This window comes from Amia ocellicauda, chromosome 2, assembly GCF_036373705.1.
Source record: "Amia ocellicauda isolate fAmiCal2 chromosome 2, fAmiCal2.hap1, whole genome shotgun sequence".
Classification (NCBI taxonomy): Eukaryota; Metazoa; Chordata; class Actinopteri; order Amiiformes; family Amiidae; genus Amia; species Amia ocellicauda.
In genome coordinates this window covers 8025294-8086241 of record NC_089851.1, presented here as the reverse complement: position 1 = coordinate 8086241, position 60948 = coordinate 8025294, and the positions used below count along the sequence as shown (strand labels likewise).

The 60948-nt window shown below is 43.2% G+C and overlaps 4 protein-coding genes across 8 annotated transcripts; all 4 read right to left on the bottom strand.

The window, feature by feature from the left end:
* Positions 1–4425: 4425 nt before the first annotated feature.
* On the bottom strand, positions 4426–8107 carry gbx1 (gastrulation brain homeobox 1). Its single transcript, XM_066689117.1, has 2 exons — positions 7246–8107; positions 4426–5332 (listed from the first exon to the last, which is right to left on the bottom strand). The coding sequence occupies exons 1-2, from the start codon at positions 7694–7696 to the stop codon at positions 4815–4817; spliced, it is 969 nt and encodes a 322-aa protein (XP_066545214.1). The 5' UTR covers positions 7697–8107; the 3' UTR covers positions 4426–4814.
* Positions 8108–13708: 5601 nt separating this feature from the next.
* asb10 (ankyrin repeat and SOCS box containing 10) lies at positions 13709–24629 on the bottom strand. Of its 4 annotated transcripts, none has more exons than XM_066717496.1 (5): positions 24181–24629; positions 19011–19278; positions 18031–18535; positions 16397–16510; positions 13709–16148 (listed from the first exon to the last, which is right to left on the bottom strand). In XM_066717496.1, the coding sequence occupies exons 1-5, from the start codon at positions 24515–24517 to the stop codon at positions 15963–15965; spliced, it is 1410 nt and encodes a 469-aa protein (XP_066573593.1). In that variant the 5' UTR covers positions 24518–24629; the 3' UTR covers positions 13709–15962. The 4 variants fall into 4 exon arrangements, with proteins under 4 accessions (XP_066573593.1, XP_066573609.1, XP_066573600.1 ...); XM_066717512.1 differs by lacking the exon at positions 24181–24629 and adding an exon at positions 21608–21992; XM_066717503.1 differs by lacking the exon at positions 24181–24629 and adding an exon at positions 19714–21593.
* A 3777-nt stretch (positions 24630–28406) lies between these two features.
* Positions 28407–49348, bottom strand: LOC136763439 (dynein regulatory complex protein 11). Of its 2 annotated transcripts, none has more exons than XM_066717463.1 (19): positions 48655–49348; positions 47302–47629; positions 45658–45777; positions 41758–41934; positions 41284–41355; positions 35054–35259; positions 34875–34959; positions 34620–34745; positions 34296–34371; positions 33761–33867; positions 33352–33438; positions 33069–33133; positions 32735–32817; positions 31143–31250; positions 30496–30695; positions 30223–30309; positions 29926–30103; positions 29571–29809; positions 28407–28931 (listed from the first exon to the last, which is right to left on the bottom strand). In XM_066717463.1, the coding sequence occupies exons 1-19, from the start codon at positions 48663–48665 to the stop codon at positions 28809–28811; spliced, it is 2478 nt and encodes an 825-aa protein (XP_066573560.1). In that variant the 5' UTR covers positions 48666–49348; the 3' UTR covers positions 28407–28808. The 2 variants fall into 2 exon arrangements, with proteins under 2 accessions (XP_066573560.1, XP_066573569.1); XM_066717472.1 differs by having other exon boundaries at positions 33069–33130.
* A 532-nt stretch (positions 49349–49880) lies between these two features.
* Positions 49881–50802, bottom strand: h2bk1 (H2B.K variant histone 1). Its single transcript, XM_066717486.1, has 3 exons — positions 50693–50802; positions 50483–50609; positions 49881–50207 (listed from the first exon to the last, which is right to left on the bottom strand). The coding sequence occupies exons 2-3, from the start codon at positions 50597–50599 to the stop codon at positions 49971–49973; spliced, it is 354 nt and encodes a 117-aa protein (XP_066573583.1). The 5' UTR covers positions 50600–50609; positions 50693–50802; the 3' UTR covers positions 49881–49970.
* Positions 50803–60948: the final 10146 nt, after the last annotated feature.

Sequence of the window (60948 nt, the reverse complement as noted above, 5' to 3'; positions counted from 1 at the left end):
TTATTAGATCATGAACAATTGTAGTTGCAATTAGCTCTCCCTAAACACAAACACACACACACACAATCACCCTCGACCTCCAATTACAGCCAGGGACCATAATTACTCGACACCTTCAGCAGCCAGCGCGCAGTTTATTGGCCAAGCAGCACATACATGCAGAATCTCCAGGGAGGGGCTTGGCGTCCCGGTGCCAACTCACTTCTCTCCATTAGCGGCTGAACTCCACAAGAGATTCTCATTACAGTCACGCAGTATGAAATGGTACTTCACTCTCTGCTCGCGTTTCGGTTTCTGTGCCCTGGATCCAGTGCGGAGCCACGACCTGTGAAAGGTTCTGACACATAATCTGAACAGGAAAAAAAAGTTTTTTTAGTGTAAACTGGATAAGTTGCAAGTCTTTCAGATGCTCAAGAAGTATGTGCTTGTTGGGGCAGATTCATTTTAAATGTAACAATTGTTTAACTAGGTGATTGAGTGTTAAATTACAGTCCCAAACACCACAGACTGTTGCAAATACGGCAACTTTTCATTTAGAGCTGCAGAACAGTGAACAACAAATCCACTGGGCTGCTCACAGAACTATCCACAGCTTTTATACAGAGCTGCAGGAGAATAGCTTTCATATGACCTGAAGCAACACAATACAAGCCTGGTAATTTTCATGTTTTTATATTTATTGTATCATCTGTCTACAAACCTCTTCCACATTATATAAACGTGTCTTTATATGAAACTGCAGAAAGAGGTTAACTGTAGGACCCCAGTGGCTCAGAGTCCCCTGGCGCTGAAGACACGGAGACTCACTGCTCGCCCCTCATACAACATGACTCAGACCTGCTGTACTCGCACCTCCCTTCATCTCACTCCGTATCCATTAATTTATGCAGGAATGTATTACCTTCTCATTTTAACAGGGAAATTAAACTGAGAAAACATGCATCACAAGAGCCGAGGTCATTATTTACCACGTGTCTCACTTCAGCAATTGTTTGCTTTGGATACCAATTGGGTACTTATCATTAATTTTGTTTTTGCTCTTCTGATTACCAGTACATTAAAGATGTATCGATCAATATCAATATAATTATATATATATATATATACACAATGGAAAGCTCATTTTAAAGAATGGTGACACAATGTTTCTAAACATGATAAACAAGTAATTAAGTGGGAAATTGAAATAAATAACCTGTGTAGCTCAATCTTTACCTTAAAACAATTGAGCAAAAACGGACATATGAGTGCTTTGTATCTGTTTCTATCTTTGTTTTATTCCGGAGTCTGGGTTTCTTGTTCTCCTCCTCTGATTATGAGCAATAGTAGAGAGATGGCTTGTCATTTTGCCCGAGGATACTCATGCTGATGTCAAAAATGACCATCGATGGAGTTAATGACTGAGGAGGTTAACATTATGCAGACTTCTGTGTCCACTGACTCACACTGTGCCGAGATCTCCCCCCCGCATTAGAAAAGGCTCGGGTGTGTAGTGTGACTCTCGGCCCAGAACAGAGGACTCACTTTCCTGAATGAGGGGAAAGTGCCCCCTCCCCACGGCTCCTCCTCCCCAGCAGCAGTGATTGATTGTGAAGTTCATTACAAAGTGTTGGAAATGACCACTTTAATGGGGATCCATCACTCCTCTGCGAGACAGTATTCCCTCCTAAAGAGAGATAAATCACTCTTGTTCTCATTAACACAAATCTCACCATTTCGACCATTCACCGCCATGATTGGCTAATAAAAACCGCCATTTATCTAAATCACTGGGGCCTGGTTTTTTGTTTTTTTTTCTCTCTCTTTCCCTTATTTGTGTACAAAAGGTAACTCTGGCAACTGACCTACATTAGCGCACAGATACATTTTGCCTCCTTCCCTGTTTTTTCAGGCACACAGAGCAACTGCGGGGAATGAACGTGCAGTAAACATATATTCAGAAAACTCAGAGTTGTCTCCCAGTCTTTTATATGTATACAATAAACTGGCCGTGCTCAGAGAAAAGAGCTCTGATTTAGTGTGTTTCTTAATCTGGTTCTACTGTCTGGTTTAGCTTTGAGACAGCTCCTGTATTTAGTGACTATGATATCAATCACTTCCCTTACCATAATCCAGTCTTTCTCCATCATGTGTTTATGCTACTGAAGACACAAAATACAGATATAATGGGTCATCCCACAGTTACACTACTTGTCCTAAAGAACGAGGTTGTGTTTCTCCTTCCACACACTCCTCTTGCAGGGCTTTGTTACAACATCCTCCTTAATTAGTTAAGTGATTGATATTGAGTTTAATTAAATCATCAAGCAAGGAGCTTTAGAAAAATGTATTCCAGTTAGATTGGTATAATTGTCAGCTTCTTCGGAAAACTTCGCCTGAGAGGGGGAATAGAAACTCACAAATACTCAGACAGGAAGGATACAAAATTGGTTTAGTTACATGTTATTTTAAACTTCCCACTGCTGTGCAATGAGGGATAACTCTCTAACCTTAAGTGTACTTTCTTTCTAATGATTGTATTTGTATTTTGTATTAAGACCATATGCAACAAGTAAATGAAGGGATTTGTAGAAACTTGCCGATTCCTATTCTAATATATAATCTATCCCTTAAAAAAACAGATTCTTTACAGTCGGTCTCAATAGGATTGAAGACTCATTGAAATTCTCATACTTTTCATGTAGTTTTCACTGGAACGCGATATCTTCTCCACCAAAGGCCCAGCCAAAGCCAGAGACCTTCTCAAAAGATTATGGTAATGACTTATTCAAAGGAAGGGAAGTTTTGATTGGATGCTGTTCAATTTCCCAGCAAGCAGGTCAGGTTATGCCACACTGAGACTAAGAGCAAAGCACAAAACACATAATTCATGTGTAATTAAGTCTTGGCAAGCATGATCAGCTTCATACAAGGTCACTATTTATTATGACTTTATAATGCTAAACTTCCCAGTGTCACTATTGGAAGAAGAAGAAGAAGATTAAGTAAATAATAAGATTTAGATGGCAAATACCAGAGAAAATAATGGGAGGCTATGCTACAGTTTGCTGCCATATTTTTAGTTTGCTTGTTCATATTTATATAAACTTAAATGTTGTATGAAACTGAATATCGTTTGCTCGTCTTTTTGCTAATATTCAAATCTGCCTCTGCAATTAGATCTTTTCTCTCGCTATTACAACACTGCACGGGATTAAATGTCCCGCTATTTTTCAAATATTAATTAAATAGATTAGTTCAACAATTATTTTAAGTCCAAGGTTTTGAACTGACTCGTTATTTATCAATACAAGAAAACGAAGAAACCCGTCAGAAACAAGAATGTGCTCACCGTTATAACAGCTCTGTGCTGAAATAGTGGGATGTCTATTGGGATACTAATAATACAGAGACGTTATTCATGTCTGTAATCTCGGAGTCCCAAACTTCATCATCTGACAGATTGAAACAACGAACCAGCAGTAACGGGTCTGTGTGATTTAATAAAATAATGTATAACACGTAATTTCATGGTATTTCCCGAGGATTATTGCGCTGTGAATGACAACACATAATTTCCTGTACGAGACTTAATTGTCACCGTACTAATTAGGGAACACGTGATGCGCTGATCTTGGCGTCTTAAAGGGGTTAATTGGTTGTTGTAACGTTGTGACAGCACAGACGCGCCATGGAAATAAATTACAGCCTACATATTATACAGTCTCCTACTGTTTTTTAAAGACGCATTGCTATATATATATATTGGAATTATATGACCATCTTCAATTTATATCCCAAAAAACACGGATTCAAAAGCCGCGACATATATAAAAATACAAAATCAACTGTAATTATTTCGGATTGCATTTCTAGTTTGATATAAAATAATTTATTGAAATCACAGATGTACATGTATGTTTACATTAGGAAACCTGGCTGTATGTATTATTTCATTACAATCTGATATACATTGTATTCGTTTTTTTTCTTCTTCACACTTTGATTTCCACAGTCAACTGCCGAATACGTTTCTAAACGGTACCTTAACGAAGACATCTGAATGCACATGCTAACTGTGTAGATCAATGAAAATAAGAACGGTTTGCACGACAGTAAGAGGGAAATAAAACAGCTTCGACAAGTAAGCAAACATGCATAAAATTCACAAAATTGACACAAAGGAAAATATTTCAGAACAGAAACAAAAATTACACCTGTGGCGTCCCGCCACATTGCAACATATAAATATTATTTAGAAAGAATTGTATACAATCTCATTTCATAGTGCACTTGTGTGTCGAGCAGCGACACTCACTATTTACATATTTTACAAAAAATAAATAAGTAAACATTTACATGACGTATTCAGGTGAAATGGGGTGACGTCATTTAGGAACCGAGTTCAGCTCAGTGAGTCTGTGTACCTTTGTCTGTGTACGCAGCTGCCCCTCTATAGGAATACTTGTTTAATTAAATACTGGGCCTTAATTAACTTTATATTATTGTTTAATTTAAGTAACCTATTGGCGATTATATGGATCGTCTGTTGTGTTTACATAACAGAGAACTTGGCTTATTGTCGCAGTTTAACTGTGAGAATTGTAAACTTTCGTATTGCAGAAGTGACCCTATTCCTGTAACACAACATCATTTGCTTTCGTTGGACAGCTGTACAGACAATGCCAACTATAATAAAGAAAGCTGTTCCTATAGCTTCTGCGTGCTGCACATATCCATTGTCCTTCTGGATCTTCAGCTGCAGGTTCGGGCAGTGTTTGTGGTTTGTGTAGTGGTCTAGTATAAGAAAAGTAGTCTTTTTTCCAGCCACGCACTCATGGCCGGGTCCCTTGCTCTATCTGTTGGTGTTGGCTCCTGACGGCGAACCTGTTGACGTGCACCGGGATGGGCACCACGATTTTGGGGTTCCGGACGGGTTCCCCCGACCTGTTGTTGACGTTGCCGGCCTTAATCCGTTTCCACTTGGCCCGGCGGTTCTGGAACCAGATCTTGACCTGCACCTCGCTGAGCTTCAGCGCATGCGCGATCTGGGAGCGCTCGGTGAGGGACAGGTACTTCTTGCAGTGGAACTCCTTCTCCAGCTCCAGCAGCTGCTCGCTGGTGAAGGCTGTCCGTCTCCGGCGGCTTTTGCCCGCCGAGGCCCCGGGGGCCAGGGGCTCCTGGGCCCCGGGTTTCAGTTTGCTCTTGTGGGACAGGGAGCCGCAGGTGTTGCCGTCCGAGAAGCTCTCGTTCTCGCTGTCGGCGGAGCTGTCCTCCTCCCGGTCGCTGCTGGGCGTCTCGGCGGATTTCAGGTCCAGTTTCTCCTCATCCGAGCTGTACAGTTTGGTGTCGCCTGAAATCAGAGACAAGAGCATCAGTGGCGGCTCAGGGGTCCAGTGTGCGCTGCCGTGGGGCTGCTTTCTATTGAAGATTAGCAGCGAAGGTATTTTAAGGAGAAATAATTAAAACTGAAAATATCATGTAAATGTAATAATAATAATAACAAATATTATTATTTAGTTGTTATTTATTTAGTTATTATGATGATGATTATTATTGTGTGTATTAGTAATATTAGTATTATTAACAACAATAATAATACCTATTCGCTCTAGTAGCGTTTGATTTTAAAACTCAAAGAACCTAAAATGATTAATAGTAATAATAATGTTGTTGCTGTTTGTTTGTTATTTTTGTTGTTGTTGTTTTTGTTTGTCCATTACATAAAGTGTAGAAAATGGTGTACAAAATACCTCCACAATATAATATTTTAAATGTAATCAGTATTTTAATTGAAGCCGATTGTACACAATAAATGTAGGCTATTATGTATACTACTACTACGAATAATAATGATTAGAATATTATTATTATTATTATTATTATTATAGCAATAATAATAATAATAATAATAATAATAATAATAATAATAATAATAGTAATTAGAGTAATAATATATTTTCAAACTGAAGTCTAAACGAATCATTTTATTTGTTCGCAAAGTTTTTCTTTGACATCGTCCCGTATGAAGCAAACTTATCCAGACCCTTATGAGCGCATATGTTGAGGGATTGTCCGATTCATGACTCCCTGGTAGAATTATCTCCCCGTAAATATCACACTTTTCACACACACACACACACACACACACACACACACACACACACACGCCAATGGAGTAAAATGTCTAGGGATATGCCAATATCAATGTATTTTACATGTTTCATAAAACAGTATAATTTCATTTCTAGGTGCAGCACAGAGTTGAAACTTCATGTCACCGACTGCAGTCCCTTTTGTAAAAATGTGGATTTACTTTTTACTTTTTTATGTTCTTGGTTTCCTGATACAAATAAATACATATTTGCGGATGACCGGTGTGTCTCTAATCTCGCATTATCTTTTTGTTCGGTCTCTCTAGGTGTTTTGTATCTGTTCTTATCTTCTATATTCCAATTATTGTTGTTTTTTGCCCGTGAAGTCTGTAGTAGCCCATGCCAACTCGTAAAGAAACGGGTGCACAAAACATAGTAGAAGACGATTGTAGGCCTCAATAAATCAGTGGGTTTGATTTTGTACTATTTATTTTCATTTTCCATTTGCATTTCAATGCAATGAGGGTCTCTTTATAAGCCACACGGAAGTGGCAGTTTAAATACAAACATGCAAACGTTTTAAAGTATTAATAGAAGGTAAATAACTTCCAAAAAGTTTAACGTTTGAGAAAAAAATAAATAAAACTCCCACAAAGTCCATGAGCGTGATAAAAACGCCAAACCTTTCACCAACTTTTGTGGAAATTTAAATGAAAGGTTGTGTTTACTGCAAGATTTTAGGCCTACTATTTGTAGTATAAACTTTATACGTGGATTTATTATCGGACAAATTAATAATATATGTAGTACTAATATTAAACAAATACAATGTAGCAGGCTCTCATTAATTTAATGTTATACTGCTACTACACCTACTACTACTACTACATTAAGCGATTAATATGTTCATTTAAATCCTTGCCTAATAAAAACATAATTATAACAATTAGGATGAGTATTGGGAATATCAATGGCAAGATAACAAATAATTTAACTACTGAAAGATAATTCAGTGGCAGATCTATTTTGCACAATGTGTAATTTCTCCGCAGCTGCCTGTGTCAGTGCTAATGTTTGTCTTATTTGTCATATTTGCAGCAGTTAGTAGGAGATGTTGGCGGTTCAGTTTGTAAACGCACTCCAGCCCGTTTTATCCATCAGCCCGGCTCACCTGTGATCGTCTGGAAAGTTTCCGAGAAGTTGAGCAGCTCCGAGCTCTTGTCCCGGACCGGCAGGTCCTCGGCATGCGGGCTCTCCGCTCTCCTCACCCCGGGGTCGGCGGCGCTCAGGCGCGGTCCAGGGACCTCCTGCGGCGGGTAGAAGCTGTCCGGCGGGTCGGAGAAACTGGGCAGCGCCGTTGTAAGAGCCACCATGGACGGGACCCCCTGTCCCAAACTGGCACAGAAGGTGTTGGTCAGACGTCCGGCAAAGGAAGCCAAAGGGGCCAAGGGGGGGATGCCCGACTGCAGCGGCGAGTGGGACAGCGCTTGAGGGATGACCAGCGGTCTGTAAGGCATGAACATGGGGTAGCCCGTGTAGAGCAGGTGTCCCGACCGGGGCTGTGGGGTCCCAATGAGGGAGTCGATGGAGAACGCCGTCCCCTGGCCACTGGGTCTCTGCATGCTGGTGCTGTGCCAGATAGTGGTGAAAAAAAAACTAAAATCCTCCTCCTCAGAGGTAGAAATCCTCCGTCTCCTGTGCTGAGCTAAGCCCGTCCTTTCTCCGCGTCTCTGCTATCCCTGTGAAGACGACTGTGGCAGGACAGTTACTCCGTCTCCAAATCGTCCCCTCTCCGGTAAGCCAATGCGCCCTGACTCTACCTCGCCTCCCTCTCACTCTATAGTCTCTCTCTCTCTCTCTCTCTCTCTCTCTCTCTCTCTCTCTCTCTCTCACACACACACACACACACACACATACACACTCACTCACTAGGCTCATCATAGGCAGAAGAAGAGGGATGGGAGGGGGTGTTGCCCTCAAGACTCATCCATCTTCCTCAAATTACGCTTCATTTCCTTATTCAGCTCCTGACTCTTTTGGCTGCCAGAGAGGCGGCGGGTTCCCAGTGGAGGGCAATAGATAGAAGAGCCGACCCCCTTTAGTGGGGTCCAGGGTGCCTGGGAGCGGCGTGAGGGATGGTTTGCAACCTTCCCCTTCCCTAATCTTTGACCACACCAGCCTAATCAACTATTATTAATTTTGATTGATGATTGGTAATTACTTAGGATTTAGGGGGGAGCGACACAAAACAAGGGTGCTATTGTGAAATGCAGGGGGCGGGTGGCAGAGGAGTCGGAAAAGAGGAGAGGCAGATGTTTTTTCCTGCACTTTTCTAAAAGAATGACCAAAAAAAGGCTCTTTTCTTCTCTTCGGAAGGAAAACAATGTGTTTGGCCTCGGAAAAAGTGCACAGATAATTATCCCCTGGAGAGGAGGATTTTGTGCGGAATTAGATGGCAATAAAGGGATGAGATGAGAAGGTCAAGGAGAATCTGAAACCGGGTTGCATTGAACTCAAGAGTGTCAGAGTTTCTTCCTTGAAGCTTCGGGTTTTGCGCGCACAAAATGACGTGGGGCGGTGACGTCACAAACGCCCACGTTAAAAAGTTGACGTGGTTGTGAGGAAGTTGACACGTTTTAGTACTTTAGTGCAATTATATTGTTTCCCGCCTATTAAGAATGATTATTGTATTCGACATGACATGGCATTATAAAAGAGAAGCATTTATTGTAAAAATAAACGTGTTGAAACATAATTTCTGATAACTTGTCTTAAATTATAATAATTATAATATTTGTATTACATGATATTTTTGTTTGATTACTAATAATATTAAAACAACTACTGAACTACAACAATTATTATTATTACTATTAACAGTAGTAGTAATAAATGTAATAATAATATTAAGAAGAACAAAAGTAGTAATAATAATAATAATAGTAATAAACAGGTTGTAATGTTGCTTTTGCTTTGTCAATGAACTAATATGTAGAAATCTGTTAAAGTCTTTGTCTTGTAATCAGACCAGAATATTCTTTATTTTAACATCTTAGGTTTTTTTTTTCTTAAATGAATATTCAAGGCTTTTCCTTTTTTTCCCTTGTCAAAGTGTTAATTTGATCTGATTTTTCATATCTATATATCTATAATGGCGTTCTTGCTGCTGATGATTAGTCCCTATTGAGTCCTGGGGGGCGCAGGCACTCCGACTGCCCCGTCTGATTGCGCCGCGATATAAACAGATCAGCTCCGGCTCTGATTAGCACTGGAGGACCAGGGATGCTAATTATTCTTATAATTGCAAATGACTCCATTCAGCATTACCTCTCTTTGATCTATTGAAACCAGACAGCTCCCCCTCCCTGGAGTGGACTGGGAGCACAGGGGCTTCAATCAGATCCCCCCCACCGAACATCCCCGGCTTAAAAGGACTCAGATCAAACTTTTTTTTTTTTTTTTTTTCTTTTCAACGGCAGAGGTGACATGCGGTCCAAACAGATCCCACATCGTCCGGCAGCGCAATATACAACACACACGTTTTAATAGAAGTTATATATAAACACACACTTAATACAAATGATATGTATACAAACACACTTTTATTATTATTATTATTATTATTATTATTATTATTATTGTGGCAAATGCTATTTGTTATTTTCAAAACAATGATTGCTATATTGCTGTATTTGGTTTTTCTATTGATCTGCTTTTGTTTATATTAATTGTATTTATTAAAACTAAAATAACGATAAACTAGCTATATTGTATTCTGCATATTATCATATTACCTTTGCTACTAATTAGTCACACACACACACACACACACACACACACACACACACACACACACATACCAGGTCAAACAATTACAGCTACATGCTGCATATAAAGGATACACTGTGTCCCAGTTTAAAGTAAGTTTGTTGTATGTGCTTTATTACTGCACTTCTATGTAATTAATATCGCCATTATCAGACTGTTAGGAATAAGACTGTTAATTATAGCGCCTTTCACATAAAACATGCTGTATGTTTAGATAAACCCCCAACCCAAATTTAACTGCCAGGGCGATTATTTGACGATATGAATCCAATGCATTCATTTTAAAGGAGTTATCCGGATTGGCACAGATACAAATTACAGTACAATTAATGCTTAAATAACGACCAGTGCGATCTTTGCATTCATTCACCAAGGTGGGAAACCTCTGTAAATAACGCACCTTTAGATAATAATGAATCCACTGAAATCATTTGATGAATAGATTTACAGACATAGTAAGTTGCTTTTTTACACAGAGGGTATTTGTTGAAGGAGAGGATGTTCTCCGTTAAGATATATAAGCTTTGTATATATATTATATCATATTATATATGACATGGTCTGCAAAAACACACATTTTTCGGCGTTTCGCAGCATAAGAAGTCTTGTGAAAGGACTCAATAAGAGTAATGTTGGGAACATCTGAATGCACACATTTAAAATCCGTAATACATGTTGCTAAAATTTAGATTACTGTTGGTTTAACTAAAGGAGGTTGTTTTTATTTGTAGGTACGTTATTTCTTTTATGACCACAACATGGATATCACTGTACGATCTGGACCCATTTGTTAATTGGTTAATTCTGCTATGAACAACACGCTTCCCCGCATCCTTTAATTATAGACTACTATAGTTAAGTCTGGGGTATGTTTTTAATTGACTATTAATATTACATTCTGGTTAATTTTGTTTTTAAAATACATTTGTTATCAAATCCATTATCTGGTTGTGGTTCGTAAAACAAACCAAAAAAAGTGATATTTTCAATTTGTCCGCACAATGAATTCGCATCGACAAAGTTTAATTTACTACAATGGTTTTAGTAGTAGTAGTAGTAGTAGTAGTAGTAGTAAAAATAATAATAATAATAATAATAATAATAATAATAATAATAATAATAATAATAATAACGACAATATTATACTTTTTATATAAACTATAAAATAAACACTGTTTTGTTTTGTTAATGATACATGATTTGTGTTCAATTCTATCAGTATTTGCACTATATTAATTTATTTATTCATGCATTCAGGTGTTTGTTTTTAATTTGTTGAAATGCAGATTTCGTACACTTACAGGTGTGGTGTGTGTGCACATTTTTTCGGAAACCAGTAAAATACACAACATATTTTCGTTTGCAATGTTGTACAAGTTAAACATGCTTTAGCCTATTGTATAAGGAAAACAGTATAGGCTTGATGCCTTTCAGATTTAACACAGGACTGTATATGAAGAAAAACATGGAATTTTAATTTTAATGTAATGACTACAGACTATAACAAGCCGTGTGGAGGCAGTGCAGAAAAATGTCCCTGCATCCGATCCGGCTTTTGGGTCTCCTTTGACGGGGCGAGGTGAGAAAACGGAACAAAATCGCCTCATGTATTGCCAGGACAGAGAGCCAACACGCCCGGTTTTGACCACTCAGTCCACAGTGAAATGCCTGGTTTAACCAGAATTGGTGGCGCACAATCACCACCAAAACGCAGCGCACTTTCCGTGCAGATCAGAAAGACGAGACAGTTGTCAGCACAGGAACTGGAGGCGCAGCCGACTTCAGCCGCATCCTACATCATGTCATTCAATGTAAAATGAGCCATCAAAACAGGCTTTTAAACCCGTCAGATGGAGTCAAACCTGAAACCAATGTAAAAAAAACTTGAGTGGGACAATTTATTTTGTGAATCAGTGTTAATGAACAAATTGTATTCTCCTGCTAACCTTGATTTCCATTTAATTAATTTATTTATTTTAGTCAGCCTAGTTAGTCCTGAGCTGTGTGGACTTAGCAGATGATATACACATCAATAACTGCAGTCCAGGGGCAGAAGGATTTATATTAAGATGATCATGAAAGTCCCAGGATCCAATGAAATCATTTGCCAAATGTTCTGTGAAAAACTAGACTATAGATTAAAATGTAGCAAAGTTAAGTCCTAGAGGGTTTCATTTTTTCCCTTTTTATTACATTTGGTGTCCAAAGTGCTTTCCTTCCCATGTTCCCATGTGGATTTCCTCACACACACCTCCCACCTTCCACACACACAGGGGGAGACTGACGGCAGATCTGAGCCCATCATTCATGATAATCTTTTCCCTCATTTCTGTCCTGAAAGTGCTGAGTGAGGGCTGAGTCACACTGACGGCTCCTCACAGGCATTTCTGCTCAGGGATGGTTTCTCTCAAGCGCTGTGATCACGGGGTCAGAGCGGCAGTGGATGTCAACATGACACAGTTTCACTGGAAAAGCTGTCATCGTTTCAGTCAGGCAAATACAGAGTTACTCCATGCATCCCCCTTGTGTAAAACACCCCAAAAAAGACACACGTGTTAGAAGAATTAGGAGCGCGTCTACAGGAGGCAGGAAGGGACATTTTCTCAGACTCTGGAGATGTTGTCAGCAGCGGGGGCCTGTTCATTCACCTGCAGTGGGAGGTCTTGAAGTGTTGAGGCTGTTCACAGGCATCTCTGGACACAAACCCTCACACCTGACAGCACTGTGAGCTACAATACAAAGTGATATATGTCAGAGGGGATACCCCAGAATACAAGTCGTACCTCGTGGCAACTCAATGTGAGCTCTTGGAGTGTTTGAATGAATGCGTAATTCCACCACAATCTGTGTGATTACTATAGGCAATGGAAAACATAAAGTGTCTTCATATTGGCCCTCTATGAGAGTTGCTATACACTACTTTAATGTTGTCAAGTCATAGAGTGAGATTTATCACGAGTCTGGGTTTTGCAAACTAACGTCACACTGCTGTTGTTGCTGTGTAGGAGAGGCTCTCAGACCAGGGGGGTACAGAGGTCAGTGTTATTCTTGCTTCTGCAGCGCGTGTGTCAAACTGTGGGCTGGATTGGTGGTCTAAGAAACCCACACTGATACATAACACAGTTATTGGACTTGAACATCCCAGAGAGTCGCACAGAAAAGTCTGAGAGTCTAATAGTCATGTGCGGAAACACAGGCCAATCAGTCTGGTTTGCTCTGACCATTTCAATGTCACTCACACTCAGGTCTATAATCTCCACAAGACATCAATAGGGGTCAATGTTCAGTGGATGCTGTGCTCACAAACACCACGTTCATTTACGCCATGGATTACCATTTCACTTTGTGGTTGGTGAATGAAGCTGTGATGTGGTCTGGTTGGTCAACTCAATTGATATAAAATAAAGAGTTTGCAAAATTCCCTGGTTTTCTTTCAGTGCCTGTTAAGAAATAAGACAATTGTGTGTTATGTTCGCCCAGCTAAATTATTATTATTATTATTATTAGTAGTAGTATTATTATTATTATTATTATTATTATTATTATTATTATTATTATTATTAATAATAATAATAATAATAATAATAATAATAATACAATTTCTGTAGTCCTGAATAAAACGTTGTTCCATGTAGTGACTTTTCTTTATTCTGCTTTAAAAGACAATAAATTGAGACACATCTTTAAGCTGATTGCAGCACTGACCATCTGAGATTTGCAGGCAATGGCACCCCCTTGTGGCTTGGATGTATATCTATATAATACAATAGCCTACAGCCATATATATAAGCATATAGACAAACACGTACGTATATAGTTTGTTTATTCACATCCAACAGACTGCTTTATTAATAAAACGACTCTGGAAAAAACATTTGAGTATCATTTTATCAGACTTTATTGCAAACTCAAGTTAACACTAACCAATTGAACCTGCGTCATGCCCCGTAGCCGCATCTAAAAAACAATATCAGCTGTACATCTACTTCAACGTGCCGCAGCGCTCAGTAGGTTAAAGTCACACACAAATAATACCAATAATGAATTGTGACTGTGCGTGTGTGGACAAGGACATATCGGCCTACTGTTCAAACACGAAGAAGACCAACCATGGACAATGAAACACAAAGTGCTTCACCCATTCAAACAGCCCACATGAAACACAGCTGTAACACACAGCACTGGATGGAATGAGTGGAAGGAGCGCATGATTTTCATTAGCAAAAGTTATGTGCAATCTGATCCAAATATCCAAAACCAAACTTCTGTATAATTATCATACTAATCATTACATTTCATTTGATCGTGCATGCAAGTATTGCCATTCTACAATTACGTGTTTAAAGGTAAAGTATAGCTATATTTCATACAACAAAAATCGCTTTTAAAATCCGTTTTTCCAGTTTTATTTTTTGTATATGCGTTAATTACAGGCATAATGGCATTACATACATGTACAAAAACGGAGACTACAGGAAATAACAAAGCACGCAATACAGTTTAATTTGGATATGCGTTTCCGACATAACCCTGAAAAAACTAAATACAAACACAAAATGTTACACGATTTCCTGTGCCATCTGTGCCTTGCAAAAGCTCTAATTTAATTCATTCAGAAAAGTTTTTCTTGTAAACTTCACCTTTGTCTCAGACCCCTTCAGTGCATTGCAGTGCAACACAAGTGAGCTTTTACTTTGTGTTGTATTAATGTTTTCTGGTGTATTTTAGCAGAGATAGATTTATCTGTGGAATAAAAAGTGATTCTGGGCTTGTTATTTACCTTTTGTTATTTATTTATTTATTTATTTATTGATGAAAGATTATATTTAAGTTCTCTGTTGTAGATGATTTTAACACATCTATTGTAGAATTCCTGTAATTGCTACTCATTATCAGATGATGTGTTATAATTAGCCAGTACTGTTGCGTTGATTGCTCTAACTATTCCTTAGGTCTTCTCGCTGTGACTTGATTGACACATCTAGGCTTCCCACGATATAATGTGAGCTGGCCATCCAAATGTATGGCACTATTTTTGATATAGTAACACCATCGACATTTTCTTATATCAAATACAGTTACATGATTACAACACGGGAGCAAATATATAAAAAAAAACACACTAATACCTGTTTAATTAATCCAATTCATTCCTCGAATCCTCAAAACGTTCCAGACAGAATCTGAGGTAAATCTTTCCCCCAGAAAACCACAGCTAAAATAATTAAATTACCTGTCAGGTGCGATTTAAATGGTCTGTGTTAACTGTAAACAAGGCAAGAGATGAGTACATTTAAATACAGGATGAAAGAACTACAAAATGAAAACAAACAAACAGAATAGTCTTTTTTGATTTGTATGACTATCTTTGGAAAGCATTTACAAAACAGCAATGTCTCTTCCTTCCCGAGAGATTATAGACCTTGCAGTTTATCCTGAACGACCACAGCTCCTCTTACACCAGAGGACAGAGACAAGCTGGGGGACAGAGACAGGCAAGAGGAAAGAGACAAGCCAGGGGACAGAGACAGGCAAGAGGACAGAGACAAGATGGGGGACAGAGAAAGACAAGAGGACAGAGACAGACAAGAGGACAGAAACAGCCAAAAGGACAGAGACAAGCGAGAGGACAGAGACAGGAGGCTGCTTTCCAGTTTCCAGGACGGACAGCAATAGAAGCAGCATCACTGTGGAAAGGGTTTGGACTGGAGGCATCACTGCAACTGTAAAGACTGAACAGTGGACGCCCGTGCCAGAGAACTCCCAACTTCACATCATTTATTCGCTTTTTTCCATAAAGCTCAGCTCTTAAACAGAATACAAAGCTGTCCATACTCTTATGATCATGATTATGATCTCAATAGCCAGTCACAGCAGCTGCGTCAGACACCCAACACACTGGATGTAGCTTCTCGAGGCCATCAGGAGGCTTCTTGGACACCATGAGAAGGTAGGTCGGAAAGTAGGTCCCTCACAGAGCGTACATGGTCTCGAGGAACCTAACCGGGCCTCTGTACCTGGGGGTGCCGGTGATCGGGAGCTCTGATGGGTTCCCCCGGGTCAGTGCAGGGCGTCCGTGAATGCCAGCAGCAGATAGTTCTGCACGAAGGTGGGGAGGCCCAGCTGGGAGACCACCAGGTGCAGCCGCCCCTCCAGCAGGGTCCGGAGCCGGCAGCGCACCAGGTGCTGCAGGGAGCGCGGCGAGTGCATCAGGGAGAACAGAGACTCATAGAAGGAGCTGTGTTTCTGGAGGGGGGAGAGAGGAACAGAGGGTGATCGGATGGCAAGGCCAATCAGAAACTGCCGCTCGGAGACGACGCATCAAACAGGAAGTGGAAGGATACAAAGACACCAACTCGGGGGAAAGAAAACATCCACCTGCAATTGTACATCTACTTGCAGATTACGACATTGATTGGCATTGTGGCCAGAGCTGTACTTCTCTGACTGCTTCACTATCACTGGAAAAGCACCCTTAACATCCGGCGACTGACCTCAAAGACGTCCAGAGGGACAGCCTCCACCCAGGAGTCGGTGATCTTGAGGCGGTCATAGGCGTTCAGCAGGGCTTCGATCGTCCTCGGGGAGGTGCAGCAGTACTTGAGCACCTGGAAGAGATTCGAAGTTCAAACAGGGAAAAGCAACCTACATTTATTTGTTTGTGTCATTTGTTCCTCATGAATGGAAAGTGATAAGTGTTTTAAGACAGTCGGACAGCAAGAGTTGGACAAACTCTAAAGCTTCAAGCCATCAAGGTCACAAAATCCAAACCCTTCGAGGGGTCTAAAAATCAGAGCGAATTACAGGAATGTCTGCAATGGCGGCAGGAAAAACAATAATTTCTTATGAGCTGCTAACAAGAGCCGATTATGAAGCCCTGCTTTAACTAATGGAAGGCGGTTCGCAGCCTGTAGAGACGTATGTGTTTGTGCAAATCTTTCATCTGCCTCCCACATGACAGACACTTTGGGACAAGTACTTTTCGTGGCACCCTATTGTTTTTTTAATTCTATGGCTAATTTAGCCCGCCTCGTGCAGCAGCTGTGGGCTCCTCTGTGTCCAACGCCAACTCCTGACGCCGTATCGAGGGGCTGGGGGCATCTGGGTCAATTGTCCCCCCGACAGCCTCCCCCTCCACACACCGGGGCCGGGGGTCCGGAGGCTGGGGGTCTGGTGAGAGGGGAGTGTGAGGAGCAGTCAAAGGCCCTGCCCGGTGCGCTACCTTGCCCTCTCCTTCGCTTGGCAGCGGAGAGATGAGTGCGCGTGTGTGTGTGTGGGGGGGGAAGCCCGGGGAACGTGAGAAATAATTAAACACTCGGAGAGCTGAGCAGATTGGGCCTCCCTCCAGGGGATTTGCAGAGAAAATCAGCAATTAACGCTAATTAATCTCTTATTAACACTGCCTAATTAGGAGCGAGGCAATTTATTTGAAACAAGCGGATGGAAGGAGGGATGCCGTCTCCCCTTATTCATTTTTTGTTTCATTTCCAGTATCAGAAGTTTGGCATTTAAGCGTGGAAGTGCGACAGAATGCGACAGAGTCAGGCTTTACGGTACAAAGCTTTATTTAAAACTGAAGGAAGACATTTTTATGGACATCTTTGATATTCTAGTATTTGTGTCCCAGTTTCTGATATAGTTTTGTGTTCCGGGGATAAATCATGCTTCAGCTAAAGTGTTGAGGACTGAATAGGTCCAAATGCACTCAACACAGTGGTGCCACAACACGGTCCTATCTAATATGTTTTGTCAGTTACCATAAATCGCTAATTTAAACAGATTGGGACCACGTGGAAGTTATTGGTTAATTAAGCAATTCACTTGTTCAATTAAGGGGATTCTGGTCATTGAGGGCTGAAAGGGGTCGTTAATTTTCTTGATACCAAATCTCTACATCACTTAATTTCAAAAATCACTTGCTTAATTGATCAAATTGAAATAGTTCCAGGTGTTAAGAAATTGAAAATTAGGGGCCCTTGAGGATTGGGTCTGCGCAGCACTGACTCAACAGGTATCAACGTACTCTTGATTTAGCTGGTATGAGGACATATGCCATTAAAGGAAGTCCCACATCACTGCAACAAGCCCCGAACCCTGTCCCTCCACTCGAGCTCTCGCCGGGACCCACCTTGGGCAGCGCGCCGGGCCAGACGCGGATGGAGCCGTGGTTGAGGAGGGAGCGGACGATGCGCTCGGGCTGGTGCTCCAGCTTGTAAGCCACGCCCTTGAGGATGTTGTGCATGGGCGCATCGCCACTGTAGCTCATGCTGTTCACGCTGGCGCCCCTCTGCAGCAGCAGCTCCACCGCCTCTGGGTTGGCGTTCTTGCAGGCCATGTGCAGTGGGGACTGGCGGTCCTGGTCGCAGGCGTGGATGTTGGCCCCAGCGCCGACCAGCAGCTGGCACACCTGGTAGTACCGCTCCAGCTCGTTGACGCTCTGCGGCTGCGAACAGGCGCAGTTGAGCGGCGTCTGGCCCTCGTCATTCTGCCGCTCGATGGCCGCCCCGTAGCGCAGATACAGGTCCATGTGGCCGGGGAGGCCGTAGCGCGCCGCCACATGTAGTGGAGTGTCGTCCTCCTCGAGGCTGCGACCGTTGACCGTGGCCCCGAACTGAAGCAGGAGCTTGGCACACCTGCAAGACAAATCAATCAACTTCACAACAGACTGACAAGGGTCCATCTCGGGTCAGGGACTCATTGGGATTTTCTGGTTGAGGATCTTAGTTTTAGATCTCAGTAACTCAAAAACAACGACGGTAACAAGACAATGACACTATCACAGAGTAAAGGTGTTGGGAGATACATCTTCAGAGAGACTTCTCAATCATCAATCGCTAAACATTTCTTGGATCACGATTGGAGGAGAGGCTTGTTTTTAGTGCTTTAATATTCTACCTGCCAAAAGCTGATGATCAAAATGCCAGTGGATCAATAAATTTAATTTTCATTTTAGGTTTAGATTTAATTTACAGTTCAGTGATCAGAACATGATTTCATGGCCACAGGAAGGTGTCAGAAACAATGCAGGAGGAAGTAGAATAAAGGTGAAGCAAAACACGGTGCTCACTTAGTGCTACTAAAGATAACCAGGGCAGTGGAAACACCTACTGGAGGGACTCGGGGGTGGTGCACAAGTGGAGGGGCATCAAGCCGTCCTCGGTCACGGCGTTGGCGCTGGCTCCGAAGGCCAGCAGCAGCCTGGCACACTCAGTGGTGGCGTTCTCACAGGCCTCGTGGAGGGCTGTTTTCCCTCCCGGCGCCATGTCCACGTCGGAGCCCCTCATCAGGAGGTGCTTGAGGCAGTCGGTGTACCCCCGGGCGGCGGTGATGTGGATGGGGGTCGTCAGCTCCTGCTCGTAGGTCAGAGACCACAGCCCTGGGAATGAGCAGCGACACACGAGGTCAGTCACCGAGATCGGCAGCACCAGCGTGTCCCCGGTTAGAAGCGGCGCCGTCCCCGACTGAGAGGTGACTGGGATCGGCCGCGGCTGCTCACAGGACAAGTGAGGGCCTTCGCTTCCCTCCGATCAGCTCACTCATGCAGCAGCCCATCGCATTACATATTAATTAACAATTGAAATGACAGACACTTCTAACAGTTATACATGGCAAAGTAAATAAGGTCTTTTACACACCATTAGCAGCGAGACAAACAATCCTATCTTAGTGATGTACGGCAGGTTTTAAAAAGACTATTTCAACACTTTTTTAAATGCCGAAACATAACCCTGAGAAGCGGCGCAAATGTCTCACTGCTGGGGCTGCCAGAGAAGATACAGAAGCTCTCGAATCAGGAAATAATCCCACGTACGCAGCCCCCTGTAATTGAACCTGTAGTTCTTCCACTCCTCAATGTTGCTGGTGTCGAAGATGGCCGACTGTATGTGCCCCGACTCGGGATCGTCGATGATGCTGACGATGGTGGGTTCATCGCCCACCAGTAGGGCATTCCAGTACTGCAGCTCAGGGCCCGTGGCTTTAGCTGTGGCGATGACATCGGTGCGCAGCGTTTTCTTTTTCTTCGGCCCCATTGGCCCAGCTGAATGGTTCTGATGATATATGTCTATTTGTCGTTTGTAGGGAAGACGGTGGACACTCCCACAAACATAAACAAAAATGTCTACTAAACGGATTAAAAAAGAAAACCCGTACGGCCTCGACTTGAAGTGTCTGCTGACCAGTTGGGAAACCCTTCTGTCCCCGGAGAAAACAGTCACACTTGTGAAATTAGTTTGTCTGAAGGGCGTCTATTTAGGGGAGGAATCTTCGAATATGATATTTTCCTTGGCTCAGTTGCTACCTAAAATGCTGATGCAGAGAGACGGTAGCTTCTTGCCTTACACCTTCTGAGCTTACCACATTAGTGAGCAATTTAATTACACAAATATCCACACAAATAACACCAACAGATGTGTTTTTATTGATTTGTTACAATATAAGAAAAGAATACATGTGCAGCAATTTAGAAACTAAATAACTTTCTGACTTAGATGCATTATTTTTACGCATTCAGGAGCTTGAAGTTGACTGATATAAGGTCTTCATTGGAAAATATCTTCTAATTCTGCATCCACAGCATGGCATGCACTGCTTTTACACGCAAAAGATGTTTGTACTGAAGCGTGATGGGCTACCCAGGGTGGTAACAATAATTCTTCTGGGTTTATGGGAATATAATATAATATAATATAATATATAAAATAAATAAATGATTGAGCATTTGGGTTTTTTATCTTCAATGCAAATTATCTTAATGTAGTAATCTATCTACAAGAATATCATAAAAAGGTAAAAAGCTCCATGGTCCCTTCAGAGATGGCCACTGGAAACATTTTTTGTCTCAGTAATGACCGTGCCAAATACGATGCCAAGCTTTCCTCGTGAAACATTCTTCCCACGCACTGCAAGTCCCCTTTTCACACACGTAACGACTTCGATAACCTCTTGTTTTTACACAAACGTTCATCTGGGGAAAGCAGTCATAAGCATCTCACAACTCTGTAACGCTGAGTGTAATTTTAGAAACCTCGCTCGGCAGCTGTCGTGGTGGATCAGTCATTGGTGCTGAAACACTGGTGGCGACTCTGCTGAGCTCCGACGGACACAGACAGTGTACAAGCTAAGAGATGATTAAAAAAGAAAGAAACAATCTGTGCTATTGTCAGGGCTCGTTTTCAAGGGCAGCACTGTTTCTGGCGCCAGTAGGGTTTGGCCCAGTAGGTGAGATAAGCACATAACTGACACAGCCAGAGCTTAAAACAATACAGAACATATATTTATTTATCTTAGTGAATAAAACCCAGGTGTAAAGTGAGAGACTGATATCTAGATGTCCATGAATGCAGACACTGTAGTTTTGAGAGAGTTAGTGGTGTGCCAAGTTCTGCTGTTTGCTCTTTTGAGACTGAAGTAAACAAACAGACAAACAAACAAACCAAAGAATTACAGACATAACAGGCCACGACACTACATCGTTAGTTTGCAAAGTTCCTGTCGGTAAGTCCGACTCAGCTGTTGTGAGTGAATGAAAGTCAGGTCACGAGTCACGATTTCATTAGACGTTACGGTGGAACATTCAGAAAACACCTTAGTTTGTCAACAAACAACAACAGTAGCAACAAAAATACACAACTGCATGCCTAGATGCCTCTACTCTGAACAAAATCCCACTCCCTCACAATATGGGGTCTAAAACTGTCCCATACTGAGCCTGCGGAGGTTGTAGCGGACACTCATCCAGCCCTCGGTGTCGCTGATGTCAAAGATGGTGCCGGGCATGAGAGCTGGACACTGCGGGTCGTCGAGGAGAGCGCACACGGTGTCAGTGTCGCCCATCACCAGGGCGTGCCAGAACACCAGAGCCTGGCGCCCGGCCCTCGAGACCACGATGATGTCCAAACAGCTCATGTCATCGACTGTCTGGACGGGAGAGACGCTCGACTGGCATTCGGGCTGTGATTGTCAGTCCCAGTTCGAAACCCAGGGACAACAAGCTCCCTTCCCCTCATAGACTCAGAAATCTGTTTCCCCTTGTTTTCCCGCTTCCTCCCAAAGACACAGCGCTGCGGTTTGGCAGCGGTTGTTGTCTGTGTGCTGATCTATTCCTGGAAGCGAAGGGTAACCCGTGGCCAGACAATTTTTAGCAAGAGTGGCAGCACTGGGGATAGGTGACAGAAAAGCCTTGTCTAAATGTTAAATCAACAGTTGCCATACTGTAGGGCTTGATCTGTTAATATAACCTGTGTAGAGAAGAAGTAAAGTCGAGTGGGTACAGGGGGCCATGAGAAGGGGCTTTTTGTTTTGTTAAAATGTGATTAAAATCATTTTCTGTATAAAACTCCCAGTTCAGGATGCTTCTTCAACCAGAGCATGCATTGAAAAACACAGTCTCAGGGCCATCAATTGGGAATACATCACAAACCGGTATGATTTTAGACTTAACAGCCTTGATGTTTACTTGTCATTATATATTTCATTTATACATGTCTGTACTCTTTGTACAGCGCATAATTGAATAGTAGCGGCAGTATTAAAGCAGTCACATGCAGACAGGGTATCTTCAGGCACACTCAGGTGATGCTAATGCGATTCCACCACTAGAGGACACTACAGCGCACAAGCTCTTGTTCAGATGCACTTCTGTGCTGTCACTCACGTTTGTTAAACAATCAAGAACAACTCAAAACAAGTCAAAAAGTCTTAAAATAAGCTAAATCTTAATGCACACAATCAAACGAACAAACACAGGCTCAAGTAGAGTTAATAAAGGCATTATTAAATGGAGAGATGATGTAAAGACATGAAGATTATTGTAGAATGTCCCCATTTCAGTTTTCTAATCTATCCGTGAGCCTCGTCTAGACATCGCTTGTGTTTGGGGGGGATTCCACTGCTCTGAATCTGCTGTTGAGTGACACTTGTCGAGCACCTGTTCGCTGACGATCGTAACAGCATGTTGACATGACTCAGGCGTGACCCAACACCTGTCTGGGCTTTCGGGATATGGCATCTACACTGAACCACATACAGCCCCTCAGCCAGAGATGACGAAGCATACATATGAAAATATATGAATGTAAACAGACAGTCAAGTGTGGGTAGATTGGATATGTTCAGAATAAAACCAAAGCAATTAATAAGCACTGCTTGAATTTTTTTATCAATTAAAATAAAGCAGTATTTCTGTTATTTAAATTAAGCTTAGTAAGAGTGAAAGTTTATTTTTTCAGGAAAAGCTGGAAGGGCACATTTAGACGTTTTTTAATGTTGGAACATTTGTTATTAATAATAATACTAATGATGCCAATGACGATTTTTAATCATCATATAATCATCATATAATTCTATATTTTGTTATGTGTTAATGTGTTTATTGTATTCATAACATGTCAAAATGTGCTCTTTCAATTGAGATGTGTTCACCCTCTCTGTGTTTGCTTTCTGCCGCTGAGCACAAAGCCATTTAAAAACAGGGACTCGTCTCTCGAACAGGACACTCAGAGCTCAGTGCTTTACTGCTGTCCTCCTCTCAGGATGTCAGCCAGACACCTATGGTGGTTAAACAGATGTAGCTGCTGTATGTGTGATAGTAAAAATAACGGACTAATAATCGCCACTCTGTTTATCATTTTCTCTGACCCAACAAGCTGAGCGTGTGATGTCGTTTTATCAGTTGCTCTGAGAGAGAAGTCAGGAAGGGGTCTTGAGACAGAACATTTTGCAGTCATTTCATTGAAATGTTTTTTTGAATCATGCCCTGACATTTTATTGGGCCTGTACTGGAACCTGTACCAGCACCGGCCATCGCAGAGCTGATGTTGATGGTAAACATCTGCATTTCATCTGTAACAGTGCAGCTACACTTGAGTGTCTCACTGCCTTGGCCGACATCCAAACACCTGTCAGGCAACATATGTTGGACACGCCATAACAATGGGATAGATTTTCACCCAGGTCCCAATTCATTACGTTCAGAATGGAAAAGCAGTTGCTGTGGTCGTATGTAGCCCCAGTCTGAACAGGTGACCTCACACACTACTGGTGAAAACCGTGGTCAAATAGCATTCTCTTCATTCCTTTTTATCATCAGTTTAAGTGAGATTGAGCGTAACCAAGGGCTAGCTAGACCAAACCAAAATTGTACACAGGCAACTCCTCACATTTTGCCTACGTATAGCCTTCCCTCGCAGTAGGTGGGACAGATTTCACAGCGAGAGCTTGCAGGACTGAATAGATTGTGGACGGCAGTTGTGAACCTGTTTAAACGCTGTCACCTTACCCATCTCCTTGCTGATCCAGCGCAGGTCCTCCCCTCGCGACTCGATGATGAAGTTGACGGAGGTCCCCTTGGGAAACAGCTCTCTGATGGTCTCCAGATCCCCGGAGAAGATGGCGTTCTGCACCACCAGGTCCTGGCACACCGGCGGCGGCTCCGTGGAGGAGCCCGTCTTCTGGCCCTTCCCCTGCTGCCTGGCCTCCTTCTGCAGGAGGTACCGGTTGGCCTGTGGGGCCACGAGCCTCTTCCTGAACCTCTGTCTCTCAAGCAGGTCCTCCTCCAGGCGCAGGGAGCGCAGGGCCATGGAGGTGAATGCAAAGCTGCTGCTGCACGACGTCATGTCCCACCTGCGATTGCCTTCTCTTTATCTTTTTAAAGTCCTTTAAGGATTCTTCAGGATCAGACCAGCTCGGTAAATCCCAAAATGTTTCCTGCCTCCCTCTGCTGCTGCAGGCTTGTTTTGACACACAATCTCAACAGCCCCCTTGCTTGTGCTATTTATACCCTGCCTTCCACGTGGTCATTAGATTTGCCTGTGTCCTTTTTTTTTTTAGATTTGCCCGTGTGTTTTTTAGTTTAACATCTGCCACAGTGTGTAGGGTGAGTTTGGGTGCTCCAAGAATGATCAGGTAATCCAAAGAATCAGACATAAATCATGATATTGATGATACATTGTTGTATCAGTGTGCTATAATCCCCTTTCTCTCTCTCTCTCTCTCTCTCTATATATATATATATATATACAGACAAAGGTGACAAATTAAAGGATAAACCAACATAAAGTGTCTCAGTAAGATGTTGGGCACCAAGAGCCACCAGAACAGCTTCAATGCTCTTGGCACAGATTCTACGAGTCTCTGGACTCTACTGGAGGGATGAACACCATTCTTCTAATAGATATTCCCTCATTTGGTGTTTTGATGATGGTGGTGGAGAGCGCTGTCTAACACGTCGGTCCAAAATCTCCCATAGGTGTTCAATTGGGTTGAGATCTGGTGACTGCGAAGGCCATAGCATATGATTCACATCATTTTCATACTCATCATACCATTCAGTGAGCCCTCATGCCCTGTGGATAGGAGAATTGTCATCCTGGAAGAGACACTCCCATCAGGACAGAAATGTTTCACCACAGGATAAAGGTGATCACTCAGAATAACTGTGTCATGATTTGCAGTGACCCTTCCCTCTATGGGGACAAGTGGACCCAAACCATGCCAGGAAAATGCCCCCCACAGCACAACAGAACCTCCGGACCCCCTCACTGTAGGGGTCCAGCAGTCAGGCCTGTGCCGTTCTCTTGGTGTCCCACACATGCACTCGCCCATTTGTCCAGAACACGAGCCAGCGTCTTTGTGACTGAAGCTCCTGCTATTGATCAATATCTGCCCATCTGCATCCCCTGCTGGATGATCCCCAAGATCCCCAAGATCTACAGCTTCCCTTTTACATCACACCTGCAGTTTATCATTTCATCTTCACATCTTTTTCTAGCTCCGTTTCATCTCCTGTGTTCGGCTCATTCGACAGCTTCCCTTGTCCACCTTGAATCTGTTCTTCGTACAATATGCCATTTTAACGTTTTCTCTCAATGATGTCACACTTTTTTTTTTTTTTTTTTCTATCTCTCCTTTTTATTCCAAGCAGACAACTTTTCCTGGTGGTGGACCCTCCTCGATACCCTCGTGACACTGTCATGCGTGAAAACCCCAGCAGGGTCGCGGGGTATTTGTTGTGGTAGAAAACAAATCTGATATGGACACTCCTTGACTCTCAGTGTGTCTCCACTTTACAAGCTACCAAGCCATCATGAAATTGTCAGACTGTAATTTTGATGTCTAAGGCAATGGAGTCAGACTGCTGTACATTTTTTCAGCTGCTGGGCATAAATAAAGGTAATCTCTCTCTGCAGCTGTACTCCTGTAACTGGAATATAAACACATGCCATGATCGCATTGGCCTGTCGTACCAGCAGACTGCAAATCAGAGCTTTCTAGGGCCGTGGAGTTCAATGGTGTATTAGTTTTGTGCAATTCTCTCATTTAAATTGCTGGATATTTTCTATCAGAATGACTGTTTCTCTCCTCTCCTCGCTGATTTCTCCACATCCTCTTTTCAATGCACACTTTCTCTGGCCAGCTCAGTTCATCTGGCTCCAGTCTGAACTACAGACTACAGCATCTGTCGAAACACATCGCTGTCGAAAGGATGAGCTCAGTCTTCCCACCCGGGACACCAGACAATTCCCAGATTACCCAGATCGAGCTCGGCAGGCGGCCGGGCTTTAAAAACACGGAGCTTAATGCCGGCCTTCGAAGCCAGACACAACACGTGTAGCAGCAGTCGGGATGTGTCCGTGTCGCTGGCACCGTGACTCGGGAGATTTCCCTCGGCGCGCTCTATTTATGCCCGATATGCAACCCGATCCTTTGGTTGCACAATAGTCAACACTCTGAAAGCATTTCAGACCTCATCCACATGACTCTGTCTGAACACACGTTTCAGTTCATGACACACACTTGCTTTGCATCAGTCAGAATTCATCAAAACTTTGAAAACAGGGCCCTATGTGTTATTTTGCAGGCTGTTACTGATAGTATAAATACTCAGGCATACATCTTGCTAAAGGAAGAAAATACAGCAGATCATAAAGGTTTTAAACAAGCAGAAAAACACTCACCTAAAGGATTATTAGGAACACCATACTAATACTGTGTTTGACCCCCTTTCGCCTTCAGAACTGCCTTAATTCTACGTGGCATTGATTCAACAAGGTGCTGAAAGCATTCTTTAGAAATGTTGGCCCATATTGATAGGATAGCATCTTGCAGTTGATGGAGATTTGTGGGATGCACATCCAGGGCACGAAGCTCCCGTTCCACCACATCCCAAAGATGCTCTATTGGGTTGAGATCTGGTGACTGTGGGGGCCAGTTTAGTACAGTGAACTCATTGTCATGTTCAAGAAACCAATTTGAAATGATTCGACCTTTGTGACATGGTGCATTATCCTGCTGGAAATAGCCATCAGAGGATGGGTACATGGTGGTCATAAAGGGATGGACATGGTCAGAAACAATGCTCAGGTAGGCCGTGGCATTTAAACGATGCCCAATTGGCACTAAGGGGCCTAAAGTGTGCCAAGAAAACATCCCCCACACCATTACACCACCACCACCAGCCTGCACAGTGGTAACAAGGCATGATGGATCCATGTTCTCATTCTGTTTACGCCAAATTCTGACTCTACCATCTGAATGTCTCAACAGAAATCGAGACTCATCAGACCAGGCAACATTTTTCCAGTCTTCAACTGTCCAATTTTGGTGAGCTTGTGCAAATTGTAGCCTCTTTTTCCTATTTGTAGTGGAGATGAGTGGTACCCGGTGGGGTCTTCTGCTGTTTTAGCCCATCCGCCTCAAGGTTGTACGTGTTGTGGCTTCACAAATGCTTTGCTGCATACCTCGGTTGTAACGAGTGGTTATTTCAGTCAAAGTTGCTCTTCTATCAGCTTGAATCAGTCGGCCCATTCTCCTCTGACCTCTAGCATCAACAAGGCATTTTCGCCCACAGGACTGCCGCATACTGGATGTTTTTCCCTTTTCACACCATTCTTTGTAAACCCTAGAAATGGTTGTGCGTGAAAATCCCAGTAACTGAGCAGATTGTGAAATACTCAGACCGGCCCGTCTGGCACCAACAACCATGCCACGCTCAAAATTGCTTAAATCACCTTTCTTTCCCATTCAGACATTCAGTTTGGAGTTCAGGAGATTGTCTTGACCAGGACCACACCCCTAAATGCATTGAAGCAACTGCCATGTGATTGGTTGTTTAGATAATTGCATTAATGAGAAATTGAACAGGTGTTCCTAATAATCCTTTAGGTGAGTGTATATAAACTGGTTAACAGGCTTGTGGGAACTGTTGTATACCATTATACTTAATCTGTGTGTTTAACTATATCTGATTTTCCTTTACCAGAAATATAAAATGATTACTGATTGTTCAAAATGGCTGTATAGTCAGTCACATGACCTAGCTTGGACTTAGTTTTGGGAAAAAATCAATCAAGTATCAATGTAATTTCCACTAAGGACCTGATAAGGCAACACAGTGATACAGTTCAGTGTATAATTCAGCGAAAGCTCAGTGGTCAACTTTCCTTTAATCAAATGTCGTTTTTGGAATCGGCCCATGTTTTGAAAAAAGAACACGCTAAAGGCAAGCACTGGGAAAAACAGATTTATTTGAACCCTTTTTCTTTTTGAGAGACACGAGGGAGCCCTTTACATCCTCCATGGCTTGTTTATCCTGAAAATGAACGCGTCAGGACTGTGCTAGCTCTGCTTAACAATGAGCAATTAAAAACAGGCCTCCGAGGCGTGACCGTGCCACATGCTTAGGGAGTGTCTGTTGACCCCGGGATGCAGCTTGATGCCTGGGAGTCCCCGCCTGACACCGACACCTGTGACTCTGCTTCTCCTTCCACACAGATGTCTCTGTTCTGTTTCTGAAGCCGGATTAAAACAAAAAGACTGATTCCTCCACAACACCTGAGAACTCTGAGGTATAATTAGAGTTATTTATTCTAAAACGAGTTTCCTTTTTTCCATTTCGTGAGACGCTCTTCATTTTTTCTTCTTGCTGCCGGTATTGCCTTTCTTCCCCGGCGCCGGCGTCTCCTCCTCTCCTTCCTTCCCCAGGGCTGCTTTGGCACGTTTCTTCCCCAGAGGAGTTTTAGCATACCAGCTCTGGTAACATAAAAATAAACACATAGACACGTCACCCGCATTGTCAGGATTACGTATCACTCCGCCCTCTATCGGTGCACCTGGCAGATACTACCCGTGACAGTCGATGTCCACAAGACTGTAAAAAGGGAATGACAATCATTAAGTTATTCACTATTCACCCCACATAACTTCATAACAACAAGAATAACACCAACAATGACAATAATAATCCCTTTTCTGAAAGATATGGATCTATTTGCAAAGGACAATACAACAAAGTCATGAAAGGCATCAACCACAACAAACCAGAGGAGCTTGTCCAAATCTGCAGGGACACACGGATCCAGGGACACACATGGAAATTGGGCTTCAAGGCATTCAAGACAGAAAACAGGAGACACTTCTTCACACAGAGAGTTGTCACAATCTGGAACAAACTCCCCAGCGATGTGGTAGAAGCGTCAGTTTGGGAACATTTAAAAATAGACTGAATAGGATCCTTGGATCACTTAGTTAGTAATGGACACCAAACGAGCACGATGGGGCGAATGGCCTCCTCTCATTTGTCCACTCTCTTATGTTCTTAACGACTCTAAATGTTTTACAGGCTGAAAAAACATGGGAGGAAGCGACGGATCACTCTGAACAACCCTCTACCTTGAAGGACTCCTCTTCGTCTTGGAAAACAGGGTCGATCTTGGCCAGAGGGGCGACGAATTCAGCTGCCATCAGAGGTCTCTTGTCTAGCTGGTCCACGCGGCGCTCAGTCAGGATGGCCCGGACCACCTGCACCATGTGACCCTGCGTGTATCCGTCCGAGATCTTGGCCAGAGAGCTCAGGTCCAGAGCGCCGGTGACCTCCCCACCGTTGTCCGTGACCAGCTTCCCCCACATGACTGCGTCAACAGAAGACATGTTATCATACTGGGGACACCCGTTTTAGTTTATTCCCCAGAGCAGAGCGGGTTTCTCTAGAGATCACAGGGGCGACGGCACACGGCCAGGCGCTCACCGTATCGGGAGGCGTAGTCTGGCCGAGGGATCAGGACGATCTTGCTGTATATCTTGCAGAGGGACTTGAGCTCAGCGTCGAAGGGCTTATGGGAGGTGCCCACGATGAGGATGCGGTCTTCCACCTTCAGAGACTTGAGCATCTTGGGCAGGTCCTTCTTCAGACGTTTCGGATCCAGCTGTGCGGAGAGGAGATACAAGCGACGGACGGGTCAGGGAGTCAGAGGAGGAGGTGAAGAAGCGATTGAAAAAGACTAATGGCACCTTCTACGGTTATCTTGTGGACAACATGGTTTACCTCTTTCTCTTCTTTGGGGACTTTCTTGTAAAACATTTTCTCGGCATCGCCAATCCACACAACCGAGGGCTGCAACTGCCTGGCGACCTTGAAAAGGAGAGAAAAACACACAACTACTCTAGACAGGCTGAAGCCAAGAAAGAAAGATCTGGATCTTCACAGGACAGGATATGGATTCTGTATTAAGGAATTCAAATGTGTGAATGAGAAAAAGAAAGACTTCCACATCCTGGGCCTGGGACCCTTTGAATTCCTAAATGGGACCCTCCATACCTTGAAGACCATGTGCAGCATCATCTGCAGGCCGCTCTTGCCCGGGTACTTCCCCGCGATGTTGAGAGGGGACAGGTCGAAGAGGTTGGCGCCCGTCTCGGTGCAGATGGCATGAACCAGCATCTTCTTGCCCACACCAGCAGGGCCAGCCAATAGGATGGACTTTACCAGCGGGGCCTTCTCGTGCACCGCCTGGGAGCCTGTGGATCGACCGCATGTATCCGTCACCAGCCTCAGAAGAGCCTCACACTTTAAAACACTTCCATTGATCAGCCGGTTCCATTACGTGTGTCGACCGAGTTCACCCATCAGAGAGAAGTATGAACACAGTCTACGATCCAGGCCTTAAATAATCCCCTCGGAACTCGGCTACAGAATTGAAATAAAACATTTCCTCTCACACGTCGCCTCATCATCGTGGCAGAAACTCTTCTAATTCTATTACTTACCCGTACGAAACCTGCCGTCTTCGCCGAGATCGGTTCAATTTGTAACGTCCTGCTGAGAACACAGCTGGAAGGTTGAGTTTTATGTTTGAAAGCTGGAGATTCCGAATAACTGAACATCTAATCTCAGACAGAGAGCAGGGCTTAAATTAGCTGATATTCAGAGGCATTTCATAGGAACCAGACACAGATATACTGTACCTAAGGGTATGACTGCGTACAGAGCCACAATTTGCCGCACATCAGACAGGGAGGGCATGGGCTCGATGTCCGTCTGCCGCAGGGTTGTGCCCAGATAACTGTAATCACCTGGAGACATTTCAACAGTTATTCTGACTTTGACCTGCAACATCTTTGAACCAAACACATTAAAAACAGAGTCCCTTTCATAAAGGCATTGACATCTCACATAAGGAAGTCTAACTGGGTCCTGACCTTCAATTTCTACAGTACGTAGAACTATAGAATTATAGAACAAAAAACATTCAGACATTCCATTATTCCAAACTATTCCAAATTGTCACTGCGATCCCAGCGTTGTCCTTTATAGAGATTAATGTAAAGGCAATGAATCACTGCTATCAATTCACCCTGCAGATTGAAATTGATGATAGTTATATAGTTAACAAAAAATTGGATTTTAATCTCTTTAGTCATGATATTGTAGTTGCATAATATAAATACTGGAAAAAAGAGTTCCTCCAATTTACAATAGAACACAGAATCTATGAAAGAACAGATTTTAATGTAAATGTATCAAACTGTAAAAATAAACAAGCAGACACACTCACACACACACATATATATACACGCACACACACATATTATATATATATATATATATATATATATATATATATACACATACACACACCCACGCACACTCTCTCACTCACTCAGATATAGATTTTATATATAGATTGAGGAATAGACAGCAGACTGGTTCTGTATCTTTTGGGGAGGTTGCCGCACAACATCATTACTGATAATCATAATGTAACAATAAGTATAATGTGATAATAATTACACGAGAAATCAGATAACATTTGCTTACCACAGAATCTCAAGCTAGGATTTCGGCTTCACTTACTAAATTATGGGCCACTTGTTAAACTGAATTTTTAAGGCAATAGCAATCTATCACATAATTACAAACACAAATGAGCTCTGTAATTTATGAAAATTGATGATGACGATGATTATAATTATTAATCATCATCTTAATAATAATAATGCTATACATCTGAGGTCTGACTGAGGTTTCTACCAGTGTATCACTTGATGTGAAAAGCAGACCTCTTCAGGGACAAAGCATCCAGATTTCACACACTACAAAAAAAACGCACCTCCTTATTGGAAGCGATGAAAACGATCAGTTTAGCGCCGGCTCGGAATAAAATGAAGCTCGGATGGAGGCAGGCCCGGTAACTGCTCTGTGAATCATCGCGGCATCGCATCAGTCACCGGGGCAGACATCCCTACTATGCCTCTGCACAAACGCCGTCTCTGCTCCTGTTATTTTATCATTTAGCTCCAAGACGGCCGAGTCTCCCAGGTTCAAAATAAGAGTGAGTTCAATCACTCCGGGTATCTCCGTCCGCTGATTCGAGAGCGGTCTGTGAAATGACACCCCTGCGTGTCAGGCCTGCGTTTCGACATTCATAGCGAATCCCAAAAGGATCGTACATGTGCCGTCAATACCGAAGAACACACGGTGCCAAATGGATGTAATGAAGTCATGAAATCAAGCTGGAAAGGGGGAATTAAGAAAACAAGAATCTAATGCAGATTACCCAAATAGTCGTCCAGTTTAATGGTGTCGGCCTGCTTCAGCAAGCCCTGCTCCACCAGCTCCTGATAGAGTGACTCGATAGTCCTGTCAATGAGAGCTGAATAAACGGAGACGTTCTAGATTCACAGCATTAGAAACATTCCGGTTCTGCCCACAGAGAAAGGAGTGGCGTTTCATTCAAATCACAGACTGGCATGGAATCATTCTATTTTACTTCAGAATTGTGTTTGAAAAACAGGAAATGCATTAAGTGACTGTAAATGTGGGCTGTTTATCTCGTTACATCCAGTCACAACATGGTCCCACCTCAAACCACGGATGGCAGAGAAACCTACCTGTCAGCGGTCAGGTCCTTGTCTTTCTTTTTCTTCTTCCCAGTTTTCCCCGCTTTCTTTTTCTTCTATGTTGGATACAATTTATTAAAACAAACTAACATAAAAATAGATGACAATAACCTCAACACTCCAAAGAGCAAAGATATCTGAAGAGCAAAAACAAACATGGCCTGCCCTACACAATCAGTACAATCATATAATTGTCATGCTAAACAACACACACACAGATTTGCAACAGTGATTGAAAACATAAAATACCCCCCAAAGGAACGAGGATCCCTACCTTAGCGTTGCCCTTGGCCTTCCCTCCTTTATCTTTGTCCACAGCCAGCTTCAAATTAGCGAGTTCCTGCCTCATTAGCTCGTCCACCTGATATTGAAGCAAGCACAGCCCAGTGAGGGACTGTAATGGACAGACGCTTCCAATGTGAACACGGCAATAATTGAAATAGAAAGAAGTCACTCTCACTTCTAATCACCCAAGAGATTTGTCTTGGAGTACAGATTTAGCATGATTTATCTTTCACTCACATCCTGACAGGACAGCTCATGAAGAAACGACAGGAAAAAATTTAAAACCTTGACCTTTCACTGAAACTTCACATGGCCCAGTTCTACTGCCCAGATTTCTCCAAAACGTCATACAGATACAGTTTTAAAAAGCTGCCACGTCAGAACTGGGCAGCTGGTACCTGGATCCGGATTTCATTCTCAATCTCCTTCCTCTTCTCCTCCTTGACGAGCTCTGGCTCGTGCCTCTGGCTGAAGTTCTTGGCCTCTCTGCGGTTCTGCCACACAGCTGGAGATGGAGAGACGAGTGACTGAGCAGGAGAACGGGGTGAGGGCCCGTGAGAGGGACGCACACTAACACGCTCCAGAGGTTTAAGGTCCCTGAGCTGCACAAACCACTAAACAGGTTACTGGACTCAATTCAGGGTTTATTATTTGTGTCTCTTGAAAAGGGGCCTCAATCTCCCCAGACGTGCCCTCGACACCATAAACCGCACTGCACTGGTAACTCAGAGGTATATTTGAGGCCCTGAGGTAAATATACCAGAATATGAATATTTTGGGTCCGGCCTTTGAAGGCCAACAAAGCTCTCCCTTAAAAGACTCACAGGGAGCTTCACGTCACTGCGACACCAACGTGCTGCCCCAAACACTGACAATGAACGCCAGATAACGCCAGCTCTACAGCAGTATCTGTGCTTCTGTCGTTTCTCATACTTGAATAGGTCTTGTGGTCGTTTTCCAGCTCGGACAGGAAGGCAGATGGAAGCATTTTCAGCCCAGGTTCTTCTTCCTGTAAGACAGAAACGGAAACCCCTACAGCAATGCAGACTTTGTGATGCTCGTAGGACAGTCTTGCTTTTCCTCCGCCGCTCTGTACGTTAAAATACTGTGCCACCAACACATTAAGGGACATTAAGACGGATGCAGAACCGCCGCTGATTCCCAGCCCCCCCCCAGGCTCGTTTCCCCACATTAAAGGCTTCGGCTGCATCCTCTGTATCCACTTTCTAAAACGGATGCCCTACCAAGCGTCCTCACCTCCTCTCCTTTGCCTTTACTGTCTTTTTTCCCTTTTTCCTTCTTTCCTGGGTCCTTTTTGTCATCCTTTCCTTTGGGGGTCTTGTTGGCCTCCTCTTCTTCTTTTGCTGCCAGCTCTGCCATTAACTGAAAGCATTTACAATTTAATTCGAGCCGAGTGTCAAGTTATCCTTCTTTCAAACGGTTACGGTTCTTGACAGGACGCAGCCAGGGAGGTCGTTCGACCCAGAGGCACGCGCGATTCTTTCCACTCACCTGCTGGGGGGTTTTCTCAGCGAAGATCAGAGCGGAGCCCCCGTCCTCGTCGTCCGGGTAATCGGGGAACTTTCCGGTTGCATCGCTTTCAATTGAGAAAGAACAAGTGACGTGTAAAGGATAAGTAAAAGGATGAGCTGTACTACTCCTACCGTCGCCTCCGAGAGAACTGGCCTTACTGGCACTCGATGAACCACTGGCGAATCTGGTCCTTCATCGTCTCCCTCATGACCGGCCCCTCCACCTCCCTCAGCTTGTCCGTGATGGAGACTAGTGCCTTCTGGTACTCCTGCTCGTGTTGCTCCTGCGTCAGCTTCCTCTTGGCCTCCGTGGTGCGGGCCGACACTATGGCGGGACAGGGCTGGGTGTGCTGCGGACCCAGAGCCTTTCGCAGGGTGGAGAAAACAAGAAGAGAGAGAGACACCGAGTTAAAAAACACACACATACACACACACACACACACACCCACACTTCAAGAAAGATATCGCTGCTCTAGAGGCAGTTCAGAGGAGAGCAACCAGACTTATTCCAGGTCTGAAGGGAATGTCCTACTGAGAGACTGAGGAACTGAACCTGTTCACCCTGGAACAGAGGAGACTACGTGGGGACTTGATTCAAGTCTTCAAAATCATGAAAGGCATCGACCACATCAAACCAGAGGAGCTTTTCCAGATCAGCAGGAACACACACACCCGGGGAACCAAATGGAAATTGGGCTTCAAGGCAATCAAGACAGAAAACAGGAGACACTTCTTCACACAGAGAGGCGTCACAATCTGAACAAACTCCCCAGCGATGTGGCTGAAGCTGAAAATTTGGGAACATTCAAAACTAGACTAGATAGGATCCTTGGATCACTTAGTTATTAATGGACACCAAACGAGCACGATGGGTCGAATGGCCTCCTCCCGATTGGACACTTTTCTTCTCTTCCCTACAGGTACTTTGCATGGAACGTTGGTTGGGTTTTTAAGTGGGTGCTTAATGCAAGACAGGTGTGTATAAGACATATACAGAGATATACATCAATGACCCGCAGATTCCTCTATTACCTGCTCCGACTCTGACTGCTCTGTTCAGACAGCCAGTGTCTTGGCCAGCGATTCTGAACAAGCAGCCTCTGCACTCTGATATGTTTAACGCCAGCAAACCCTAACAAACACAGACAGCCCTCTTTGCTGCAGGCTTTTCTGCACTTTAACTACACAAAAAGCACTACGCAAGTCATTAAGCACAGGCATCCACCCCGAATGGGATCACGACACTTCACACAAGTCGAGAAATCTTCGTCACGAGTTGCATTAGCGCTGGAGATCAATCATAACGCCTCTGGAACAAAATAAAGTAAATGCTGGCGCTAGCTTTGCCAATAATACAGTCAAGACTCTGCTGGGATTTATTGTTTTGCCTATTTATGAAAGCCATGTTTAATCAGCTGACATGTATAGGTAACCCTCCTGAGAGGTATCCATAAGAAAGGTTAGAATACACACGTATGTCACACGCCCACAACATTTAATTCAAATTACACAGGGAGAGTATACGGTCACCAGGTGCCTTCTCCCTGCTGCTGTGATCACAATATTGACGGCGGTGAAACGTAGCAGGTGGGCACACAAAACGATCGGCAACAACACTGGAGGAGCACCGCTTCAGGCTAGACATGCGATTGCATTTACTGCACTTACTATTTTATAACCACACATTATCATTCAGTTATTCTTATGTAAAAAACGAAATACAGTGCTGTAGTTGTTCAAAACAGGAGGGGAATATACTGGGTTTCGCAGACTTCCTGACATAAAAACGTAAAAAACAAAAACTGCTGGTTCAAACAAAAAAATGTAAATAAATTCTTGCTCCAGATCAATTCAAAATAAATATTTCAGATCTGGTCAAAAAGGTAACAAAATCTGTAACCCTCCTTCAATCAGTCAACCAGCGTCCTCTGATCTTATCTTCCCCCCCAGAGGTCTGGCAGGACAATCGTATATCTGGTTACTGAACACAATTGGTCAAACTACATTCTTTAGTAAATAATATTGGTTTCAGCTCAGGAAGACAATATTTGAATCTGCAACTGTGTGTTAGTTGAACCGCAGCAGTAACACAGGGATATTTTTTTTTTAAATGTATGTCTTGCACCCATTTTTGTGGTTCTTAAATATATAAACTGGTCATCTCTCCCACACTTCTTGTGACCTCTTACAGACACTCAGCCAGTTATTTTCACCATTTCAGTATCTTTTTTAATTTATCTGTATAGACAAAAACAAAACATTTAAAATGCTAACATACTGAAGCCTGGAAACGAGAAGACAACATCAAAACAAGATGATGTTTTCGCAAAGCACAGCACGTTCATGGGGTCTATGAAGAGGATTTAGTTTCCAGCAGTTTATTTCGCTATAGTCTGGGACATTTAGTCAGCGGCTGCTTTTCCCCGTGCTGTCAAATGTATGCATGCATGTACGCATGTATACAAAATTCCCTTTATACCGAATTTCTGCACTACGAGTTCAGGCTTTGGCATTGCACCTGACACCATTCCCCTCCGATATTATGCTTTCAGCACATCCCCATCCGAAGACATCTTCTCCTAACGTACTCTCCATACCTTAACGACCATGTTGATATGGAAATCAATGCCATTTATTCGATTTTACAGTTCGATAATAGATGTCACATTAACTGAAGGCATCAAAGAGTTTCGACTTTGCAAACACACATTACCAGAGAGAGACGGGGAATATTGTATTTGCTGCTGAAGTGCGTCCTTTTAAATGATATCCATAATGAGTTTATAATATGCATCTGGGCTACCTCCTCTCTACTTTGATGTCTTCCAAATGGCCCGGGTGTCATCAGCAAAACATGTAGGCACTTTCCCGCCTCATTGACTCCCAAATGCATTTTAAATATCATTCCTGGTAACGCAATTATTTAAAACGCTGAACTAAACACTTACTAATGGGAAAAAAATACAGTGACTTAAATAAATTCATTTCTCAAATGGAGAGCTTTCAATTTTCAGAATAGCCAGGAGTTTCGTAACAACAACAAGCACCACCAACACCAGCAGCCGCCCTCCTGCCCCTGCACCCCCCCTCCAATCTCCCTCGCTCTTTATGCCTTCTTTAAAAAAAAAACATGTTTTTAAAGAGACACTCTCTCATCGCAGTGAACCTCCAGGAGCAGAAGCGATGCTATCGACTGGACACTCGCTGCCGCTAATGAGACGACTGCTCTTACCAGGGTAATTAGGCAATTAGTTCCCGCTGATTGTGTTTCTCTTAATTTCAATTTGTGTGTTGTGTTGGGAAGCAGTAATCAGAGGAGGAAAATGAACAAAATTCACCTCCATTTCCATCAGGGGCTAATTAAACCCGACATAATGTAGAACCAACAGAAACAATGGATACAATAAGGTACAAAGCGAAGTACGAAAAGTAGCCTAGAGACTTTTGAGTGGTTTGCTAAATTATGGGATTATTTGATTATGCACCACCATCATTAATACATTTATTTATTAACACGAAGTACAAAATCTACATATGTTCAGTTTTAGCATTGGGAAAAATTGGGACTATATTCTCAACATACCTTGCTAATGTGATTACATGGAAATGTGCACTTACATTTTTATGTATATTAGTGTCTGTATTCCCAATTGGGAAGAGAATGCCAAAACAAAACATTATAAACTCACAAGCAATGGGTGATTGATTACATCTCTCAGGCTTTTCCAGGGCCCCGATACACAAACTTTCTTCGAAGAGGTCACAAGAAACACTTATTTTTATGAGGAATGTTTATATCTAGACGATGCTTTCCAGTAAAGTGAAAGCCTTTGCTTTTCTGAAACATAAGAACTATTTTGAAAACGGCTTTTAGATATATGAAGTGAAGGTTAAACAATGCATTTGATTAAAAAAAAAAAACACTGTAGAATTCAACATGGTTCTTATAATAAACTATAATAACTATATGTTAAACAACAGGACAGCAAATGAGAACCGGTGTATGAATGAGAAGTTCTCTCTCCAGGGTGTCACCGTTCAAAATCAGAAAACCTGGGTCAATAAAGCAGAATTAAATATGCTTAGAATGATTAAGAATGAGTGGAACTCTCATAGCACAGCTGGTCCTTCTAGAATGGGAATACCCCTCTACAGGATAAACCCCAGTCCTGCTACCTGAGTTTTGACCAGACGGAAAGCTGTTGTTGGGATGTTCTTTCTGTGTATAAACCCGCAGGATTTTTACCATTAATGCTCTTGGAGGGGAGCTCATGTTGAGAGAGTCGTCTGTACCCCCCCTCACTCCTCACACATGCACATATTCAGATGGGCTCTCACACAGACGAGGAGTCCCCGGACCCGACGTCGAGGGTTAATGTAGGCGCCGCAACATCATTCTCGGGCAGATATGATTACTTCTTCTACCTTAAAGCCCTAAACTTACAGCCTATAATGTATTGTGTCTGTCATTATGGATTCCAATTGTCTCCTAACGCACTGATCGCTCCGCAAATAGCCCCCCGCTTCATTATGACAATTGAGAGGTTCATATTTCAACCTAATGGCTTTCTATAACTTTAACAATCTATCACGACCTCATTTCATTGCGAGCGCAGTTAATACGCGCTTCCCCGCCAAGTGGAACATTTTCTAATGATGCACTTTCACACCAAAAACAATGCGAGCCCGGGCGCTGCATCAGTCACTAATGTATCCATCCATAATGTGTTTATAACACTCTTTCACAAGGAGACAACGACGACTACGCGGAGAAGGGGGGGAGGGCAGAAAAAAAGACGTATACAAGAGCGTGAAACCAACATCAGAATTATTATGATAATCATTTTTAAAACACCATCATTAATGATTCCATCTTACCCCCGGTAATATATCCATACACATTGTATCATTAGTGAAATATCACAAGATTTAAAGAGAACATCATTAAATGGTAACAACAGAAAAAAGGCCACTAAATACTACCATTAGCCAGGGATGTCTGACTTCCTCCACGGATGGCAAAAAAAAAAAAAAAAAGAAGAAAGGATGAGATGGAAATTAAGAATAAAATATAATAACAAGGAAGAAAAAAAAAATTAAAAATGCATTACATTCTGATTAGAGTGGTACAATTAGTTCCTTTTGGTTATTTTTTATTTAAATTGTACTTATTACCACTTATTTGTTGCATTGTTTGGTAATCAATGCTTATTCAAATAATTCATATTCGTTTGATTAGAACACAAATACATATTAGCTCCGTGTATAATACGTTAAAATTGCAAGATCTATTAAGTGGCTTTACAAGGAGTACAGAAGAACAGGGTTCAATTATAACTCAAGGTTAATTAATTAATAGCGAGGGAAGCAAAGAACATAATTGAAGGAGATAACAAGGGCCTCCATATTGATAAGAGCGCGTTTTTCTGTCCCATAGCAAGAACACCATGGCACACAAATAGGCAACTAAGACATAATATGGAAACTATGCTAGAAACAACTCAATAAAAAGTATACAAAATACCAGCCTGACAGAAAACCCAAGACCAGTCTGTTTTTGAACATTATGGCTAGTGCGTTGAGTTTAAACCCTTCACACGGACTGCAGGTTTAGACTGGACAATATACTCCTTCTAGACAAAGTTAGATCAAAGCAAACACATGAGCCTCCACAAACAACGCTGCATTCAGGCCTCTACCCCAATATGGCCCATATGGGTGGCTGTGATGATGCTCTTCGGGAGGTTTAATCCCAGACAGATCTGTTATTTTAACTTGCCTTCGAAGGGCTGTCGAAGTCTATGGAAACGTTTGTTGTGAAGCTTGTTTCTCACACTGCCTCGGGGGTTCCTCCACTCCCTGAGAGAACATCTCATGGCTCACAAAACTAACACAGCGAGAAGCCTATCTTTAAATATCACATATTCCAGATACAGCACCCCACATTTCTCTCTTTATTCCAGGAGATACACACATTAACCCTGCTTTTAAACACGGAAGCTGAAGATGTGTCGGTGAGTCAAAGGGCCAAATCAGAGGTTAAAGGTGAGCCCGACCTCACGATATGGACAGAGGATTAGTGACAGGTCTTCACATCCGACAGTTTTGGGATGTCTGCTCTTTAGTAGCACTTCTATAAACTACTGCCATCTAGTGCTTATTTATTCAGCATTTCTCTGAACTCTTGTAGTGGAATTAAATAGGTGAATCTCCAACTGTGCCACTGCGCTTGCCAAGACGCATCTTTCAACAACAACAACACAGCCGTGCTTCTGCAGACAATGTCACACAAACACATTAGCACAAGGCACGTCAGGTGGTTCCACACATAAGATCACATGCAAGTACAAGTTCCGGGCACGTTTTAACGCCCGTTCATTAACACTCACCATGCCAATAAAGACCATCTCTTCTTCTCGTTCTCTCTTGGTTTTCTTCCTTTGTTTTAAACCTCTCCACACCTGTCAGGAGAGAAATGAAACCTTGACCCGAGTATGTGTATCATTCAGTTCCATCTGCACCACTAGGGGACCAGTATATGACGTACCAATAGATACCTTGGTCACCAGAATAACAGTCACGAATCGAGGAGTTTGACAAGTGTGGAAAGTGTTAATGCCTTGATTATCTATACACATTACAGTGTCCTGGACTCTAGACTCATTAATTAGGGGGGTTACATCTGTGTGTGTGCCTGCTAGGATTTAAAATATCCACCAGTGACCAGTACTATTCATCATATATGATCTTAAAATAACACCCAATGCAGTGCTGCTCCAAGAACGCCTTGCATGTCCTTCCAGTTTGCCAGGTGTGCACAGATGAACCCTCACGCGGAGCCCCACGTCTCTCTCTCCGCCCACCTTCTGCATGCGCACAGCGGCCTGCTCCCTGCTGACGGCCCTGGCTCTCATCCGCCTCTCTTCGTCGCGCTGGAACTCCCTCCTCAACTGGGCCCTGAGGCGGCCCTGCCGGGCTCTCTCCGACACCTGGACCAGCCTCACGGCCGCCTCCAGGCTCAGGGGGCGCTCCGCGGCCGCCTGCGGGAGCGGAATAAAACTGCACTTCACTTCACATGTCATCATAATACTGACATAATGTTGACAGAATTGACGAAAACAAGAAGTGATATGAGACAATGTTGCTGCAGGAATGTTTCAAAGCTTTTTCATTAGACCAGTTAAAAATATTTTAATAGTAACACCTTTCTTCACTTCTGTCAGGTGATTTAATTTGCCTGTGTGCACACGTTCGCCAAATTATAAATAAATTAGTGCATTGGGGACCTCTGGTGGCATAGTCTTTGAACTGCTCTCAGCTGGGCCTCATTGGTACGCATGTAACCAGGGGTGTCCAAGCACTGCTTACTCTGGGTTTACAACCATACATCTAGCACATAGTTAGTCTTTATACTTAGTTGTGCTTCTTCGTGGCCTGTCATTTTTTCAGAGTATTCAGAGTAAAAACTATTTTGAACAGACATTTAAAGATGACACAAATTTTATTTGTATAATTTGTCTTTCTAACTCATTTGAAGATACAGCTGTCTTCATAAATGAAATCTCTCAATAGAGTAGTGCAGCCTATTTCAGTCTGCCCATCTTCAAATGAACACAACGAGGCCTCGGCTGCGTTCGCCTAACAGTGCCTCCACCTGTCAATTCGCCAGTTCGGGCTGCGGTGAATGTACGGCCAAACGAGCTGCGATCTGCGGAAAGTGAATAGTCACCCAATTTAGTTAAAAGCAAAGAGTTAGTTTGTGAAGTGAACGACAAACATGTCCTGAAAGTAAGTCTGTTTCCAGGAGACGGGCGTCGGAGCGCACCGAGCCTGCAAGAGAGTGGCAGAGGCATTTAGCGCAAGGCTGTGAGTTCAATCCTCAGCTGGGGTCGACGCAGCCCGCAGGCAAACTGAAGTGTGTTCTCTGGGGCGTGCCAGATCTCTCCACACGGGTGAGAGCAGGGCAGATCCCGTTAGATGTGCACTTAAAATCCCATTTGCAGCCGTATAAACCCATAACTTTAAACACTGAAGAAAGTGAGTTGTTTACTTGAGCGGCCTTGTTTTCTTTGGAGCACTTCAGAGCAACAGTGAATCATCCCAGAGTGGATATTATCCGACACCTTTTACAGGGTAACGCCAGTCGATTGCCCTTTATTTCTGTCCCTAGTGCGATCGGGGGGGGATTCCTCGGCTGGGCACAACGCTCGATGAAAATTGAAGCTCTCGCTAGCTTGGAAGGCTGTTAACAAACAACAACACTATGTTTGGTAGCTACAGCCTATTTAAAAACTAACTTTTCATCCCTGTGATCCTTAATAAAAATACATTCAGGCAGAAACTGCAATTTACAACCTGGACTTGCCGTCAAGATTTAATATCCTGGGTTCTGAGAAATATTGTGTAATTTACCTGTTATATGGGTTTCTGTTTGTGCTTTAGGGTTGGTCCCTAAATTATTATTATTCTTTTCAAAATGCCCGGTGGTTAGGATAACAAAGTTGTATCGTTCTTATTTCTCCCAATTTTATAGATATAAATGTGCTGGTGAAATAAATGTAATTTGGTGAAGTAAAGTGTCAACTGCCACAAGCATTTGGATGAGAATAACAGGGACTTGGCACAAGTTATAGCTGTGCTGCTCTGCTTATTTTTAAACTATTATTTATTTGTTTTTATGCACTCCAGCATCTGTATAGGAAGGGGGAATACCCACAAAAAGGCAAGACAAGACAAAACTAAATAGGACAACCTGATAAACAGAATGTATACAATTATATCAAACTAAAGGTCCTATGCTGATATTAAAGTATTTGCACTAGCCTGGTGCATTCTTGCTGTCGGCCTCTCCAAAAGTACAACATCTAAGAAGTAATGTAGCCAAGCACAACACAATCTGGACAAATTGTTACTACTGACCTACACTCACCTAAAGGATTATTAGGAACACCATACTAATACTGTGTTTGACCCCCTTTCGCCTTCAGAACTGCCTTAATTCTACGTGGCATTGATTCAACAAGGTGCTGAAAGCATTCTTTAGAAATGCTGGCCCATATTGATAGGATAGCATCTTGCAGTTGATGGAGATTTGTGGGATGCACATCCAGGGCACGAAGCTCCCGTTCCACCACATCCCAAAGATGCTCTATTGGGTTGAGATCTGGTGACTGTGGGGGCCAGTTTAGTACAGTGAACTCATTGTCATGTTCAAGAAACCAATTTGAAATGATTCGACCTTTGTGACATGGTGCATTATCCTGCTGGAAGTAGCCATCAGAGGATGGGTACATGGTGGTCATAAAGGGATGGACATGGTCAGAAACAATGCTCAGGTAGGCCGTGGCATTTAAACGATGCCCAATTGGCACTAAGGGGCCTAAAGTGTGCCAAGAAAACATCCCCCACACCATTACACCACCACCACCAGCCTGCACAGTGGTAACAAGGCATGATGGATCCATGTTCTCATTCTGTTTATGCCAAATTCTGACTCTACCATCTGAATGTCTCAACAGAAATCGAGACTCATCAGACCAGGCAACATTTTTCCAGTCTTCAACTGTCCAATTTTGGTGAGCTTGTGCAAATTGTAGCCTCTTTTTCCTATTTGTAGTGGAGATGAGTGGTACCCAGTGGGGTCTTCTGCTGTTGTAGACCATCCGCCTCAAGGTTGTACGTGTTGTGGCTTCACAAATGCTTTGCTGCATACCTCGGTTGTAACGAGTGGTTATTTCAGTCAAAGTTGCTCTTCTATCAGCTTGAATCAGTCGGCCCATTCTCCTCTGACCTCTAGCATCAACAAGGCATTTTCGCCCACAGGACTGCCGCATACTGGATGTTTTTCCCTTTTCACACCATTCTTTGTAAACCCTAGAAATGGTTGTGTGTGAAAATCCCAGTAACTGAGCAGATTGTGAAATACTCAGACCGGCCCGTCTGGCACCAACAACCATGCCACGCTCAAAATTGCTTAAATCACCTTTCTTTCCCATTCAGACATTCAGTTTGGAGTTCAGGAGATTGTCTTGACCAGGACCACACCCCTAAATGCATTGAAGCAACTGCCATGTGATTGGTTGGTTAGATAATTGCATTAATAAGAAATTGAACAGGTGTTCCTAATAATCCTTTAGGTGAGTGTATACAGCTGTGAGTAGGTTAGCACAACAATATCACCTTCATTGCACCGTACTCTCCTAGCCATTCTCAAATAACTGCAGCGAGTGATATTTCTCAGTTTGTTTTATTCATTTAGAATTGTCTTTATTGTGTTGCACTTTGAGGCTGTGCTGTACTCTGTTCATCCTCTAGTCGGCCTTTGTATTATGACTGTTATTACGACTACTTTGTCCAAGTCACATGAAACCCGTCAAAGCAATTAATTCAATGAAAAACACAAATGCGTTCTAGTGCAAAGCACACTGGAGCTGAAAACAACACATTATTCAAAAGTGTGTTTCTCAGAAAACGATACGGGTCATTACTCTGCGCCGTGGGTGAACTGCCCAGTCCCACAGTAAATGTGCTGCAATCAAAAGGGCATTTCCCCTCAGCAACGAGCCAGGCCATTAACTTATGATGGAGGGACAAGACAGGACTGCCCGGGTCGGTCTTCTGAGTTCTGGTGCCACCTAGTGGGGTTCTGACTAATAACTAAACTGGCCTAATCTGTACTTTGGGAAGTGAATATATGACATGGAAGTGTTGCTATGCGTCTGAAACAGTTATGAAAATGAGTCTTTAAATGGACAGGAGCTCACCCGAGGTCTCTCCGCCACGCCCATCCTGTCCAGAATGCCCGCCAGCACCTGCGCTCTCTCCTGCAGGACCTTGGCTCGCTCACCCAGGAAGTATCGGGGAATGGGGATTTCCAGTTCTGCCTGCAAGGCAGTCGATGAGAGATCAGAATCTGCTTCACACTGGTATTTATTCTTCCAGTGTGAAAGCCTGAGCTGTGGAGACCCGTCACAGTTCAACGTGACACATGACACCGGGCACTGCCAGGTCTCTCAGTCCATTTGTATCCATGCAATAGCCAAGAGGTGGTGTAAAGATCTAGTCTGCACACTCTGAATATATCAATACAACATTAGTGCCTTATAAACCTGTCTAAAATCCCCATCCTTCTGCAGCATGATAGAATAACATTGACAAATGGGAAACTCAAGGACCTTATCAAATTATCAAAACACTTTAACATGATAGAGATTATAAGGTAGTGTTTCAATCAGAAATAATGTACTCAGCGCAGCAGTACAAATAATAAAAAAGCTTTCTTTAACGTTGGGGCCATCTTGTGGAGAACACAAAACACTGCAATTGTTTGAGTTATGCTTGCACACCAAACTAGACTTTGGGAATAAACAGCACTCCGGACAATCACGTTATTTATGACGTTTGAAAGCATCTGCTCATAGAAACTTCATCATCAGAATGGTTATTGGAATTCAGACTTAATTTGGATTTATTTGTCCTTGTTTTTCTGTGATTTTCGTTATTCCTTCTAATAGTTGTACGTTAAAGGTATCTGTCAGAGAGAGAACGCTATAAATAATGACACCATGTTTAATTGAACTGCAGAAGATTCATATGTAGGGTTGGCCATGGTGCACTAGCCATGGGCCAGATTATTAAAACACAGATTTGAGAGGAAGAATTTAAGGATTTGATGTACAGTCAAAAGGGAAGATATTCACCTGGATATGGTCATTATTACTATTATGGTGAATTGTGCATCATACACCAGCTCTCAGATGTGTAGACCAGCTACTCAGAGCAATTAATCAAGTAGCAGAACATCTGCACTGTGCAATATTCAATACTACATGTTCCAACTGCAGAGTAACACACACACACACAGACAGGGGTGCAGAGTAACACACAGACAGTGACAGGGGTGCAGAGTAACACACACAGACACTGACAGGGGTGCAGAGTAACACACACAGACACTGACAGGGGTGCAGAGTAACACACACACACAGACACAGACAGGGGTGCAGAGTAACACACACAGACAGTGACAGGGGTGCACAGTAACACACACAGACAGTAACAGGGGTGCACAGTAACACACACAGACAGTGACAGGGGTGCAGAGTAACACACACAGACACTGACAGGGGTGCAGAGTAACACACACAGACACTGACAGGGGTGCAGAGTAACACACACAGACACAGACAGGGGTGCAGAGTAACACACAGACAGTGACAGGGGTGCAGAGTAACACACACAGACACTGACAGGGGTGCAGAGTAACACACACAGACACTGACAGGGGTGCAGAGTAACACACACACACAGACACAGACAGGGGTGCAGAGTAACACATAGACAGTGACAGGGGTGCAGAGTAACACACAGACACTGACAGGGGTGCAGAGTAACACACTGTGGCTCACCGGCGTCAGCTTCAGGTCCTGGATGACGTCGTCCATGTAGTGGTACTCAGAAAACTCCTTCTCCACCATCTCATTCTTGAGCTCCAGCAGCCTGCCCATCACCCCGTCCAGCACGGCCCGGACCAGGCGTCTCTTCTGGGGCTGCACCAGCTGCTCATAGGCCACCTCCAGTGAGCGGAAAGCCTGGACGTAGCCCACGTAGAGGGTGGCCAGGCGCTGGAAGAAGACCACGCGGTCCTTCTCCGGACGGGGGGGCAGCGCCGGGATCTCCTGTCTCAGCAGGCTGGACAGCTCTGCGTGGGCGCCGGCCCAGAGTCTGTCGTAGGTCCTGGAAGAGAAGACATCTGGTGGGACTGGGTCATAACGCCACCTCGGTGTTAAAAAGGCACCCACAACAAGTATTGCAGTGTGTAGACAACCAAACGAGAACAGTAATATATTATAGTAGTGTACTGATTTTCCAAATGATGTGCCCAATTATATATCTATGAATATCTTGCAAGAATACACCTGCATTTATGATACTACTGACATGGATGGAAAATTATTCAACATCCAAAGACAATGTTTTGCTTTCATCATAATGACATCTACCCTAGAGAAAGTGCTCATCACAGCTACACAAACACTGTGTCTATAATGCAACCGGTTCAATTTGTGCCCAATCAGTATGTGTTGCCAAGAATGTGTTTACCCAAAATGCACTCTGTTGTTCGTTCTTCTGTCAGTCTCAACAACATTGACATTGCAACTACACAACTACATTATATATATATATATATAGACTGTTTTAAGAATATTAAGAATTGGCTAAATCCAAGTCTGGACTGGCCGGAGTTAACATTTTTAATGCATTTATTTTAATGCATTTTACATAGCTTGTAAAGATTATATATATATATATATATATATATATATATATATATATATATATATATATATATATACACACACACACATATAACGCGAGAAGTTCGAGTTTGAATGTTTTACAGATAATATATTCAGAAGACAGAACATGAAGTCAGTGAAAAAGTGATATTAAAACACCCGCATGGCTTGTTTATAACTGTATAATGATGACTAGACTAGTTTTATCGAGTGAAATGTGAAACTGTAGGCTGTTTAATTGTAAGTGGGATGTATCTGTTGTATTATTTATTATTTGCCCGCCGGCTTAATCTCTAAACTCACACAGGGTACTATAATCAATAAACATGCTCTATTTACACTTTAGATTACACTATACACTTATTAAAGCGATAGCATCGGATTACAGTGTTTCTTTCAATTGCGTAAGTCATAAAACAAACAAACGAAAAGTCCAGGTTATTTCCACGCACATGTACAGACCTGTGGGACATGTCTGCGAGAGAGTGCCGTCAGCAGAGCACCCTAGTCTCGGCCCGCGGGGCTGTCTGTGATGTCAACACGGCCACTCACTCACTCACTCACTCACTCACTCATTAATTAATTAATTAATTAATAAAGTCCGCCGAGCCAACGCACGCGCGCTCCCGCGGCTGTTTAGTGTCTCTCGTCTCCATGGAAACGGGGTCCTTCCGCGCAGCGAGCTGCCCCGCGGCGCCTGCGCACAATCACACTGCTCGCCTACACTTACATACAGTGAAACAGGCTGGTCCGAAAATGTTCATTGTCTCGGCAGATTACGTGACACGAATAGCTAGATCAAAATAAAATGCAATAGCTACGCGACTTGTGAACATGCATGCATAGACCTGTTGACCGCAGGCGACTGTGTGGGTGTGATGTCTTCCGCAGACGACACTGCTAAATATTTCACCCCCAGCTGACACCCGCCTGCCTAACAGGATTGAAGTGCTTATTCGGGTTGAATCTTTATAGGTTAACATTAATAAATGCATGTGTGGATGTGTGTGATTTGTGAAGGATTGCTTCAGTAAACATTAAAATGGCCATAATTCACTATCAATTTGACTGTCCCTCTAATTAATTTCTATTATAGTTTGTAGAAATGACAGCTGATTGCTATGGAAGGACAGGCCTGGGATAGCGATAGAATTTATAATATTTCACTATTACGCGTGATTTATAATTATTTTACATAGTTACCCATTTACACTTTTGTTTTTTCCCCCCAAATAAGGTTAGTGTACATAAAATGTAGAGGACGGAATATACATGGTCAGTCAGTCCCATTTTCGGTAGGTTTGCAGTATTGCAGGCCTGTCCTTCCATACAAAGCAGCGGTCATACCATATTTATTTATATATGTATGGCGATTTTAAAGAGTGTAGGATTTTAAGATTCCGGTGTGTAATTTGGAGATACAGACCGACCTTCCGTTTTCCCCATTATAGTCAATGGGCACTCTGTTCAGCCCTTTGTGTTAGGCTGTCCCCTGCTAGTAACTTAATTGCTTAATTGGCCCAGGTTCCGAAATCACGAGGGGCAACCGTCTTAACTTTGACAACAGGTGATCTTTACAAGCTATGTAAAATGCATTAAAAATGTTACTCCGGCCAGTCCAGACTTGGATTTAGCCAATTCTTAATATTCTTAAAACATGCACACAAAAGCCACACTGACACACGCCATCAGTATGCATACATTGTATTTCCCCAACATGAACAATTTTCCGTATCCCCCCCGGATCTCTTTTTACAACCATGGCAGCCCAGGCCGCCTCATTTGGAGCTGGTGTACTTGGTGACGGCCTTGGTGCCCTCGGACACGGCGTGCTTGGCCAGCTCCCCGGGCAGCAGCAGCCGCACGGCCGTCTGCACCTCCCGGGACGTGATGGTGGAGCGCTTGTTGTACTGCGCCAGGCGCGACGCCTCCGTGGCCACCCGCTCGAACACGTCGTTCACGAAGGAGTTCATGATGCTCATGGCTTTGCTGGAGATGCCGGTGTCTGGGTGCACCTGGTCATTGAGATAACCGGTCAATTAATAAACTGTTGCATTCAATTAGTAGCCCACACCGGGGCCCAGGCTCCATTCAGCCACTGTGCGCAACTCCTCAACGACAAGGACCATCTTCAAACCTAAAGTTGTACAACATGCGTCTAACAGTCCCAGGCGGACACTTCAGCAGCGCATACTTGATGTCCCAAGTCCGTCACTTGGTGCAGTGCAATTGAATAAGTCAAGTTAAATTGCAATTGAACACCAGGTGTGGGTGAGATTATATTATCTACCTGTTTGAGGACTTTATAGATGTACACCGCGTATGTCTCCCTCCTCTTAGACCTCTTTTTCGCGGTCTTCCTTTCCCCCGGCGCTTTTCCTTTCTTCTTTGCAACCTCGTTACTCATTTCAGTAGGTCTAAAACGAAAAGTTGCCATATTACATTATTTGAATATATTACATATTGAGACGCAGATCCCAGATCTTGCAGGGATGCTCACCTCCTTCTAGGTCGAAGAGCTTGATGTTGCCCAGAGTAAATACAACACAAGGACGGTCTGCTGTTTTGAAGGCAATATCCTGCCACTGGAGCAGCCACATGGTCAGAGACTTATAGGTTTCCCCTCCCCCTTTAATTCATTAATGATAATCATGGCTTGAATATTTCAGGTAATTGTCTTGTTGCGCACTGAGCGTCACTCTAAATCAGTGTTTCTAAATCCTGAAGCGGGAGCAGCCCCTAGCCAATTTTGTTCCAACCGAGCTCTCAATTACTTAATTGAACCTTAATTGAATGAATAATTTCCTAAATCAGTCTTTTAATTATTTGAAAAAGTATGGGTTTTAAGTTAAGTATAGAATTGTATAAATAGCGTATTAAAGGACCAACTTTTTAATTACACAATTTAAAAAGTCAAATTTAAGCAGATTGTTTCTTCAATTAAGGGTTTAATCCAATAAGTAACCAGGGGACGCTGGGCAATTAAATTTGTATTAGACACGAAAACACGTGCTTAAGGTTTGCGGAATAAGGTGGTGTAGCTGACATTTCCCTATCAAGCAGGATAACGACAAATGCACAGCCATCGTACCAAAAACACCTAAATACGAAATAAATAAAAGTCGATTCCGAATACGCACTGGGTGCAGACAACGGCCCGTGTAAAGGATGGCAGGTGGGCTGGTGTTGGTCTAATTGGTGGCCTAATTAGTGGAAATTCTTCACGTTTCAATACAATATTTTCGCTCCTTCTCACGGTTTTAGATACACTTTGAATTTAGTGTACAATGTTGTGACATAAAGGAGAGTGGAGAGGCAACTTGTCATCTTACATTATACCTTCACTTGTTTCACACACACAGCCAGCCTATATAGTGTCCTCTGCTGCCTTGTCCGTGGTGGCTCTTGGACGCCCCCAGTAAATAATGGCCCAGGGGACAGTTACAGATGGACTGTGTCCCCACGGATGTGTGTCCCTTCCTCTGTCCCACTGGCTGTGTGAGTGAGACCGTTTTCAGTCTGTATGATGTGTAAGACCAGTGGTTGCTGTTTGCAATAGCAGAGACTATGCTTTGTGCTTTAAACTCATCTCCAGTTCTTCTCTCTATCTGTCTGATTTCATGGAGATTTTGAGCTAAGTTTTTCCACATCGAAATGACTCAGAAACTCGCTTCGGTTCAATTCACATCGTTTCAATGCATAATTCGGATTCGTTTCCCTGCAGCCAAACACTTCAGTCTCACTGAGAACAAGACAAATCAACAGACAGCTGAGCAGCGACTCTCTTTAGTGTGACCTGCATCCATCGCGGCTCAGCGCTGCTTTTCTCTATGAAGGGCAGAGCGCCGACATTCATCAGCGCCTCTGAGCGCACCTGGCTGGGGGCGTGGCTTGAGTGCGTCATCACGCACTGGCGCGTTTCTGCAGCCCCAGGGCCGCGTGTTCAAACGGACGGGCGCCGCGATCACTTTAGGCCGCATGGAAAAGCGGCTGTGAGTTTTGGCGGCTGTCCTGTGACAGAGACGCAGTTGCTGAGTTGACCTGGAGGAGATTAGACATACCTATCGATCAGCTGTGAGCTTCGACTCTATAGACCCGGACGCGGACTCAGACGACATGTAGAAAGTATGGCTTTGTACTCAGTTAATATCCTAACGAGCGGTTAAAGTTATACATTTTATTGATGCGTGTTTTCTGTATATCATGGCATTGCTTTAGTGGTGGAACAGGAAGTCTCTGAGTGCCACCCAGAGTGCAGAATCTTTTTCATGTCAAGTGTTAAAGTCTTTAATGAATTCTTTACCCCGGCCCCTGTCCAGTAGCCCCCACATCCATCCTGTAAAAAAAAACTAAATCAATGTGTCTAAATCAGGGCTTCCCAACCCTGGTACTGGAGGAGCCCCTACCCTGCTGGATTTTGTTTCAACTGAGATCTTAATTACTTAATTGAACCCTTAATTGAACTAATCATTTCCTAATCCAGAGCTTATTCATAATTTTAAACAGTAGGGGTTTTAAGTTAAGTATAGGACTGTATAACCTATATAAGAACCAACTCTTTTACACAATTAAAAAGTCAAATCCAAGCAGATTGTTACTTCAATTAAAGTTCAATTAAGTAATTGAGAGCCCAGTTGGAACAGAATCCAGCAGGGTAGGTGTCCTCCTGGACCAGGGTTGGGGCCACTGGTCTAAATGGTGTAAGAGCTGAATTTGAAACTCTAACCAAAGTGTCCTCTGTGAAACCTGTTGAGGGAAAACCGATTTGAACATTTTATTTGAATGTCCTTTTGCTTTTGCCCAATAGGTGTAGCTGCTGGACTCGACAAGATTAAATTTCGCTCAATCTTGCCGTTCGGGCTGCCTGTAGCGCTGGTGCTCGTGGCCTGGTGGTGGTACAGATCACGCAACCAGCAGCCCGGTGCCAGGACCAACACGGAGACCCCCAGACTGTCCGAGACCCCCAGCCTCAGTGCCTTCTGCAGCGGAGACACCCCCGTCCTCCTGCAGAAGAGCCTCTCCCAGGCCGAGGATGGTGCTGAAGTGGAAGATGGTGCTGAAGAGGATCTGTCCAAGACCCCCAGCCTCACCGACCTTTGCAGCGGAGACAGCGACTCCATCATGGAGTGGAGCTGCTACCAGGAGATCGGCCACAGCTCTCCACGGCAGATGTGTTTTGCGACAGCAGATGTAGGAAAACAGAGAGGGGATTAGCCCTTCAGGAAGCTGACACTTGCTCATTCGTCTTAGTGTGTTTGGCTCAGAGGATTGGCCAATAACTGTTATATGTCTGCATGTATGTATTTTACTGTAAAATAATGTGTCAGTACTAACCCTAATGAACAGAACTGTCGTGGGGCCACACCTGTGTTGTTGCTCTTAACATGCAAGTGCTCAATTTGCAGGGTGCAGAGGTGGACGTATGTGAGTTCATGAAAGACCTCCAACGTCTATACGATCCAGAACCCGTGACAGGTCCACCGCTGACAGAGCTGAGGTACTTTTGAACACTTAACTCCATTGTGACACTTTATAATACGACAAGATTGTCTGGGTGTTTGCCATGTATTCATGCAAAGGCTGAGCTTACGGTTCTTGATGAACTCACTCTTGTCCTCCTCTCTCTCTTGTGCAGGGGGCAGCGACTGACAGACTTCGAGTGCGTGGCCGTTCTCGGGCGCTGTGGCTTCGGCAAGGTATACCCCAGTAACCCGAGTAATCGTGGATGTAATGTGGGGCTCCAATCGATCAGTGGTTCAATCGAGGATGTGGAGAAGAGAGATTTGCTCGACACCACTTTTCCTAAAACATCTGTGGAGGCTTTCTGTGAGTGTAGATCCTGCGCTTGAGGGTGGAAGTCACTCATCTCGACTCTGTCTTGCTCTGACAGGTGGTGTTAGCCGATTACCAGCACATGGGACACATGGTGGCCATCAAGGCCTTCGAAAAAAATCAGAGATCGTGGCCCGTGGAGATATTCGCAGGTATGGTTTACTTGTTTCTGGGTTTGTAAGCAGAGCGGCGATAGAAACGCCTCGTCGTGTTAGCAAGGTCTTCGTTGACGTTTTGGACCGTCTCACTCTGAAGGGAAGCCGCCATTTTGTTGCATCTGCATCTCCTGCACCCCAGCTGTCTCTAAACGTACATTCACACGCTGTCTGTCTGTCGTCTCTCCTCAGACTCAGGTGTGAGAAGAGGGTCCTGGAGACGGTGCGAGACGAGCCCTTTCTGGTCACGTTCTACGGCTTCTTCCAGACGGCACATCAGGTGTGCCTCGTCATGGATTTCGCTCCAGGGGGAGACCTGACGATGGCCCCGTACACGGACATGTACTCCGAGCCCCGGGCCGTGTGAGTGACACTCTAAGCTGCGTGATGTGAGCTTCAAAAGCAGAGGACACATATTGGAAGTGCTTTTCTTGTTGTTAATGTTGGTCTCTCTTCTAGAACAGCTTCTACACCGCCTGTGTGGTGTTCGGGCTGGAGGCCCTCCACAAACACCGTCATCACTTCTCAGACACGCTTACAACATACAAAGAGAAAATGCACCGTCTCACTGAGGTCCAACCCCACCTAAACTAGTCGCCTGTTTCATTTCATCTCTTGGAGTTCTGTGCCGCTCACAAATCCTCGTAAGAGAAGGCCTGTCCTAAAATCAGTGCAGACGTGAGCCTGAATGCACACAGTGTCCTTTAATGGCTGACAGGAGTAGTTCTTGTGTTTCTGGCAAGTCCTCTCTGTTCTGCCACCGAGTTATGAGCCTGTTTTCTTATTGCAGGGATTTAAAGCTGCAGAATCTCCTGCTGGATGGACACGGCTATGTCAAGCTCAGTGACTTTGGCCTGTGCAAGGAAGGTACGTGAGAAAAGAAATAGTGATGATTTCCCAGTTGAGCACTTTATCTGTAATTTCCATTTTTACTGCAAGGCTTTTTTCACCCGACTCGTCTTCGTTGTTCTTGCTAGGGATGGGACTGAATGACCGCACTAGCACCATGTGTGGGACGCCCCAGTTTGTGGCGCCAGAGCTACTGACGGATACGTCCTACACCCGGGCCCTAGATTGGTGGGCCGTGGGCGTCCTCCTCTACCAGATGCTGGTTGGCAAGGTGGGTGTTCTTCACACAAATGCAAATCTAATCTTATAGCTGCAGAATTAGTGCAGCCAGACTTTGTGTTCTATGATTGATCTGCTTTAATAAGTCACATCTTGGTGTGAATTGACCGTTTTGTTTCCCTTTATATTGTGAATATTCAATGGCTCAGCCTGGAGTGACCCTTTAATGTCCTCTCTGTCTCCTTGTGCCCGTAGGGCCCGTTCAATGGAGCCGATTTCCATGAGCTCGCACACAGGATTGTGCACGATGACGTGAGATACCCGCAGTTCCTGTCCGCAGATGCAGTGTCCTTCATCACAGGGGTGTGTGCCAGTGCTGTTCTTCCTTGTGACTTCAGTTTGTCCCCCGCTGTCCTGCTGACCAGCCACGATGAAGGTGTGTCACTGGAGAATCACTGGCCTCTCCTTGTTGTTTTGAATCATCCGCAGCTTCTGGAGAGTGGAAAGTGTCTGTACTGTCTCACCACACGATGACTCTGCTACACAGTGCAGTGTATTCACTTACAACTCTTTCCAAATAGCACATCACATCATGTGTGGCTTCAAAATAATATACTTTTATCAACCTGGTATCTTCTCCTACTATACTATTAGTAGTACGAGCAGCAGGAGTAGAGTGTGTGTTTGTGTAGAGACCCTTACTCAGGGCTTCAACTCCACAGTTACTACAGTCCACCCACAGAAGACCTTTAGCCTTTCAGCGCTGCTGGGATTTTTAAGTGGGTCGTTTAATGGCTCCTGTACGCACGGCGGCGTTTTATTTTGTGCTAAAATTCAGTTTATAAAATCATTACAATTTAAACAGTTCAGTCTCAGTCAATATGAACACGCATTCAGTGCTGAAATGTTACAAGCCCTTAAATTAAAGCCCATTATATAAGACACTCATATGTGCAGTTCTCAATACATTCCTCTCGCTGTATCTTTTCCCCTGAGAAGTATTTGTGGTCATAAATCATTCTTCACAATTAAGTTGTTCCCACAAAGTACATTTTCCTTTCCTCCTTATCCATAAACACGATATTACATTCTGTCAAGTCTGTCGTTGCTTTGTAGTTTTGTCATCTGAACAGTCAAACACATACGTGATTATATAGGTTTTAAATACTTAGTCTTTTAAAAAGCAATACAATATACAAACCAAGCAGGAAAACATTCTGCACTAAACCTTCCCCACAGTGGATGTTTTTCAGGCCAACTGGATCTGTTTTTGTTTTATAGCAAGGCATCTAATAATATTTCAGTTGAAATTGGAATCGCTCCATCAGGAATAGCAGATAGTGTTCGGTCCCCCAAATTTTAAATACCCACTTGTACCCAGTTAAGCACTGATCCAGGAGGGATGAAGACGTAGAAATAGTAATAGGTTTTGGTTCAGTCGATCACATTGTAGCTTTATATTGGAATACATGAGCTATAATCACATTTAACAGTTTCAAACCAAACTGCAAAACGCTGGGGCTCAAGAGTGGAACATCCACCTGGATATTGAGAGTGAAAAGGAGCAGCTGTGACGCGTCAGGGTCTAAAAACCTCCAGTGAGGCGTCGGTTTGCAACACCTATGTTAACCCCCTCCCTGCCTCATATGGTTTCTTCCGTCTACAAACAAAATAAAAAGTTTTCAGTGTGAGTTGGCAAAACAAGCCTTTTTAAAAAAAAAAACTTTGGATTCTAAATTGGGCCCGAGTACACAATTATTCTTGTACACTAAGGACAATGAGGAGAGGTGACACAGTCAGCCATCATTCAATATCTCCAAGGAACAGCTGGACTCTCTTAGAACAGGACTTCACCATTCCTGAGATATCACGCGTGTCGTCTCTAAGTGTGCGGAGCAGCCGGAGGAGACTGACACATGATCACTTAACTGAGGATGAACTTCGACGTCTGGTCTCTGGCATCAGTGCAGAATATCCTGATTCGGGACACAAGAAGGAGAATGGCTTTGTGAAGAGTGTGGAGTCAGGAAGGGTATTTCTAACACACACACACACACACACACACACACTCACACTCACACTCACACTCACACACTCTCTCTCTCTTGCACAAACACACACACATGCACACTCTCTCTCTCTGTCTCTCTCTGTCTCTCTCTCCCTCTCTCTCTCACACACACATATATATTAGTGTTGATAGGTAAGACAATGGAATCAGATGCTTCTGGAACATTAAAAATTGCATGGCGGTAATTTTGGATCCCAGTCAAGTTAGAAACTCAAATTAGTTATTTTACACTCAGATTAAAATTGCCAACATCGCCAGGAATATTTTCTTGTGTGGATTTAAAAATAAACTGGTAGAAAAGACTGTGATGTTATTGTGGCAGGGAGGGGTTTATGTGTCATGGACTGCAGGTAGTTGGGGTGATTGGATTAATTAAATTCCATATAAAATATTTAAGTGGAAATAAATATAAGCATATACACTACCGGTCAAAAGTTTTAGAACACCCCATTTTTCCAGTTTTTATTGAAATGTAAGGAGTTAATTTCAGAGTACATTCAGACATTAAACTGCGAATAAAAGCTTGATGGAGGTGTTCTAAACCTTTTGACTGGTAGAGTATATAAGTCCCACCTTACCTTCCGGTTACCCCCTTGAACTGGAACCTCTCCTTCCCAGCCTCCCCTAGGGTTACCCTTTGACCTTCCCCTGTCAGCCATTTTGTTAGGATGACATCCATCTTGGTGAGGGCCCAAGAGCACCTTGACAACAGGTCACTGCTACCTCACCCTGTTGCTGTGGGGGTTAATGTTTAATAGCATAAACTGTGTTTTTAAGCTCATAATGTTTTATGACACTGTGTTAGTGAATTAAAATAAAAAGAGAATAACAAATTAAAGTTTTAAATACTTATATTTTTTAGGTTATATGTTTTATGATACTGTGTTAGTGAAATAAAATAAAAATTAAAAGAGAATAACAAAATAAAGTTTTAAATACATATATATATATATATATATATATATATATATATATTATTTTTTTAATTATTTGATAATTGCAAATTGGGCAGTATTGTGTATGCTGTATTTGTATTGGTGTTGTGGAGCCGACAATCCTTCAGTTTAAAGCTCTGACACCAGGGGTCCAAGGTGATGTGAATCCGCTGCAGATCACTGGTCTGAATCACTAGTTTCCACTGGGCGTTTGTTGCACTAGTGCAGTCCTGTTGACCCCATACCTCACTACCGCACAGCGCAATGGGCTGGATCCCACTGCCAATTAGTTTGAGCCAGATTGTGACTGGGATATAAATATTATAGAGTCTTCGACCCCATTCACACTTATTAGGCCGCCCTGGGCGCCTCAGATTTAGTCCCTCTTTCCTCAGACACCCCGTTCACACTGGCGGGTTTAGGAGCCTCAGCGCGTCACATCTGCGGGCGAAAAGCGGCCTAAACGAAATGCATGCCGGGAATAAACGCATCTGCTCAAACAAACCAGTGACGCAGGACATTAGCTCTGCTTACAGTGTGTGCGCTGTGTGTATAATCACAACTTATTAACATCGATTGGCTATTGTTCGGTTTTATATTTTATTTGAAAGTAATCTTACCCTTTGCAGTCGAAGCTCTCTAAAATAATGAAAAACGTGCTGGTTCAATGGGGAATCTAATTCATATATTTCCCTTTTCAAATGTCTATCTGCGGTTCTGCACGTCTAAGTGCTGTTACAATCCACCCGAAAGGGAAGCACCTTTATTAGGACATCCGCATTAAATCACATTAGTGTTTGTGCATTAGTGTGCAATCGTGTGCATGGAAAGCAGCCTCTGTGATGCGTCTATAGTTATAATATCCTATAGACACAGCGCTGCTCTTCTGCGGTTTCTGTTTTAACTTCATCTTCATCCACATTGTAAACTGTGCTTTCATTTCTGCATTGGCCCAGTTTTTACCTCCAACGCCGGCATTTGTGATTGTCCTGCTCAGCTCAATATAACTGCATTTCGGATTGCATAGGAAATAACTGGTCTCGTATTAAAATGCACTGATTTGAATGGAAACCTGCTTCGGTTAAATTTATATCGTTTTAATGCAAAATGCGGATAATTAATAAAGTTATGGTCCCGTTCACAATTTCACAATGCAATTTCCACGTGTAAAATGCATACTGTTACATTTCAGACTTCAATCATACTTAGTACAAGAAAAAACAATAGCAAGTTACCAGCTATATACTTTTATTTTAATCGACCGAGTAGTTTGAACTGTTTACATTATAACTCATTACTTAGCCTAGACTTTTATAATATATATAAAGATGTGAGCTAGCGAAATGTATGAGTACATTTAAGGCTATAGATCGATATGACATTCAAACAATACAGATGTTGTGACAAACTGCTCCTCTGTCACAATGAGCTGCCTGGCGAAAGTACGCGTGCGCAGTGAACACGCCCATAAATGTGTTGGTAATAATTAATTAAAATGATTTTGGCCGTGTTATTTTATAGTGACCAATTTGCTATTTGCATTAACATATCCATTAACATATGCTTTAACAAATACGAGATACTCCTCGCAATGGCGTATTGAAGGAATTATAAATATTTTGGAGGGGAGTAGTTGCAAAGATACTGTTGTTGCCCCTGGACTCCTTCCCATGATCACTGGAGGTGGCTGTCGGGCAGTACCACGCCAGCAAAAAGCGGTGGGCCCCGCTGTCCCAGTGTATACCATCCTTCACACGGTGCTGTAGGCTGACGCGGAAGTGGTAGTGCAGGTCCAGCACATAAGAACCGCGTGAGTCCGCCAGGGTGGCACTGTAGAAATTGGCCTTGAGCAGCTGGATCTGAGGGGCGATAGACAATATTGTTAGTATGTTTTTGACTTATGTAGTATTTAATTTGGCTGATATTTTGATCCTAGGATAACAAAACAAAGAAATGGAATTCCTGTAGTTTTCTGTTCATCTCTTAAGTAACTTAAAACCTATGCAATACATTGACACACCAGAAACACTAATTAAAATCTGGATAGTCCTGGCACAACACATCTCCTCTCAAACCCATTCAATTGTAGGTGTATTTGAAGTCTGGTAAAGTAGAAAATACATCTACAATTGCTTTCCAGGCCTTGTGCTTTATATTCAGATTTTGTCTTGCAGAAATACTTTTTCTTTGTTGCAAAGTTGAAGTTAATATTCATACTGGCAACATCATTTCAGCAGCAGGGTTATTTTCAGTAATATATTCAAATGCCTCCTTTAGCAATTCAAGGATGTTAAAGTATTTTTCTCCTGTGTATTAGGTGTGCAACTTTTCCTAACCAGAAATAACAGACATTTAAAGTAATTGCTTTCTTACTGTCAAACCGGAAATTACATCAGCTTTTAAAAAGCAATGGTATCACATCGGCTACCATGTTTAATGCACACATCTATTATCATACTGCAGACGCACTGCTCTTCAAAACATTTGAATTTTGCATTATACATTAAATGTCCTGTTATTCAAACAGTCTATTGAATAAAAAGAGCATTTAAAGGTTACCTCCTCAGTGTAGAAATTATTTTCTGGAACAGTTTACAAATGAGTCCAAGTAAAGTGGTGCAATCAGTTACATACAGTTCCTGACACTATGACACATGGACTGTAGATGGTTCCGATATTTGTATGTATGAAAGTC

Excerpts from the sequence above, each read along its gene's own strand:
- h2bk1 (XM_066717486.1), bottom strand. The coding sequence starts at position 50,599 with ATGAGTAACGAGGTTGCAAAGAAGAAAGGAAAAGCGCCGGGGGAAAGG. Across the intron at positions 50,208-50,482 it reads TCTATAAAGTCCTCAAACAG|GTGCACCCAGACACCGGCAT; the intron begins GTAGATAATATA and ends CTCAATGACCAG.
- gbx1 (XM_066689117.1), bottom strand. The coding sequence starts at position 7,696 with ATGCAGAGACCCAGTGGCCAGGGGACGGCGTTCTCCATCGACTCCCTC. Across the intron at positions 5,333-7,245 it reads AACTTTCCAGACGATCACAG|GCGACACCAAACTGTACAGC; the intron begins GTGAGCCGGGCT and ends CTCTGATTTCAG.
- LOC136763439 (XM_066717463.1), bottom strand. Across the intron at positions 41,356-41,757 it reads CCGCTGTGCGCATGCAGAAG|GTGTGGAGAGGTTTAAAACA; the intron begins GTGGGCGGAGAG and ends CTCTCCTGACAG. Across the intron at positions 33,868-34,295 it reads CGACCACAAGACCTATTCAA|CTGTGTGGCAGAACCGCAGA; the intron begins GTATGAGAAACG and ends CTCCATCTCCAG.
- asb10 (XM_066717496.1), bottom strand. The coding sequence starts at position 24,517 with ATGACGTCGTGCAGCAGCAGCTTTGCATTCACCTCCATGGCCCTGCGC. Across the intron at positions 18,536-19,010 it reads ACCACCCCCGAGTCCCTCCA|GTGTGCCAAGCTCCTGCTTC; the intron begins GTAGGTGTTTCC and ends TTTGTCTTGCAG. Across the intron at positions 16,511-18,030 it reads GGCCCGGCGCGCTGCCCAAG|GTGCTCAAGTACTGCTGCAC; the intron begins GTGGGTCCCGGC and ends AATCTCTTCCAG.